Source organism: Babylonia areolata, chromosome 20, assembly GCF_041734735.1.
Source record: "Babylonia areolata isolate BAREFJ2019XMU chromosome 20, ASM4173473v1, whole genome shotgun sequence".
NCBI classification, from domain to species: Eukaryota; Metazoa; Mollusca; class Gastropoda; order Neogastropoda; family Buccinidae; genus Babylonia; species Babylonia areolata.
The window spans coordinates 23,139,602-23,211,690 of NC_134895.1; the positions used below are offsets into that span (position 1 = coordinate 23,139,602).

General features: G+C 41.6%; 3 protein-coding genes across 4 annotated transcripts in view; all 3 read left to right on the plus strand.

Moving 5' to 3' along the window:
• The window catches only part of LOC143295316 (2-(3-amino-3-carboxypropyl)histidine synthase subunit 2-like), a 13,663-nt gene extending 13,197 nt beyond the window's left edge, over window positions 1–466 (plus strand). The window contains exon 6 of the mRNA XM_076606950.1: window positions 1–466. This exon is cut by the window's left edge and continues 948 nt beyond it. The gene's annotated coding sequence lies outside the window, so the exon portion shown is untranslated.
• Window positions 467–21,105: 20,639 nt separating this feature from the next.
• On the plus strand, window positions 21,106–28,735 carry LOC143294562 (cytochrome c oxidase assembly factor 7 homolog). The gene is given in 5 exon segments (XM_076605938.1): window positions 21,106–21,319; window positions 21,955–22,095; window positions 23,172–23,362; window positions 25,778–25,802; window positions 25,805–28,735. Coding segments are annotated over 5 exon segments (672 nt in total). The 5' UTR covers window positions 21,106–21,219; the 3' UTR covers window positions 26,020–28,735.
• Window positions 28,736–62,267: 33,532 nt separating this feature from the next.
• LOC143295320 (uncharacterized) overlaps window positions 62,268–72,089 on the plus strand; it is a 51,325-nt gene continuing 41,503 nt past the window's right edge. Inside the window, exons 1-2 of one of the 2 annotated variants that reach the window (XM_076606952.1) lie at window positions 62,268–62,671; window positions 65,127–65,643. In XM_076606952.1, coding sequence (XP_076463067.1) covers window positions 65,181–65,643 — 463 coding nt within the window. In that variant the 5' untranslated portion in view covers window positions 62,268–62,671; window positions 65,127–65,180. Of the gene's footprint in view, window positions 62,672–62,747; window positions 63,087–65,126; window positions 65,644–72,089 lie in introns of those variants that run through there. The other variant, XM_076606953.1, reaches the window with a different exon arrangement.

Here is a 72,089-nt window from a genome sequence, read left to right on the forward strand (position 1 = left end):
TTGATAACCTGCATACAAAGATCAGCCATTGCTTATAACAAGATGCTGGCAAATGGCAATCATGATTTTTCTTCCACCACAGATGTGAATTTTCAGGGCTCAAAGTCGCTAACTTAAGGGAAGAAAAGGTGGTGGGATCTGGGGGGAGCTGGTTGTTCAGTGTCTGCCCCTTCATTGCCTGTGTAATTTCAGACGGGGATCTTATCTAATGCATTGTGCGGAAGTGGGGTTAAAAATTAAGAGAAAACCATTCTGTGGAAAAGGGTGACAGAAAAAACCCCCAGGACTTGATCTTTACAGCCAAACATCAACCCTGCAGGAGAGGTATGGCATTCTAGCCTCTCCTGTGAGTCGTGTACACACTAAACACAGGGATTGTAGAACATAAGGATACTGCACAGTGGTGTTGCCATTATGTCAACAAAAAGAGTGGATGGAATTAAATAAAATCAAAGGAAAAAAAATCTGGCTGGCTGAGTGTTGTGGTTTCATGCCTGGCTGCTGGGAAAAGTGAAGACTGTGAAACACTTTGCAGAGGCTGAGCACAACACACTTCACTGTCAACACACCAACATGTGTTCATGCAGCTCAGTTGACAAGCCCACAAAATCGCCCCAGATGAACCACCCAAACGTGGCTCTGTGTTAACAAGTATCTGAGAGGGGTTAAGTCCTTCAAACATGTGAAAGAAACATTTAATGAAATGCTAATACCCCATCCAACGAAGTCTCATTGTAAAAGTTATAAAACCACTTGGGTCATCTGAGAAAATGCCAATGTGGTTAAGCTTGCCATGGACAAACGAGACTGGGTGATCACAGAGACTCACAAACACAAGTCAAAACTGGCCAAATGATCCTGCAAGGTTGTCAAGGGGAAGGGTATTTATCACCAGAGGAAATATTGAACATAATTAATAAATATGATGATATTGTATCCCAAAGTTGACAAATGTCAACATGCACCACAATGAATTGCTGAAACAGCAGTCAAATGATCAGACAAAAAAAAAGAAGAAAAAAAAAAGGGGGATGACGGGGCACAGACAAAATGGAAATGACTTCAATGCTGTCTTTTCAAATATGATATAAAAACATTTATATCAAGGAAGGGGGGTGAATAAAATGCAGACTGACTGCAAACACAGGATCTGAATGTCAGAAAACAAACAACAAAAAAAAAAACCCCTCCTAGGATGAAGTGCATACAAGTATTGGGGCAACTCTTGGAATAAAAGCATTAAACAAAACAAAAAAATCATCCAATCCTGAACTGTCAATCGAGGGGGAAAAAAAAAATACAAGACTTGTCTTTGCTGGTACATGTTTGGTAAGCTCACATCACAGAGCTGTCACATGTGCTTCCAGCACAAAATGGATACAATGATTTTGCTTTTCATTACCTCGTGTAAGTATGCATTAATTAGAGATAATACATAGCCAACATTCTGCGCTACGTATCACATGCTTTTGCACCATGTCTGAGAAAGTTTTGATGAATTTACTTCTCAAAATGATGCTAGGCTGATGACGCTTGTTCACTTGGAATATTTTGCTTCCTCCAAGCTCAACAGTTTTTGTTCTCTACCCCCAAACACCCCACTCCACTCTATATTTAAATTTTTACTTCTGCAATGAGAGAAAGTTTAATATTATGCTGAACAGTTCACAGCATATATTTTCATTTCCAATATATTGCAGAGAACTGCACAGAAACTGGATTATCACTTGTATGACACAAAACAGACATAAACTCTGTGCTGTTTTCCTTCCAGGACTGACAAAAGACATGTTAGAACCCCTCTCTTGAACCAGGATGATCCCATTTCAAAAAAAAAAAAAGAAAAAAAAAAAGAACATGGAAACAAGGAATTAAACTACGTAAAAAAAAGAAAAAAAAAAAAGAAAAAAAAAAAAGGGTTGAGCCTAAACATTTGCACTAATTCATTATAATACAACACAGGTTGTCAACGTCCTTCTGTGGAATCCCCAGTGTAATCATATAACACATGTTTACAGACAACATCGATGATTGCAAAGGCAGAAAGTGGACACTTTGAACAGCAACACTGGTAATGTCTTGTCAAAGAGAGGATTTCTAACCAAATGCTGCCTTTCTACATATATAACACTCAGCAACATCTCCTGTGATAATCAAATTAACGTAACAACTCCATGGCCTCATGTTGCAGTGTCTTTCACTTAATAGTCCTCACCATTTTATATTCAACTGATTTACACTATGATCTTGTCATGTTAAAATGTTTTTTTACAAGTCTTAAGAATTAAAAATATGCCTAAAAGAAAAAATCTTCCTTGTACATAATTACAACTAACTGAACAATGAAGGGGGGTGCCAAAAATAATGATTAAAATGAAATGCATTCATCATGACTCTTTAAAACATTTAAAATGTATAAATTAATATCACCAGCCAAGCAGTCACCCAACAATGACATATTCACCCACAAATTATTCATGCTGATTCCAGTATAAACAAAAAACAAAACAAAAAAAGGCATCAGAAGGCACCACCTTCTGGCCACATGAGCGAATGTCCATGACAGAACACAACCCATCTGACCACAAATTGTCACATCATTGTTCCAATGTCCAGTCACAACATGTACCACTTACTGATAGAACGATTGCAACCAATGCCACAAGCACATCAACCCAAAAGTCACAATATCTAAACCTGAACTAAATAAAAACAACCCCCCCCCCCCCCCCCCAAAAAAAAAAAAAAAAAAAAATCAATACTGAACCAAACATCACCCCACACCTTCCCAAGTCGAAATTTCTGCTTAAAACTTCCCTTTCTCTTTACATAAAATACTTATGAGTGAGTTTTTCTTTAAAAAAAAACAAAAACAAAACAAAACAAAACAAAAAAACCCAACAAAAACACATGCTTGCTCTTGTTCAAGGATCCTATATCTACTGAATGGACCCACTTAACAATCTGTCAGCTGATCCCATCTGTGAAACTTGACACCAGCAACTGGCACAGTCGCACACAATCACAACTAGGCATCGACAGTCTCTGCCTGTGAACTGATCAGTGGACTGTGACAGAAGGGGAGCAGAGCCGGACATTTTGTGCTGGCTGTAAAGCTGTGGCCATGTGTCCCCTGCAACCAGACATGTGAAACACTGCTGTGCAGTTTTCCACGCTGTTAAAGCTTGAAGCTGTGGCCAACAACAAAGAGAATGCTGCATAATCAATATATCCACAGCAATGGAAATTCATTTACATCTCAGTCTTTTGTGAAAGGACATGTGACTCAATCTAGTAGGCAAGTTTGCTTTGGGGACTAGTTGGCCTTTGGAGACCATCCAACGTCAGGTTGACTGTCCTAAAGCCCTCTTGCCTGAGAAAGGGGGAATGTTACAACTTAGGCAAGACACTCCACAATAATCAAATCCTAGCCCACATAGTCATAGCAGCAGTTGCCCCCTCTGCTGTTCTGATAGTCACAGACTCCACTACCATATAATGGCCTGACACTATCATGGTAATGGCCTCACAATGTGTATGGGAGTTTTCAACACGACTAGTTCAGCCTCAACATGAAACCAGAACACAACAAAAGGGTGGGAGAGGTGGCAGGGGGCAGTTACGGTCGCTCTGCCAAACAGTACAGAAAAAGAACAAACAGGAAATGATCTTCAAAGTAGTCCAGTCATTTTTCTCTTTCTTACTGAACCAGCTTTGGAATCATTGAAATTGTCTGACCTGAAATTTGGGCGGTTACAGATTCATAGAGCAGAAGAAAGGTCTTGCAAAAATGACCTTAAAAAAAAGAAGAAAAAATTAAAAAAAAGAAAAAGAAAAAAAAGAGAGAAATTTCTTGCATTATTGTGATCTCAAAGTCTAAGCCCATATTTACTAGTAGTAACACAAGTGTCAAAAGCATGTAGTCCATATTATATACAGGCATTATGAAACCCCCCCCAAAAAAACAAAAAACAAACAAACAAAAAAACAAAAAGAAAACCAACTATTAAATGTGACAACAAAGAGAGCCAACAGCCCCCTGGATGCACAAAAGCTGCAGCGGAGAAAGAACAGCTTGGCAGAAGTGCATGACAGACTGCAAAGTAGGTGGGGGTAGGAAATGAAACAGCCTTGAGCTTCAAAACTAGTGGGTAACCGGTTAGAATGGAGGATGACAGGGTGGGTAAGCGAGGCTGAAGGCAACCACCTCCCCTCATGAAGCATTCATATCACAGGTAAAAACTGCGCATTTCCCCTTTCTCAGTTTCTGTCTTTTCTGTGCAGCCCACAAGTATTAACACACCTGTTACATGCCCCTTTCACATTTTTCTTTTTACCACCTTTACAAATTGAGGAACATGTGCCTGTGTTATTGCCTGCCTATCATCAAAGGCTTTCAACAATGCTCTCGCACACATGCAGTTTCATAACAAAACTATAACCAAAAAACAAAAACAAAAAAAAAAATACAAAAAAGCACTGAAATGATGAAATAACTGCAATGAAGTGATCTGTATGCAAACAGCTTTTATATTTTTTTTGTTTGTTTTTTTTTTGGTTTTTTATTTTATTTTATAAATATAATACGGAGTACAAGATGAGTGATTACCTTAGAAGTAGCAGTTCACTACATAAAACCAATCAATCAATCAAATTCAAGTAACAATGCAAACAGAAAACCACACAAGCTATTCATATGGTAATGGCAGTGGGGATTTTCTATTTTCTTTTTTTTTTTTCACAGTCTTCCAGCTTTTTTTCTGATAAAACTGCACTGCTGTCAAAATCACAGGATTAAAAAATGAACAACAGACAGAAAACAATCAACACCAAACCATTATTTTTGCACCATGCAGTGGAAACCAAAAATCAAAGATTAGTAAAAAGGCTTTTATGACTGGGTGGTTAGGCATCTTAAGTCATGAGATTTGGACACTTTACAAATTATGTCATATTTAAGACGTTCACTGGACAGTCTCTTTAAGAGAAGGGCAAGGCTGTACAAGCCATCTAAGCAGTGCCAAGCATTCAGAATTTTCCTCTATCTGTGCCTTAGGGAAGTTCTCAACGCAAAACAAACTTGGCGCTGCTAAAATCTCAACCTGGCTACAGTCCCAATGGAGAAGAAAGATGGATAAGGGAATGCTGTCAGTTTACTAATCTGTGTTAAAGGCTGACAATTCTTAGCACTCCTCCTCTCTTGCAATAATGCAAGCCAACCCCCTACCTGCATCACTTTTCCAGTTCCACATTTGTTCTGTTTAATTTGGATTTCTGGTGGCATGCAGTATTTGCTGCTGATTTTAACCAGTGGGCATTCACACCAATGAAATTAGAAAATATTTTAAAAAAAATCATCCGAAACCGAACCGACATGGATGACTGCACAGCTAGTAACTCATCAAAACAGCGCTTCTCACTGCTCAAATGTCCCAAGGAATAACCGACAGATAAAAATTGACAACTGAAGTACCGCAACAAAGACGAAGAGGATAATGGATGGGGTGGGGGTCAGCTTTCATTAAAACTTTGAAAAGCAAAATACAATAGCATGTTAAATAAAACAGATTCAGAATTTTGCAACTGGACAAGTATAATTACAGACATGCACATGAAAAGATTCAGATATGAATGTGAAAACCATTGCATCACTTCACCGAAATTGTTGCATTTCTTCTTTCCCTCTTATTATCTTTTAGCTGCTATACTGTTCATTTTCAAACAGAATACAACGTCCGATCCAATACCTTAGCAAAATGTCAATGGTGCTGGTGGCAATATAAGAAAAAGTGTCTGCTTAGACACTTAAGCCAAACAAAATTGTGAAAGTGTTGTGTAATAGATTTCTTAAGTTTTACAGATGAACGGAATTATTTTTTCATGCAGTTTCTGTAAATATTGTTCAAAAGCAACTGGGCCAGATGATCTATATAAATGGCCATCACAAACAAAAAAAGAAACCAGCAAAGATCTCTGTCATCTCAAATATTGTTGCTGATTGGGTCAAGACAAGCTTCCAAGTGCAGTGCAAATAACTGATGAATAAAATTAACAAAACTGTTAAGACGTTAATCATTTCATTATTCAGATGTGCATTTTCTAAACCACAATTCAGAATTACTTGTCCATTTGCCAAAATTTAGGCCGTGGAGAAAAAAAAAGATTTCGTATCGCCTTTAAAAGTTAAAAGAAAATAACATAAAACAAATGTAAACCAAGAAACAATGTGCACCGCAATAACAATGTCTGACTGCTCAACACAGCCCAAGCAGAATCTGAATATATATGAATACAGAAAAAATGCTGAGTAACTGATAAAAAGGTCTCACATGCAATCAAATGTAACAAGACGTATGAGCAGGCATAGATAATTCAACAAATCATACGAAGCCTCACTTGGCTCAACAAGTATTCTATATTTCGTGTACACACAGAAAGCAAAAACCAACAACAACAACAAAGTGGAACATCGCTTCCATCAACAATTAAAGAGTTCACATCCCTGGAAGTTTGACATGCTACAAAATTCTTCTCCACAAAGAGGGGAGTGTTCAGGTGATCAGAGACAGTACTGGCTTCAAGTTAAGTGCTTTTGCAGAAGTCATCAAACGCTTTCACTTTTCATCTGACACTCCTGGTCTCCTTCACTGACTTGAAATGTGGTTTCACAGTTCTCTAACTTTCATTCACTCATTCACCACACACATACATGTATGTACACAAACACATTAAGGCTGTAGTCTACACACTGACACACATACATATGATGTACCAGTACATGATTTCAAGCGCACACATACACACACACACACACAAAGTGAATAAGGGTATGTGAGTACACATCTGCCATGGTCAGACAAAATCAGAAAGCTGGGCTGGACAAAGTGGAAGACGTTAGACGCTGATGACAGGACAGTGTTCAGGAGGCAGAACAGAAAGAAAAGGAATTCACAAGGCGAAGATGCAAAATGCAATGAAAATACAAACAAAACAAACATAAAACAAAAACACACACACACAAACGCAACTCTGCCATGACCATATGATTTAGGTGAGAGGCAAAATTCCTCACAGCTTGTAAAAAGATTTCCATTGTCTGATTGTGACCCTTCACCACAACACAGTCACAGTAAATCATCACCCTTTAACCTTTTAGGATGATAATCTAGAGGGTGGAGGAGCAGAGGAGAAAGTCTGAGTATGGGGGAAGGAGGGAAGAATGAGGTGAATGGCAAACATGCAGACCATGCAAAATGTATAGATAGAAAACATTCCTTCTTTTGGAAAAGAACCAAAAAAAAAAACAAAAAAAAAAAACAAAAAAAACAACAAACAAACAAAACAAAACAAAACACACACACAAAACCCCCCACATCCAAACACTGTACATCCATCAACAACTGCACACATGCTCAGAGTAACCATCAAACCCATCACAGACAACAGAAACAGAGTTATCACATTTCAAGTCAGCCTGGAGAGATGAGATAGATAACAGTCAGCCTTGACTTCTCCAAAGAAAGCATCTTGCCAGAACCTCTGTTTAACATGGGTGAACTTCAACCATAACCATGTAACATTTTGAAAAAAAAAAGATTAGAAGAAAAAAACTATCTGTCAACAATTAACCTTTTCTGTGACATTTACCTTTCAGCATTATTAACAACCTCACACCTTCACTCCCGAATAATCTTAAGTAAACAGATACCTCTGTATTCAAAAAAGAAAAAGAAAAGAAAAGAAAAGTGTGCTTGTATAAAAACAGGTTTTGTATATCTATACCTGTACATTATATTTCTCGAAGACATGAAGCTCACTCTTCATTAAAAACTTGCACTCGTTAACGGTGTTAAGAACCTTTTTGATATTGAAAACTTCATCCATCCAGACATTAGTCATCTAACAGTTTGGCAGCATCACAGTATCACACACACATGGTTCAACACAACAGGACTGGAGTCGATATCACATGTATGAACGCACAGTAGAACTGGCTGCTGGAAGGGAGAGGGGGGAAGCTGCAATGGAATTGGAAGCAAAGTTCAAGACTTGCATACAGTTCTTGTGCCAAAAGACCTAAAACACTTCACACAAGCATCAACAGCAGTGCAATCATCCTTCAACACCACCAACCGGACAACAGTGTAACCAGACAAGAAACCACATAAATTTACAAAAATAGGGTGGATAACTTTTTTGAAAATTCATAACTTATATAAGCAGGGAAAGGTAGATGGTCTACAAGGACATATTTACATGAAAAAATTCATATTCACACATACACATGTACAATAGTGAATGTAATCGTTTGTCCCAATTACATGAAGTAAAATGATTTGTAAAAATCTATTAAATTTTTTTTCTACTAATTTACAAAGCACTGGTAAAAATGCAAGGGGCAGAGGGAGGGAGGTGAAGGGAGAAAAGGGTGTGAAATGGAGCAATAAAAAAAGAAGTTTCAAAAAGAACAAATGGAGCACAAAAAAAAGTTTCAAAATGAACAGCATCGACATGCCACATTTTATGCATTTCTATGCACGTATATACACACATGTATCTGTGTGCATCAGATAGAATCAACCCCTCACATTACAAAATATTATTACTTTGGTTAATGACACATATAGAACTGAAACAATTCCTTATTCCTTTCAAGACAAATCCTGCAACAGGATGACAAACCATGTCATCAGGCAAATGCCAAATGCTTTCTCCACAAGACTGAAAGACTGAACTGCTAAAACTGGGCCATGGGGCTGGCATGTAACTTTTTTCTTCATGCTTTTGACATAGACCTCAAATTATCCATGAAATGCAAACTTGTACTTACATCCCAAGTCACATGCCTATTTACAAACAGCGCAGCAAACCCAAGTACCCAAATAATCTGCTGGGTCACTGTCTATGATCTGAGGTAAAGCGTGGTTGGCAGCACCCACCAGAACTTCAGAGTGTGTGGCTAAGACTTCCAACATCAAGAAACAACAGCCCCATATCTTCCAACTTCAGCTTCACACTCAGATTACATCATTTTTCAGCTATGTAGGAAAACACACTGAACCTGTGTAGGCACTTTACAACAAACTGTGTTCCAGGAGGCATTTTCTTCCCTGTGATCTGTAGAAAGTTTAAAAACAACTCATCCAGAGCTAGCCATGTGCTGAACCTTTTCAGAGCCCTGTAATGTATATACATCTGCAAAAACGCTACACTATTTGTCTCAGGATGTTCACATACATCCATGTCATTTCAGGATTCTTCAGACCTTTGAAGTTGATGTGTTCCAATAACTACTTATCAGAAAGCTTGATATGTCTCCTCACATTATTTGCGAGAAGCAGCAGCCAATCATGCTCTGTATGGTAATTAATGGATGTTATTATTGTTAGTGACTATCTCAGAAATTGAGAATGACGCTTAAAAAATGGTAGACAACAAAGCACACCCTGTCCTTAGTGGCTTAAAACAGCTAGCATGTTGCAAAAACCCTTTGTCATCCAAATTGTTGCAGAAGCATTACAAGTCACTGTAGATGAAATTAGTGCTCGTGGTGACAAGAAATCTTGTCAGCTGGTTCGCTTGACAAGAATGAAAGTTGAGTGATGATTTACAGAGAGTGTGGAGGACAAGGGTAGTTGCAGAGTTAGTTGTGGCAATAAAAGGAGAGAGAGCAGAACAGAACTTGGCCAAGAACTGCTTGTAGCTGACTCAAGAGTTGTACTCAAAAGACAAACCAGCCACCTATTCTGGCAGGGGGGGACAGACAGAAGACAGGTTTTGAATCCTGAAAGTTCAAACATACAAAATTAAGTTTAACCTCCTGTCCCAAACCCCAGTTTATCAGTCCTCTTTATTCTCTCTCACTCTCAACAATCCTGTTTAAAAGAAAATTCAATAGTTTGCACACATACTTTCCCAGTACCACTTTCACTGACATATTTTTTTAGCTGAATCACAAACACCAACACACACTATAACCCATTTCCGTATAAGTTATATCACTTTAAAAGAGGAATTAACACCACATGCATACACACACACACACACACGCAGATGTGACAAGAGGCAGCAGCTATGAGAGACATCCAAATTCATACACCAATCTATCATATGTACCTTCACCCTCTCTGTGTGTCCCTTTTTATCTATCTTTCCCTCTTTTGATCTGCTGTTCACATAAAGCATACCTACTGCCAGTTCATTAGCTGCTGGTACACAGGTTTATTATGTGCAAGAAAATCTAAAAGTAGTAAAACACAGAGCACATTCACCTTTCTATAGCTTGTCAACTTTTTCTGCCAAAAAGACTATTAGTTTACTGTAATATTTTCCTTTTCTGATATTTTCCTTTTCTACAAATGAAGTTAACATTTCTAATAATAAATTTTTCAATTCTGGTACATTCCCAACTAAAAAACAACAACCCCCCCCCCCCAACCCAAAACAAAAACATCAAAAAACAAAACAAAACAAAACAAAGGCATACAAACTTCACAAAAGCTCAGTTGGTGTGTACAAGAGATAATGCACTGTTTGGCTGAATCTTTTACTGACAGCATGTGTGACAAATGATGGCAAGTTTTCAGCTTTGTAATTATTCTAGCAAGCAGTCAGAGTAATCTTATCAACTGCTGGAAAGTCCTGCAGAAAGCCCATTCATGGTCTATAGATACAGCATGTTGAATTAGTAAGTCATTTACTTTAGTTTAATTAAGCAGCAGTCAGTGATTACCCAGCTATCCATCACTCTTGTCCTGTGTTGACATTCACATGTTGGTGTCAGCATGGCTCAGAGTTCAGACTTAATTTAGACACCATCAGCAGAATGCGGTATCCAACAGCTGAGCACTGAGTGAAGTTTAAAAGCTGGCCCAAACTTCAGGCCCCCAAGTCACTCATGTGGAGGATATACCATAGTTTATCTGCACACTTTGCAGACTCAGCCTTTAAAACTATGCTCATCTTGGCGATACAGTTCATACCATTAAAAATTGTTTTGAGAATGACAGTACCTCTAAAAATTTTCCTTAAAATTTTGTCAAACAAACTTTGTTAAACAAAAAAACAACAACAACAAACCCCCCATAATATTCAGGCAAGCTCCCAATGCATCTGGCAAGCTCCATGTGGACTTCTTCACCAATTAAAACATACCATTGAGTGCAAAACTTAAAGAAAAAACAAAAGGAATTTAAACACCCTTTGCTTATGTATCAAGAACACGGCAACAAATCAGTAGACATACTGTATGGCAAAGCATTTTGCAAACTATTTACAAATGTACAAAAAGTGTTACTATAAATAACAAAATAAACCTTTCAGTAATACATGTAGTACTATTAGTGTCATAACTATGATGTAAAAGAAAAAAAGAAAAAAAAAAGAAAAAAAGAAAGAAAGGAAAACCATATGCAGTGCGACAAGGTACAACAGCTGCTTTTCAACTTCACCAGCCACTGAAATACAAATAAAATTACATCATGCACTGATTAAAACACACAGTTAGCATCATTAATTTCTTGGCATTACAAATTTCTAGTTGCTAGTAAATAAGAATGCTCTACAGATTCAATTCCAGTAAATAAATATTAAAATGTGTGTGTGGTGTGTGTGTGTGTGTGTGTGTAAGTATTTATGTGCAGGTGGAATCAGTTCTTTAGATTCTGGCATTATCAGTACTGGAGGATCATTTCAGAGACATCTAATCTGTAGACACTGCTCAGTGCATGTAATTATGGAAGATGCTGATGCTGAAACAACCCTCCTTGCACCACACTTTGTATTACCCCTTTCTCTGTTTCATGGATCAAAGAGATAAACGTTTGTTTTTACCTTTTACGAAAGTGATGCCCCTTCGAGACAAAATAAAAGGTGGCCTTTTTCATCAAAGTAAAACAATAAAAAACAAAAACAAAGTTACATATAAGTTACACACTATGTAGAAAATGTGTCTTTTCTTTTCTTTTTTTTTTTTTTTTTGCCTCAGGAAGCAAGCCTTATCAAGGTGAGGGATTTAACATTTTGTTTGCAAATTTTTATTGTAGACCTTTTCTTACTGTGAGAGATAACCATACTGAAATCATTCCTCATCAAAAACTTGCTATGTCAAACTTTTAATTTGATATGGATACTGATTAAGCACCTATCCTCGGTCAGAGACCAAGCTTGAAGCACTTTACAAACTCGGGGTCATCTGCACAATGGAATGCCTACCTGAGTCGAGCCACCTGACAGCTCCCACTGAGCGCTCTTCAGTTGTTTCCTGTGTCATTAAATCAGATTTTAGGCATGCACAGATAGACACTCAGAGAGACATGTAACATTTTACGTGTATGACCGTTTTGTCTTTTACCCCGCCATGGAGGCAGCCATACTGTTTTTGGGGGTGTGCATGTGGTTCTTGTTTCTATAACCCACCGAATGCTGATATGGATTCCAGGATCTGTAACGTGCGTATCTGAACTTCTGCATGCATATACACACAAAGGGGGTTCAGGCACTAGCAGGTATGCACATATGTTGACCTGTGAGATCGGAAAAATCTCAACCCTTTACCCACCAGGCGCCATTACCGAGATTCAAACCCAGGACCCTAAAATTGAAAGTCTAATGCTTTAACCACTCGGCTATTGGACCTGTTACATTACCATTTTCCTATCATGTCTAACTCTAAGGTTGTTCTTTTTTGGCCATCACTTGACTTCCTAATATCTAACAACAATTAATAACATTTGCCTTTGATAACCTCACGAGCAGTGCATGCGTAGAATGTGCCTTCACACACCAAAGGATGTGTCCATTGTATCCCTCCCTGTAACTCCTCCACCAACACACCCACACCCACATGCGCAAGAAACTGCAATATATGCACAAAAAAGTAAGCAAAAAAAAAAGAAGACAAGAGACACGAACATTGATGCACATGCAGAACCATGACAAAAAAAAATCTCGCATCCTGCCTTCTTTCTCATGATGATTTGAATGGTTTAAAAGGTTAAATCAATTTGATAGATGTCCAAGTAATTTTTCATTTCTCCCAGATTTCATGGCAAACTTTTTTTTTTTTTTACCTTTGAACTCTCAGTTAAAAGAAACAGGCATAAAAACAATCAGTTTATTCCCATAAGCATTTTCAGCTTTAGAGTCTTCTAAATCAATGCTGAAGGTGTTTAATACCCCACCATGCTTATGTGATCTGATGCTATAGTCTTGATAGTTGATGAACTGTTAATTTCAGTTTTCTTAATAGAGTACCACTGGTTCCTTCAGAATGCTTGCTTTCAAAGGTAACTGAAAAATAAAACTGATGTGACACATTCAAAGAAAATACCTTGCCACAACACTGCAAAAATGAAAAACTGGCTCCATCGTAACTTACAACAGAGGCAAGAAAAATTTATCACATTTTAAAACAAGTTCAGTCTATAAATACAATAAATATCTAACTAACTAAACCACAATAATTTGAAACAATGCATTAATAATTATATTAATATAACAGAAAATGAGTAATGCGTAATGTATGACAGTATCAGACGACAGAATGTTTAACGTCCTGGACAGATCTGTTTACAATAAAATAGTACTATTTATAAACACTCATTTCTCTCGCTCTCTCCTCCTCTACACCATCAGAGAACAAGGTGAGCTTTCTTTTCCACTTTGGCTTTGTTAGCCGCCATCATGGTCTTCAGAAATGTCTCCAGTTTCTCTGTGGAGTGCGACAGAGTCTGGGTAAGTGACAATGTGAGATCAGGCAACAAAAGCTGGAACACTGCGCAGAGCTTGCCCCTCAACTCTTCTACCTCATGGGCAGGGGAGCTGCACAACACGACTCGAGGTGAAAACACGGGCACAAACTGCTCGTCTTTCAGAGACAGTTTCCTCAACAGTGTGGTTACATCCTCACACTCTTGCACGCTTTCTTCTGAGGTAGAACGTTCTAAGGAGAGGACGATATCATCAATGATGCCAATGAAGGCCCGTGATTCCGGGGCAACATGAACCAGATGAGGCTGGAGGTGAGGAAACAGAACACATAAAAGTTCATGTGTCAGAGTCTGAAGGCGAGACAGCTCCAACGCGGACCGAACAAACACGCCTTCTTTGAGACAAAGGCCTTGCGTAGAAGCCTTCAAATCTCCATCCAGCTGTACAGTGTTGCGACGCGACTTTTTCTCCTTTAGTCTGGGATGGCTTACACTGGACTGACCATTTGCTGCGGTAGGTTTTGGCTGCGTACCCATGCCCTTCCTTCCACAAGTGTGAGCCTGCACTTCTTCCTTTTCTACTGCTGACGTCTCACTGTCTGCCTTGCGCCTCTTTCTGAGGCGAGAGAGTATTTCAGCATTGTCAATAGTACTATGTCTTTTTTGCTTTTTGGGAACAGTTTCAGGATCTAACTCTGGTTTTGAGGCCAACTGTACAGAAGGTGCAGTAGATCTACCCTTGGTCCTGATTTTGATGATGATGCCTGGCTTCCCTTCACTGTCATACTTGGTCAGGCTTGGTGGGCTTTCCACCGTTTCGGCCACCGCTGTTTCCCAGTCTATGTTACTGGTGAAGTCACACACATCTGCTTGCCTAATTTTAGTTTCAATGGGTCTGGGACTCACGTCTTGCCCATGTAAACTCAACAGAGGAGGACTTCCATGACTCTTATCCTGAGAATCAAAATCATTGCTGCTTAACACTGGTGGACTGTCACTGTACTTAGTGAATGTGGAAATGTCATCACCACTGGCCTGTGGAGGCTCTAGTTCATACCTGATAAGTGGAGGAGCTTCTCGCGGACTGACCTCTGAAGACATGTTTTTCACAGAGGAATGTTCCACACTAAACTGTTTCACACGAGCCTCTTGCTCTGGCAGTGTCAACACAGGAGGACTTATATCATGGTCACTTTGCACTCTGTCCCCTGGTGTGGCCATGAGGTCGAGACTAGGGGCCACTTTTTCCAGATCTGGTGCCGGGTCGTCATCCAGACTATGCGTACGACTGACTAGAGGTGTCCACGATTTGCACTTACTTTGACAGCTGATTGTACCAGTCACATTAACAGTTAGCTGCGAGGTGGTGTTTATGGCCACATGTGTTTGATCCCTGTGCATGAGGTCTGAAGGCGGCGGCAAAGAACGACAGCGACACACAAAATGAGAAGGGCTAGCACTGTCTTCATGATCTGCCAGCACAGGACACACGCGCTCCTCAATCTCACCTTGACTAGCCGGTGAGATTGCGTTGGGCGAATTCATGAACATGGAGGTACTGTCACACTCGGCAGGGCTCTCTTCTATCCTAACCATCACTTCACTGCCACTAGGAGTCCTGAGCCCCACACACCCTGTGCTGCGTGGGGACACCTCTCTCCACGGAGACACTTCCCCCCTGCTGGCCTCACTGCCCTTCCGTGAACGCAACCACCTGCCAGATCCCATCACAAATTCTGAGGTAGAGTCCGGCTCCATGGGCAGATCGCCCTCTGGGCTGCGAACAGCGTCCATCTCGGAACCTCTTGCCACTACAGGAGAGGTTATGTGGTTCAACCGAGTCAGTTCCGTTAATGCTGATTTCCCCTGGCACTGATGGAGGCTCTTTTCCTTTGGATTTACATCCTGAGTCTCTTGAGACTGGTAACTCAACTTCTGAATACTTTCAGTTTGTTCCCCTTTAGCTTGGACCCTGGGTGTTCTGCTCCTCACTAGTGGAGGAATATCCTGCAACACTGGATAGCTTTCATAAATGCTTCCATTACTACCCCTTGTGTTCACACTCTTGTCCTTGACTTCACTGGCGGACTTGCTTTTTGAGCTGTGCTTTTGCCTCTCCTTTTTATAGCTCTCTGTGAGGGACAAGGTGATTTGGAGAGGAGGTGGAGGTGGGGATCCCAACTTCCTTTCTTCTGATGGCAAATCAACCATCTTCTGCAGGACAGGCATGCCCTCCATGTCCTCCTCCCTCCATGCTTCCCTCTGGATGACCGGCATCTCCTCTTCCACGCCATCCTCCTCCATCTCACCTATGGCAGCATCCTCTTGTGCTGGCTCCTCCTCTCTGCCACCTTCCTCCTTTACCTGCTTCTGTAACCACCTTTCGAAAACAGTCTCGAACGACATTGTGCCTTACTCAGGTCTTCTCCTTCCCTCCTGCAGATGACATAAGAGTGAAGGTTGTTCTGCTGTTGTCAGACTGTCAAACTGATCTCTGCATCAACCTGTTTTCCACACCACTCCGTCTGCAAACATACATATGAAATGTCAAGTGGGTATGAAAGGCAAATCTCACAGCACAAGTTCTGCAACAACAAAATCTATCACGTTTCAAATACCATAACATTTAACACTGTTAAAAGAATCAATTTTTACAATATTGTAGGACCACTGACAAAACATCATTCGAGAAAGTGAAACTGAAGAGAACAAGTTTTCAATCTGAACTATTTATCTGGAATGGTGGCCAAGAAGTAAAGCACCCAACTAGGAAACAAGTGTCCAAGTGTTAAGTCCTATATATATGGATCAGGACTTTTGCTCCCTCTGTGCTAGACCATGAGTAGTGTTCTAGCTGCTAGTCTTTTGGATGAGATGATAAACTGAAGTTCCACATGCAGCATGTGCTAAGAGCACAGAAAAGAACGTACTCCAACAAAAGAATTGTTTCTAGCAAAACTCTACAACAAAAACAGTTCTCTTTTTGTTCTGTAATGATAGTTATTGAAATGAATACATTTGCAGAAAGACAGGAAGAAGGAAAAAAAAACAAACAAACAAAAAAAAAACACAACAGAAACAAACTGGTTTCACTGCACTGTGAGTGACATGCCCCCCCCTTCCACTTGAGAGAGCAACCTGAGTTTTTATACAGATAAATCTGTTGTGACAATATCATTTAAAATACCATTCACTGTAATACATATCATAGCCTGTCTCATCTAATCAGAGGTCTATCATCAAAAACAATTTTACACACACACACAAATGTACATACTTTTCTTAAGAAGAAAACCAAACAGTAGTAAAAGAGAAAAACATTTTTGGAGAGTTTTTTTTTTTTTTTTTCTCCATTGAGGATCAGCTGTGAACCAGAATTATTCTCTTTTCTCTCATCTGACAGTATTCTTAAAAATTCACCACATTGTACATGTCAGATGTCAAACCAGGGTCTGGGTGTTTTTTTTCCCTTCCTGCCGCCAACCCCTATCTCTCTTCTGCCTCTTTCCACCACTCCTGAAAAGTGCTGAAGCCTAAGTACTTCACTTGTTCTACTGAACAGCAACATGCCTGCTACAACTCCCCTGGACCAGTGCTGCATGAGACCACTGCAGTAACAGGGTGGTTCACTAAAATGCAAAAATCGATGAGGAACTGTTGATTTAACTGGTCGAACAAAGCTTCGTTTTCATGCTTCTAGAAATAAGCAGAATCAGTAAACAATTAGTTTAGAATGCCAACTGTACCAAGCAAGAATAGATGAACTTAGTGTGTTGGTATGAGAATACTCATACGTAGTCCACAGAGGAAGTAATCATGGTACGAGCTGTATACCTAACACCAACCTGCATCATTGTGTATAAACTTAACCACTGTTTTATGTCAGCAGTGCAAAGACACACATGTAAATTATGTATACAAGTTCACTGCTGAAGAGTAAAAGAGCTCTAAAGAATATACCGCTAACACTAATGAAGAAATGGTGACTGCTGGACCTTGGGAAATGAAATTTTAAAAGAAAAGGAAAAAAGGTATAGAATAAGGTATACCTTTTTTCAGTTTTTTGGCACCTTTTAAAGTTTTATTCTAGTTTCTACACAAGTTTTTCTTCTTCTTTATACTTTGCATACCACTACTACCAGGCAGTTAACTGTCAGAAAGTAAATAGCCCAGCATTCAGTCCACACACCATTCTTGATAAGATAGCATGAATAATCTAATATAAAATACAGATATGGTTTCTCCTGAGTGTACAAATTACATGTATACATATTACATATGTCTGAGTCAGTGAGTGTGCATAAATTCAACTTTCTTGCTATCCACAGAATTAAACTTTTTTTTTTTTACACAAATAGTTGAAATACAATAAACTGACAAGACATATATATCAATAAAATTAACTTAGTAACAGTTTCAAAATGGCAATGTTTCAAATAACTTATAACTATATAAGGCTATCACTTTAGTCATCATATACTTAATTTTAAATGATAAGAAAAATGATAATTAAAAATTATGTGCATGTGAGTGTGTACACGCTTGAGTGAGTGAGTGAGTGAGTGAGTGAGTGAGTGTGTGTGTGTGTGTGTGTGTGTGTGTGTGTGTGTGTGTGTGTGTGTGTGTGTGTGTGTGTGTGTGTGTGTGTGTGGTGTTCTTAAAAAAAGTTAATAGTTTCAAATGCCTCCGAGTTATGTTACTGTTAAGCCAATGTTTGAAACTGGCAGAACCATAATTACATATTGATCAAGGTGTGTTATGTTGTGGGTTATCTGGTCACTGTGCAACATCAGTGATAATAGCATGCTTACAACATTAAACCCCCCCCCCCCCCCACCCCCGGGCCGACTGTAGCAAGGTAGTTTTATCTACTGACAGAAGTGGACATATCCAGAGCATTCATAATATATATAATTGTCAGTTTTGCCCACAACTGAAGCGTTCTCATTTTGTGACCTTTGTCACATGCACAGTATACTGTTTTAGAGAGCGACTAACTCACTAAGACACTTGATGGTGCTTCCTTGCATAATTCCTGGTGTCAGCCACTCTGTTTGATAGTCAACAAAACTTTCTCACCCACCCCTAATTTCTTCATTCCCAAAATCCTGTCTTGGCAATATCCACAATTCTTCCCCTCAAGACGGAATGAGGAGTGTTCATATCAAGGCATGGACATTCACTCTGCCAGTCACACAGAGGAGCAGAGTGGAAGAAATGTGGATATAGCCCCAGTCTTCACTTACTCAAGTTACAGGCACTTATCCTTGGCCTCCCATTTCTTACGAGTGGCACTCTTCTTCCCATCTCCCCTTGTCCACTCTTTCTAACTTCATCTCTGCCTGTATATTTCTCTGCTAAGTTTTCTTCTTTTCTTCAAATTAGCTTCTTAACAATGTTGATCATCTGTTGCTAGTCCTCTTTTCTCAAGTTTGATTTTATTCACATGGAACATGCCTTTATTAATTTTTTTCCAGATGTCCAAGAAACACAATGTCTGAAGATGACCAGAATTTTGACTGAAAAAATTACAGTGTTCTCTGTAGTGAGTGTGTCACTCTGTGTGTGTGTGTGTGTGTGTGTGTGTGTGTGTGTGTGTGTGAGAGAGAGAGAGAGAGAAAGGGGGGGGGGGAGTGTGTGTGTGTGTGTGTGTGTGTGTGAGAGTGAGAATGTGTGTGTGTGTGTGGGAGGGAGGGTATGGGGGGTGGGGGGTGGGGGGTGGGGAGGGTTATGGTGGAACAGATTTGTCAAAAATGTAATGAATCTTTATGAAGTTCAATTTATAATTCCAATCTTAATCATCTTCTTATTTTCTGCATTTGTTTGTTAGAACTCCCACATTCACAAGGACAAGTCAGCTCTAACCCCCATTCAACCCTGGGTAGTTTACAGCCTCAGCAGGCTTCCATGCCATTCTGATGTTAAAAAACAACAAAAAAAAACCCAACACACAAACAAAAATACATAGAAAATCTGCAGTTTTTCCTTCAAATTACATGTGGGCACATCCAGAAATACTGCAGAAGCTAGTTCCCTTTCCTTATAGGGAAAACTGTCTTAGTGATATAAATCTTGACGCCAGAGCAATGTCTGAGCACAGTGCTCAAACAAAAAATGAGTTGTTTTATCTCATAATGATAAAGCTAAAGGCAGCTATACTCAGTTTTATGGTGTAAATTATTGTAAAATCACATTATCATTTTCTGGTGTTGACAGCATGTCAAACTTTCCCCTTTTACACTACTGCAATTCATTTATTATTTTTTTAGTTGAATAATGTGGAGCCAGTTGAGGTGGCACATGCTGGTAATTAACTAGCTTTTGTGCAAAATAAAGCTAGACTCTGCATGCAAACACAACTGTATAAAAGAGAGGGGGAAGGAGGAAGGAGGGGGAGAGAGAGAGTGGGGAGCACGGGAGGAGGGGGGGGGGGGGGGGGTGAGAGTGAGGGAGACAGCTGTACTAGCTGCAGCTTTGTGTCAAAAGATACTCATAACACTTTTTGATTTGAACAAAAAAAAATCTTGTCAACGGCAGCTAACTTCAAATTCTGTTGATTCCAAATATCTATTTGTGGTAATTTATTTTTGAATCATCTATAAAAATAAAAAAAAAAAAAAAAAAAAAGGAAAAGAAAAAAAGGCAACCACCACCAAGCAAGTTACTAACCATCACACTGAAAAAGCGGGAAAATACTAATTACTCTGGTATGTAAAACAGCCTATTTCTTTAAATGGTAAAAAATGCAAGGAATATTTTAGCAGTAATATTTAACGATGGTGGAAGTGAGGAGACTGAGATTTTTCCTGACAAACGGTCTGCTTCAGACTTGTTTATCTCTGCTGCCCTGGTAACTGGTGGATCACAGTTCGCCTCGAGAAAACGGTACGTTGCGAAACGTCGGTTCATCCAGAGCTATCCGCGATGTCTGGGTCAACAGATGCCTGTGGCTAAATCCCACATGATATCTATTATGTAAGGTTCGGTAACTAGTCATTATATAGGAATAAGCTCCCAGACTTTGCTTAACTTTTTTTCTGTCAATCCTTAATCGCTTAAAGGCCACACAAACGTTACGTTTATCCTGGCCCAAGTTCGTCGCTCACCCAGCTACGCCGCATCATCATGTCATGTAAACAAGACCATAGCCACACTGGCGCCTCCGACCTTTCTGTGATTATTTCACTTACAAGACAAACAACGAGCACATAATTTCACTCTCATAACACAAAACTGTACTCACGTCATCAAGTTTAGGGTTACATGGCTCACAATCGTGATCTATGACCGAGGAATCGAGCGCACTTCTGAAATCGCAGTGCTTGCATCTCTGTGTCAATACCACAAGCGCCACCTGGGATTGTGGTCAGCTTCCGCCTGAGTGCTGTGTGGAAGGTGGAGGTTTATGGGCCACACGTTAGGTAACTCTCAATGACTAAATCCGCATGCGGTGTGGGGCGAAGCGAAACAACATTACGTATCACTGAGATTAGCATCACAACCTATCAAGATGATGTACGATCTGAAAGACGAGAAACAAGCAAAAGAGTACATAAAGAATGTTGGAATTGAATACCGATTTCAGTGCTACGAGGAAAAAAATCCTGAAGGTAAATTCATCATGTTTTGTAACGATCGTGTCATTCGTTGACATTCACGAGTTACGAAATAGTGAACATTGTAAAGTTTCTTAGACTAAAGCATGGTAGACTGCTGAGATATTAAAATATGTTCCGTGGTTGGGATGTATGAGAGAGAGAGAGAGTCAGCAGCGAAAAACCCATTGTTTCTTTTGTGCAGTGTTTCAACTTTTACGTGCACGGTATTTTGAATATCTTTTGTCCTGTATGTATGGAAAGAATGATGTATTTGTAATGCTTAGACCTCAGTTTGTCTTAAGTGTTATTTATTGCATCAGTTTTTTAAATGGAATTTATCCTTCCATTGTGCAGGATGAAGAAATATGTTTGAAGCTTTTGGAAGCTTTGTTGCAAGGGGGGGAAATATATTTTGTGGTAGTGTTTTAGGCTTCAGAGAATTCTGTTACCTCGTGTATTTTCGGTCTTGTTTGATGAATCACCAGATTTGTGAACATGTAAATGTGTGTGTGTGTGTGTGTGTGTGTGTGTGTGTGTGTGTGTGTGTGTGTGTGATGAGCATGAAAGTGTGTGTTTGATCTGATAATCTTTTGAGTTTGTAGGCCCTACAGTAAGTTTAACAGCCAATGTCTTTTTTTTTTCTTTAGGCTGCCATCGTCTTGCAGATTTTTTTGAAAGTGTGAAGAAGGAGTTTGACAAAGCAGCCATTGTCTACAAGACCAATTGTGAGGATGCTAAGTATGGCCACAGCTGCTTCAAGTATGGAAACTACAGAATGACAGGAAGAGGTAAAACAACAACAATCAATATGAAGTAAACATATTGTTGTCACTACTATTATTGATATATTGCTGCTACTACTACATCACTACTTCTGCCACTGCCACTGCTGCTTGTACTTTTTTTCTGCAATCATTACTAGTGCTGCTGCTGTTGCAACTGATACTAATACTGCAACTGCTGCTACTTCTACTACCATCACTAAGAACTACTGCTGCTGCTGTAATACATGAATTATAAATGGTCTGTTTTGCTATCATTTGTGAAAAAACAGACAACATTTTCACCAGTTAAATGATAACCAATAAAGTTGTGAAACTGAAGGCACTTGAAAATGTTATCAAGCCAGACCCTTGATATATTAGACTTTAGATATATCACTGACCTTTGAGTAACGTTGATATAGTTATTTGTTTATGATGTAAAATATGAGGAAAAGTTTTTGTTTTTGTTCTTTCTGATATGCAATTTGATTATTGCTGTCATTTATCAATACTCTGGCACAAGATCATTCTTTCATGGAAAGATGATATAGAAGAAATAAGAATGCATTTTATGCATTGAAATGGGACTGTTGTAAAATATGTATCTTTCTATTTTGAAGCAGGGAAAAAAGATAATATTGTTTTGAAAGAAATATTGCTTTACCAAAATTGTTTTCTACATAATTTTGCCAAGGATAACCCCCTTTTTTTGCCATGGGTTCTTTTACATGCACCAAGTGGATGCAATACAAGGGACCTCAGTTTAACATCTCACCCAAATGACTGGTACTGGTAGTCAGACCACCACCCAAGGTCAAGTGGAGGGGGGAAGGGAAGGGGAACAATGCCAAATGCATGAATTGATTCTGTGTGGTCATATTTTCTCACTTTCCAAGGCAGGCATGTTACTGCAAGACCACCACACACACACACACACACACACACATATGTATGTGTGTGTGTATATATAAATATATATATATATATATATATATATTTATTTATTTATTATTATTTCTTTTTTTTTTCATCTGAAGATTTTATTTGATCATTGATGATTTCATTTGATCTGATGTGACTGTTGACTGGTGTGACTGCAGGGTCTGAGAAGGACGCGGACATGGCTCTGGACTATTACCTGAAGGGCTGTGATAGTGAATACCTGCCAGCTTGTTACAGTGCTGCCCACGTCCTCCACAGCCGAAAGCTGGGCTCCACTCAAGACCCAGATAGGGCAGTGAAGCTGCTGAAACACGCTTGTCAGAACAAACATGCAGCCAGCTGCTATCAGGTTGGCACATGTTTTGCTAATCTTTCAGGATAATTGATAGGGTTTTTTGTTTTATTTTGTTTTATATTGCTGGTTTTGTCTGACTGATGGCTGTCTAAGGTGAGTGGGTAAATTTCATCAGACTTCCCTTCTGGAAGACCTGTGATGTGAATCTTGGCTCCACTTGAATGGTGGAAATTATTCTTGTCCTTCATCAACGTCCTTACAGACCTGCTAGTTCCTGAATTCCATTTTTGTGTCTTTCACATTCATGCAGAAGGAAAAAAAAAGAGAAGAGAACTGTTATAATTATGTCAGGGGTTCGTGAATAATGGCAGTAAAACAAAAGCTTCCATGGCATCTGCTGGCCCTAGCAATGAAGTATTGGTGCCTGACTGTATCTGTGGGAGAAATAAGGATCAGAAGCGCACGGAAAACCTTACGTGTGAATTAGCGCTTTTTAATTTTTATAATTTTTATAGTTCATGCCCATGGACACAGTACCTGTTCCTGAACAGCAAAATTTGAAATTCTGTTCTGAGGGATCATGGATTTCCTTTACAAATTGAACAGCATTAGCAGGCATTTATGAAAGTTTAAAGAAGAAAAACAACAACAAAAAAAACAACAAAACATGAAAGACTTCAGTTTATGTATTAGGGTTTTCTCACTTTGGGACTTGCACTGGTGCACATGACTGGGCATCACCACTTCTTACTTGGACTTTAAAAAAAAGAAGAGTGCTTGAGAAAATTGTATAGTTATTTCAGATATCTTGTTATTTTTAGGGCTGTTTGTTGTTCTTGATGGTGTCATCCATTTGCAGAAGTATTTCAGTATCAGATCAGGCTTTTTATTGACTCACTTGTGTAAAAAAAAGTGAGTCTATGTTTTAACCCAGTGTTCGGTTGTGTGTGTGTGTGTGTGTATGTCTGTGTGTCTGTGTGTCCGTGGTAAACTTTAACATTGACATTTTCTCTGCAAATACTTTGTCAGTTGACACCAAATTAGGCATAAAAATAGGAAAAATTCAGTTCTTTCCAGTCATCTTGTTTAAAACAATATTGCACCTCTGGCTTACTTACTTACTTAGGCCCATCACTCCCCCTGGAGCATAGGCCGCCGACAACAGTCCGCCAGAGTCCTCTGTCCTGGGCTATTCTCTCCAGCTGTCTCCAGGTATATCCCATCCTCTTGGTTTCTGCCTCAAGGTCACGTCGCCAGGTGTTTCTTGGCCTTCCTCTTTTTCGTTTTCCTTGGGGGTTCCATGATAGTGCCTGCCTTGTGATGTTGCTGGCTGGCTTCCTCAGGGTGTGCCCGATCCATCCCCATCTCCTGCGCCGGATTTCATTCTCGGCTGGCAGCTGGTTGGTACGTTGCCACAGGTCTGCATTGCTGATGGTGTCGGGCAGCTGTTGATGAAGTTCTGCACTTTCTTGATGGTGGTCTTTGTTGTCTTCCATGTCTCCGCTCCATACAGTAGGACTGACTTGGCGTTGGAGTTGAACAGCCTGATCTTTGTGCGAGTCGACACCACCTTGGCACCTCTGGGATGGGCACAAAAAAAAAAAAAAAAATGAAGCCTAATTATATGCAAACTGCATTTACTGTTATATTTATATTTTTTGTATTCTCTAAACTTGGCACTTTGATCTGATATTCTGACCCAACAACAAGAGCAGTCATTATTATCATTTTTTGTTCAAACAGGAACTTCTTTTGCTAAGCATGGAAGTTTTATTTATTTTGCAAACGTTTTGGTGCAGATAGTAAAAAAGGGAAATTACTCTGTAATTATGCTAGGGGACTTAATTCGCTTTAAACTGATCTTTCTCATCTTAAACATTACATTTTGAAATTATACACAATACATAAAAAGCTTGGATTTTTTTTCCAGTGTATCACAAGTGAGTCTTGAAGGCCTTGCCTCTCTTGTTGTTATTGATGGCGTCATCCCTGATCCCTGTCTTTAGTGCCCAGGTTTCTTTCTTTATCTGTGTACTGTGCATGTAAATTTTTGTTTGTTTGTACCAAGATCAGGAATCAGATGTACAGGAATCACACACGCACACGCACGCACGCACACACACACATAACTGATTGTGATTAGCTGCTGAAACCAATAAGAGCAGAGTTGTGCACTTCACGGTATTTGGATTCAGATACTTTGTGAACCACTAAATTAGTTGATAATGATTTGTTTGAGCGTTGTAATCTTGTATCTCACTCGCTCAACAAACACATGAAAGAGGTTCGTCTCAGCTCACTACAAAGCATGATGACGCAGATGTGTCACACACACACACACATTTACACACACACTTACACACACACACACACACACACACACACACTTGTTAAAACAGCTGTCACATTGTGAAACTGAAATTTGTATCGGTTTCTCAAATCATATTCTCTGCTCTTTGTTTTATACAGTTAAGTGGATGGTTTATCAATGGAACCCACGCCATCCCAAAGACATGACCAAAGCCTTTGACTACTCCCAGAAAGCCTGCGACCTTGGAAACTGCTACGCCTGTGCCAACCTCAGCCAGATGTACAAGAAAGGGGAGGGCGTGGCCAAAGACAAGAGCCTTGCTGAGAAGTACAGACTGATGGCGAAAGACCTCCACACTGAAATGACAGAGCAACGCAGGACAATCACAATGAACCAGTAGAATGGAATGGTGTGATTGGGGGGTGGGGGTGGGTTGAGAAAACTTCAGCCTTGTCTTGATAATTTCTTTTGGGTAAAGGAAATTTTATCAACAATGAAAGCTGTCAAATATTGTGTGTGTGTGTGTGTGTGTGTGATAGAGAGAGAGAGAGAGAGAGAGAGAGAGAGAGAGAGCATATGCATATATTTGTTCTGTTCTTGGGCATTTTGTGTGTGTTTGAGTCTGTTTCTCCGTGGACTTCCATTTCTCTAATGGTTCTGAACAACGTTTGATGGGCTCATGTCTGTGGACAGTGATGTGTGGAGAGATGAGGCTGTGGCTTTCACCAGAGGATGCACTCTAAGGAAATCTGTTGAAAGCAACAAACTCTTTTATGTTGACTGAACAAGATGTGTTACAGTTACATTTGAAAAAAACAACCAAAAACACATGAACTCTTGTTTTTCAAAAACCAAACACATATTTTTATGAAGTCTGGGTGTAACTCGTTTTCAACAGTTAAAATGTCTACTAATCCTCGTATCCCAATCCCAGTGACTGACAGCAAAATCATAAAAAGAGAGTCTACAAATCAATGGAGAGCTACCTTAGGATTTTCCCACCTGTATACAGTGGACAAGATGCTTACACTTGGATTATTGGATGCACATTTTCTTAAATTTACGGAAACTGACCATCTTGACCCCTTAGTAGCTGTAGTAATATTAGCAGAATAGGGACAAAAACAAGCTGTGAATCTTTTGCACAATTCATTCATTGTTTCATAACACAGCTTGGTAACAGTGTAGACCTAATCATGGTCATGAAACTGCATCGAATGTCCTGGTTGATCATTCAAAATGATGATGAAAACTGATTCATGGAGGCAGTGATCAAGGCTGCATATGCTGTATTCTGTGCTTATGCACAGCTGACAAACTGGAAAATAAAATTTACATGTGATATGTGTTTGGATAGTTGTACATCATTATCTGAATGGTGGTGAAGGTGGATTTTTTCCCTTCTGTTTATTGTGTTTATTCATTAATGTATATATTTGTTATTTAATTTATTAATTTATTTATCCCACACTATTTTACCAGGCTTACATCTTAAGAGTAGGAATGAATTGGCTGTGTGGGGAAGTAATTGTGTGCCTCTTTGTGGGTAAGTGGGATGGAGGTTGGGAGTGTGTATCTGAATGACTGTGTACCCATGACATTTTAATGAGTGTCTGATTTTGGAATGAATCTTAATACTTCTTAACATAAGTTTACTTGACACAACAGATAGAAGTAACTCTCTCCATTTACAAGGTATCTGTATGCTGCTTGTGCTGCTGATTCAGCTAGCACACATGTGGAGAAAATGTACATAGGAACAAACCCAGATGCTTCTTCAGAAAATCAGAAGATCTGGGCCTGTCCTTATACCTTCTTCTTTATTGTTTGTGGGCTGCAACTCCCACGTTCACTCGTATGTACACGAGTGGACTTTTACGTGTATGACCGTTTTTACCCCGGCATGTAGGCAGCCAAACTCTGTTTTCGGGGTCCTTTTACCAATTATTTGACATGTGTATGCAGCAGAAATGATTCTGCTAGCTCACAGGTAAATAAAGGGTACATAGGAACAATCCCAGACACTTCCTCAAAAACGGAAGTTCTATACCAATTATTTATTCAAGATGGCACAGCCTTTAGTCCTGAATATGCTCCACAGAATCTATGAACAATACAGAACATACTAGAAATGAAAGAACGATTAGGCAATTTTACAAGGCTTTTTGTTTTGTGTTGCTTCTGTTAGATGTTGATCAATGATAAGATAAGATAAAATAAGATAAGAATAACTTTATTATCTCCAGCTGGAGAAATTTGGTCAGGTGCATTATCACAACACAGACAAGTAAACAACATGGGGACTATAACTGTAAAAGTCAACAACAGCTTTTACGAATATTACGAAGATACAAATGTAAAAAATATCACATACACCGTTTCATACATACATCCACACACTGCAGGTAATAACTAGTATTCTTAATGTAAAAACAGAAAGAATTAAGAAACATTATTTGAATATAATTGTAAACATAGCCTACTATACTGCACATTGATTATAATAGACAGATAAGAATAAAGATAAATTGCGGAAAACCGCAACCAGATAATCAGCACACACCCGCACCCACCCACCCCCCACCCACCCCACACATGCGGATTACTTGATTAAACAAGAGTAATAAACATATGTTCTCAAATAAAAGCATTTCACATATTCGCTTTTAAAACATTGCAATTAATTATTACATTGTAATTATTAACAGAAATATATTTAGAATATGGACGTTAGCATTAGACATATTCCATTGTACATTCATCCTGCATATTGCACATTATTCCTCCTACATATTGCACATGCATTATAACCAATTGTCACGTTTTTAAGTTCAGTAAACACACACACACACACACACACACACACACACACCCCACAACTAGAACAAGGTACAACCTATCATGCACAGGCTTTCACATGTTTCACATGAGAGTGCGCGCGCGCGTGAGGTTGTGTAGGCCCACTCTGGAGGCATTTAGTCTCTTGCACACCAGGTGACAGAAGGTGTGTTGTTGGTGAGATTTATGACTGTATATAAGCTGTCCATTGTCGCTTGCACCTGTCTTCTTGCAGGCATTGACAGTTTAATGCATGAAAATTGATTAATGAGGTTATAAAAACCCCACTTTGTTATCATCTGAAATGTGTGTGTGTGCGTGTGTTTCTATGTGTGAGTGTGTGTGTATGTGTGTGTGTGTGAGAGTGTGTGTGTTTTCACACTGCTTTGGATTTATATGGTCATTGATATATACAAGGCTGCATTCACATTATGTCAAGGAAAATGATTTAGACAAAAAAACAACAACAAAAAACAAACAAACAAACAAAAAAGATTTCAAAGAAGTTTAGGATTACTTTGTAAAAGCCGTTTTTTTTTTTCTTTTTTCTTTCTTTTTATTTTTTTATATATTTTTTTAGAATTAAGAGGTAATTGAAATTAAGCATGGGACATAATGGTCAACCACTGGTTTCTCTGTGAATACATGTATGGCTGTGTCAGTCACACATGCGCTTTGAACAGTTTAAAAAATGTGTTTGAAATCAGCCAAAGACTTAGTTATATTCAGTTCTATAGAAATGATACCTGTATTTTTTCAATGCAAAAAAAAGAAAAAGAAAAAAAAAGAAACTAAAATGAAAGGACCTGTCGTTATGAGTGGTGCTCATTACACTGACAGCATTCACCACTGTTTGCTGAAAATTCAGGGAATTTCCAACTAGTCTTAAACTTTTTGTGATCCCTGTATGTCTCGACAGAATTTTTTTTTTCTCTCCCTTGTCTACAAGGTTATATTTTCTCTTCAGCATCTTCAAGATCATCACCATAACATTTTCATGTAACAAATTATATATGACAGTAAAAATTTTACTTATGACATATTTGGTCATTTCAGTACAAGCATGGTAATGTTTGCAAGGGTTTAAAAAAATAAAAATAAAGGACCAACAATACCAAACAACAACCAAAAAGGACTAACACTTAAAATATGACACCTTGATTCCCAGCTGGCTGCACATATTTGACAGTCAGATCTCATTGATCACAGGGGAGACATCAGAAAACTATAACAGCCCCACTTCTTTCCTTCCATGGAGTAACCGCAATCATTTCTTATTTATTCTGTCACTAATGGGGGGATCTGGAGGAAGAAGCACCAATCTTATAGAAAAAAAGAAGAAGAAAAAAAGGACTTTAATTTCGCAGTATCTGGGCTAGACCACTCCAGCTAGCAAAGCGCTTCCCAGGGATAAACTCCGACCAGCATAGCTCCAGCCCATCATTTACTGCTACTTCGATACTTGATCCCTACACTAGAATTTGAAAAAAAAAATCTTAACACCTTTTTTGTGTGGTTTTGTTTTTCCTCCTCTTGCTTCTGCTATCCAGGATAATTCCTCCTTTTCAAACAGGTCTGATACTGTGCTAAAGATTTAGAACCTAAGCGAAGACACCTTTTTTTTTTTTTTTTTTTTTTTTTTGAGGGGGTTTGGGGTCCTCTGCAAAGCCTGAACAGTGCATCATGCCCTTTACTCTGGACAAATTAAATTCAGGTTTCAAAACAAGCGATGGTTCAGTCCCTGCCCGTGACTAAATTTGTTGCAGTTGGTAAACTGTATGCATGTGTGCCGGTGCTTGTGTGCCAGAGTGTGAGTGCATGTGTGTTACGTGCACGGCCGAATGTGTGTGTGTGTGTGTGTGTGTGTGTGTGTGTGTGTGTTCGTGCGTGCTTGCGAACTAAATTCTTCCTTTCATATACATCAGCTACTGATTCTTGCCTGAATCACGACGAACAAGAAAGAGAAATTCCGAAGCGAACTGCAAAGGGACGAAACCGACCAGTATTTCATTCAACACTCTGCCATTGTATATCCGTGGTTAGTTCCCTTTACTTTAAACAAGCACACTCTCTCTGCCTGTCTTTTTCTGCGGGGCGTGTGCATTCGTGAATGGTTATCTATCTATCTATCTATCTATATGTATGTGTGTGTGTGTGTGTGTTTGTGTGTGTGTGTGTGTGCGCGCGCTCGCGAGTATGCAAAATAATGCTGAGATGACCCTTTAAAAAAAAAAAAATTTAATATCTTGATCCCCCTTGCATCCTTCTGATCCCTAGCGTTTATAAGACAAAAAGACAACAACAACAAAATTATTAATTAATCTGACAAAAAGACAACAACAACAAAATTATTCATTAATCTGGATATTTACTGGATACTGTTAGGTAACGTTTTTAGCAATATGTTTCTTCGTCTAGTTTTCGTCCTAAGTTCTTCATATCAGCTTTCATGCATAGTTCTGGAGGGGTGGGTGGGGGAGGGGGGGGGTTGAGGGGGGGATCATTGGATCTTTATGTGTTTTTTTTCCTTTTCTTTCTCTCCAACTGAAACTAAGAACACCACTAAACTAAGTACTGTGGGAGGTGCTGCCCTCTCAGCACCACGATGATTCTCTAACAGTTAACAAACGTGCAGGCATCAGGTTCGTGAACAACAAAATTTCTAACTTTTTATCTGTCCAACTAGTTCGTCAGTCTATCACTTTCTCTCTCATCTTGCAAAAGTCTATCACTGTGTGTGTGTGCTTCCCAGGTTTTTATTTCCCCCCTGAACTGGAAAGTTATTTAAGAATCCCTCACCATCAACACTGCTTATTATGCAAAGAGAGGCGCACTTGTTCTCGGTGCCTCCACTGAAGATGTCTCCTGAAACACAGCTGGTATTTCAGTTGCAGTCATTATACAGACACATTGATAAGCGTGTATGGTGGATCATGCATGCTGCTGTTGTGAATAGGAACGGATGAATCTGGCAAGGTCTTCTCATTTTGTCAGGAACTCCTAGTGGGAAGTTAGGTGTAGGGGGTCTTCTCCAAAGACAGCAGCCGACGTTGGGTGAGGTCTTGAACGTTTCGGTTTCAGTTTTCGCGTGTGTAATACCTTAGTGTCTATGGCCAGCGCTAGTGCTGCGTTGTGGCAAAACTATTCAGACAGACTCCGAGCACTGATATCCTCGGTGTCACTGTTTGCACGTTCCATACTCCCATAGCTCAGCAGAGGTTTTAGGCTTACCATGAACGATGGTAAGATCAATGGTCACATGAATTTGAGGTCCCCCTTGATACGAGCAACCCATTTCTGGCCGTTGTCTGACTGCAGAATTTGTGAGGCGCCGCGGAAGACTAATAGTCAGCTGACTCCGTTATTTTTTACTCACTGAGTGCCAACTTCCGGTAATGCGCGACATTGTGTGACTTCCGGTGTTGGACAAAAATTTGCCTGGTACCGGAAATGCGCAAACCACTTTGTTCATATTCGGTAACTGGGCAGAAAATGTTGTGTATTGCCAGTAATGCGCAAGTGCCAATATATACATACGCACTGTATATGCCACCAGTCCGAAGAAGCTTGCAACAAATCTAAAATTAACTTTGGAGAAAATGAAACTAATTTTATGTCGATTATTTGTTTATACTGAACCTATCACTGTATTCACACACACACACGTGTGTGTGTGTGTGTGTGTGTGTGTGTGTGTGTGTTAAATCTCGGTCTCACCCTTTCTTCCAAGTCATTCGGATGAGACGTCGATAAACCGAGGTCCCGTGTGCAGCACACACTTGGGCATTGACAAAAGTACCAATGGCAACATATGTGTTGTCTGGCAAAAGTATGTACAATAAATAAATCGACTCTGACAGGTGCGCAGTCATATACCTATATGCATGCACTCAGGGCCTGATCAGCGCGTTGCTCAGGTTATGCTGCTGGTCAGGCATCTGTCTAGCAGATGTGTAGCGTGTTTGGATTTATCCGAACGCAGTGACACCTCCCTGAAAAAAAACCAAACTGAAACTGTGGTACGCGATAGTGGAAGAATAGAAGTGTAAGTGGACAACTTTAGTTTTGAAGATGCTGTCACACCCCCCACCGCCCCATCCCCTCCTTTTTATTTTATTATCTATTTTATTGTTATTTTTTTCAGGCGAGACACAGTCAAGACAGCAAGATAAACACACGGAAGAGCAAGAAAGCCAAGTGAAGAATGTACATATGAAGGTTATCTGTTGTTGGCGCGATGCCTACAAATAGCAATTTTTGTGTATACTATTTGGTTTAAACAGTATCTTATTTGAGAAAACGTCACAATACAAACATGTATACTATTTGGTTTAAACAGTATCTTATTTGAGAAAACGTCACAATACAAACAGGTTACGTTTTTATTAAGTCCAGAGTATACTGTCTCAGGTGATTTCACCCCCCTGTGTGGACAGCGTTTTCGGGTTGGCATGGCATAAGATAATAGAAAAACCATGTTAGCTTGACAGCTCATATATTATACACACATTCACCACAGAAAGAAAAAAACCCAGCCAAAAACAAACAAACAAAAACAAAACAAAAACAAAAACAGGAGAAACCTTACAGCTTATGACACATACGTGCCCTTTGCCAGTTCCCCAACGTTCGCTGTAGTTGTAAGTTGTTGCCCAAAGCACTTCCTCTTGTCCACCGACGGAGGTATGCAAGCAGTGTCGACAGCTTTAATGGCCTGGTATGGCGATAATAATATCTCCTCTTCAAGCAGTTGTTGTCAGGTCTTAACTTGGCCACTGAGTCCTTATAATAACCTTCGACTGTCGTAGGTATAAGTCCTGGGTGAAAATTCACCTTCACTTTTACGTTGAGTGAAAGACTACTATAATAAAAAGGAAAAGAAGAAGAAAAAAAGAAAAGAAAAAAAAGCACACTACAATGCAATGCAATATATCGTAGTCTATTTTCATGTCCTATCTTCTCCAGTAAATGTTGCATGTGTCAGAGCAGGATTTCCGGTGAGCACATACACAAGAATGGTGTTGTTTGCGCGCGCGCGCACACACACACACACAGAGGGACAGCTGTGCAACAACTAATTGCAGTTTAATGGAAAGGTTCCGCTGAAAGGCAAAGGCTAATGGAGATGATCTGCTCATGTAGTTTTTTTCTGGTGTATACAACAGGCAGGTAGAGAAAGGTAAGTGCACTGTATTGCATTGTATTGTACTCTGCCTTGTTTTGTTTTATTTATTTTTTGTGTGCATCACTTGTTGTCACAACAGATTTATTTCTCTATGTGAAATTCGGGCTGCTCTCCCCGGGGAGAGCGCGTCGCCATAAGGCAGCACCACACATATTTTCTTTTGTTTTGTTTGTTTTTTGTCTGCAAGTGTATTGTTTTACGAATCAACGTGGATTTTTCTACAGGAGTTTGCCAGGGACAACAACCCTCTTCTTGCTCTAGTTCTTTACATCCATTCACATTCAGAACACTTACCCTCCCTCTCCCCCACTCCACCGTCATATCTAGTCTAAGGTATAAATCATGCCAAGAACAAAAATTGTGGTCCTTCCATTAAGGCCAGGCGTCGAGTTAGGGACAATATGCCGCACAGGCGGCTTGTACCCGAACAAGTTCAGCTCACCTTTCGATGACTTCGTGTATCGGGCTGGTTTGATTAACTGAGGGGTTTGGCCTGGGGAGCTGTCAAAATCCTCTCCACCAAGACCATCCGAGGCTTTTAGACACATTGAAATGTCAACACTTTCATTTACTTTGTGGAACTGATTTTTGTGCGCGTGTTGTGGGACATCGGGAGGGGCTGGCTGAGGAGGTGAACGGGTGGTGTGGGGTGCTTGTTGTATTGTTTGAGGGTGTTCTAAGGGGGCTTGGGGGAGGGAGGGAGAGAGAGAGAGTCAGAGAGTCAGAGAGAGACAGAGAGACAGACAGGCAGACAGAGAGGCAGACGGACAGACTGACAGAGAGCTGTGCCGTTTATGAGGACGTCCATAATATGCACTGTTTCACATTACATATTAAAGCCATGATAGAATATTACAGCACTGTGGATATGTGCGTGTGTGTGTGTGTGTGTGTGTGTGTGTGTGTGTGTGTGTGTGTGTGTGTGTGCACGCGCGCGCGCGCAGCGCACCACTCTCGGTAGCGCCCGCACACACACACACACACACAGACACCCGCGCACGCGCCGAGCATACACACGCACGTACGCATACACACATAAACACACACACGCACGCGCGCTCGCGCACAAAGAAAGAACGACAGACAGACAGCGAGACAGAGACAGTACAGACACTGGAAATCCCCTTTGCACTTCAAACTGACAGCAAACATTTCACCTTGACTGATCAGAAGACACCCACCAGATTTTTTTTTTCTTTCCAAAAAACGAGTATCTGCACGCACCCTCAATAAAAGTGCCAGCGGCTGGTTGTCGGGTGGATCTACCCACCCCTTGACAATCTTCTTTCCAGCACGATTCCTGCGCTGAGCTGTTAGTTGTGGCGGTGGGTGCTTTCTCCCTCGCCCCTTTTGGCTTGTCCACGTTACTACTTCGGAGAGATAAGACGTAGTTGTGTCAACCGTCTCTGCAAAACGCTTTTTAGTCTGCTTCTTCAGTAAGGGTTTGTCAGGCACGTGTTATAATTAGGGACTCCGCACACGTAGACATGTTTTTAGACATTACGAATTCCGTCACAAATTAAGAAGCACCACCCAGCAAGTGTCTTTGACTAAACACCCTATATGCATGTATGCACAGTCTTTGATGTCTGAGTCAAGTCTCTGGCCATGTGTGGAGGAGGAATTTTGTTTAATGTCGAGTCCCGTCACACATATCGGTGATTGAAGACATTTTGTTAAAGTATTTATGAATACATTTGAGTATTATCGGTTAGAAGGGGTGGGAGATGTGAATGAATGGAGGGTTGGGGGAAACTGGGCAAATGAGGGTGAAATGTGGGTGAAATTTGAAAAAAAAAAAAAAAATCTAAATACAATTACAGGAAATTATCTAAAGGAACCGTAAAAGAGAAGTCGTTAAACTGACAAGCGAAACAACTGATAATGAATGCAAAAAGTCAAAAACATCAACGTTCTCAGTCACTTGTGAAGACACACTTTCGTGTACATAAGGCTTCATCAAGCTACAGTCAAAAATTATATGCTCAATTGTCAGGTTACTAAAGCATATGCACTTGGCCATGTGTTTAGAGAGCAAGAGTCGAACGTTTATTGTGGAAAGTCACATTTTAATATTACATTGAGGCCTCCCTCGTCCGATTCAGTCAACACTATTAAACATGCAGTGAGTGAGGGGAATGAACCCAGAATGAAAGAAACAATGAGACTAGAAGAGTAAAGGGATATACAACAGTTTTTCAGTTTTCAGTAGCTCAAGGAGGCGTCACTGCGTTCGGACAAATCCATATACGCTACACCACATCTGCCAAGCAGATGCCTGACCAGCAGCGTAACCCAACGCGCTTAGTCAGGCCTTGAGAAAAAAAAGAAAGAAAAAAAAAGGTGAATAAATAATAGATAAGCGTACATAGATAAACAAATAAATAAATGAATAAATAAATGGATATACAACAATGAAGGGAAATAACTCTCTCCACGCCCTGCTGTATATGCTACCGATTCAGCTTTCTTTCTTCTTCCTCCCCCCAAGCCCCGTCCCCCCTTGCTACCGATTCAACTAATGCACAGGTAAATAAAAGGTGACATTGGAACAAACCCAGACAGTTCCTTAGAAAGAAGGAAGTTCCGGGCCTGTCCTTGTACCGATCTTCTGACAAAGGGCACACAGCACCAACGACTTAAGAAATGTGCAGAGTCGGAACACAAATCAGAACCCAGTTACACAGAAAGACAACGTGTTGACATCACTGACCTGCATATTAAACGGTTATACATCGCAATGGTTCAGGTGGGGAGCGAAAAGACCCGTTTTTTAAAATATTTTATATGTACTTACGTTTGGCATCAAATAGAGTCAGTGTCCAAGGGCTCGCATCCCCTGTACGGGCCACAATTTTTACCCTTCCTCTAGATCTTGAGTGATCATATTGTAGTATTGTAATTTGTTACTCTTTTTTTGTTATTGTTACAACAGATGTCTCTGTGTGAAATTCGGGCTGCTCTCCCCAGGAAGAGCGCGTCGCTACACCGAGAGCGCCACCCATTATTTTGTATTTTTTTTCCTGCCAGGGACAACCCTTCTGTTGCCGAGGGTTCTTTTACGTGCGCTAAGTGCATGCTGCACACGGGACCTCGGTTCATCGTTTCATTCGAATGACTAGCGTCCACACCACCATTCAAGGTCTAGTGGAGGGGGGGGGAGAAAATACTGGCGACTGTGTGTGGGAAAGTCACTGTTTCGGATGAGACGATAAACCGACGACCTGTGGTCCGTGCAGCATGCATTTAGCGCACGTGAAACAACCTAACCAACAAAAGGGTTGCTCTCTGGCAAATGTCTGTTGAGAAATCCACGTTGACTACTATCAATATTACAAAAATAATACACTTGCACACTCACAACAACAACAACAACAAGAACAAAAGAGAAACAAACAAACAAAACAAAAAAAAAGTATGGGTGGCGCTGAACTTTGGCGAAGCGCTCTCCCCGGCGTGGAGAGCAGCCCGAATTTCACACAGTCTGTTGTGACAAAAAGTAACACAACACAACACAGCACAGCACAACACAACACAGCACAACACAACCCAACACGTTTAACTCACAAGTTTCGAATACAACGCAGGCTTTCAACCGGTTTTAACTCACTCAGTACGGCTAGTCCTCTCTTCTCCTCTACACGGACCCCTCGGATGTCCAGTGGGTGTTTGAATAACCCAACCTTTAGCTTCCGTCGTCAGAATTGTGGTATTCTTTGTCAACATTCACGTCTTCAGTATAAGAGCCTTCCGCTTGCAATATTTTGATGATGGTAATTGGGGTGAAACGCTGTTAACGTCGTCTCTTTCGCCGTTCGTATGGAAAGAGTTAACCGGGCTCTTGAAGGAGCCCACGTGACTGTTTTGGCTAGTCGGTGATTAGTTATGATTATCGAAATTTCCCCTAGCATCCGCGTCAATTGAGTTTGACCAAACAGTGGAATAAACAACGACAATTAATAGGTCAATATTCACACGGGTAGTCTAAAAACCAGTGAAGACGAGATACACCTCAATCGGCGAAAGGATTCATTTTGAATGGAGGTCCCATGACCACAACCTCCTTCTTCCCCTTCTTCTTCTCTCCAACGTTCATTCCCCCCCCCACCCCCACCCCAGCCCCCCCTCTGCGAAATGGTTATCGTGATCACTGAGGTTTATACACCCGCCTTTTAGAATTTCTCGCTTCCTTTTCAGAGGCTGATGCATGCTGGGTTGTTCCATGTTTCCATTACGTCCCTACTGATTTTGATCTGTGCGTGCGTGTACACCGTACGAAGGTAAAGACACTATCATATGTGTCGAGTCCAAAACTGGTACAAAAACAACCAAAAAACCCCAACAAAACAAAACAAAACAAAAAAACCCCCCCAAAAAACCACACAAACAAACAAACCAACAACAAAAGTTCATGCTTATTACTTCCTGTATTAAATTGAAACTGAGCAACATTGCAAACCTTTAAGAATATGATAACTAAATAAATAAATAAATAATGATAAAAAACAACAACGAATAAACGAATAAATAAACTAAGAAATGAATTAACGAATAAATAAATTGATAGATAAATACCCCCCCCCCAAAAAAAAAAAACAACAACAACAAACAAACAAAAAAACAAAACAAAAACAACAACAAAAAAACAACAAAAACAAAACAAAAACAACAACAAACAAACAAAAAAACAAAACAAAAACAACAACAAAAAAACAACAAAAACAAAACAAAACAAAAAACAAAACAAAGCAAAAACAACAAAAAAAACAACAACAACAAAAAACAACAACAAAAAGCAGCTGTTGGCAAATAAAATCTTTGTTTTTATCGCCAGTGAACTCCCTTCCCTTTTTACCCCCATATCGCTTATTGACTTCATCCAATACAGGTCTATGACTGATGTACGTAAACATTCAATGCTCTCCCTCCCCAACCGGCGTCTCCTTCTCTCTCCCTCCAGTCTCTCTCTCTATCTCTCTCTCTCTCCAGTCTCCCTCTCTGTTTTTCTCTCTGTGTGTGTCTGTGTGTCTGTCTGTCTCTCTCCTTAATCTTATGTAACCCGGCACACCACTTTCATTCCACCGGAGTGGGTTTTTGGCCGTAAATAATAAAACCCCATCAAAATTCTCCACTGACTGTGCGCCACCGAGTCTTCTCCGGACTGACGATATTAATAATAACAATACTGACAGTGACAGGAACCTGCCCTCGTCTCTGTTGCCTCTGTCTGCAGATTCTATCATTGAAAGAGAGACACTATTTTCTACTTTCACCACCACCACCACCATCACAGGGACTGCTCGGGCCGTGGCTTTTTAGCTTCTGCGGCAGGAAGGGGCGTGGGGGGCATTCCGGCCGCCCCTCCTCCATCCATCCACCCATCCATCCATACTATACCCCCCCCCACCCCTGCCCACTTTTCCTTCCCTTCATCATGTACACTTTAGCGCCAATCAGCCGCGCTCCGTCAAGCTATCAAGTGCGCTTCTGTTTTCTCGCCGCTTGCTAATATAAACCACAGCGGTCTGACTCCGCTCTGTATTTCTTCTGTATCTCTCGCTTCCATCGGCCTGTGTTTATCGCCCCTGTCTCTCTTCAATATCCGCTCATTTCTTCTCCATTTCGTTTCCTTCTGGAGTGCCAAGTTGGCCGCCTCCTCATCTGACACTCGGTATGCCCATTAGGGAGGGTGGGAGTGAGGGTTGGGGGGAGGGGGGCGGCTGGCGGGGTGGGTGGAAGACGGGGGGTAGGGTGTGTGTGTCCCGGGGGTGGGGGTTAAAAGAGCTCTGGCTGCGACTTTGTTCCCATCTGAGATAAGTCTGGAATATATTAACCGACAGTAAAATATATAGACTATGCTTACTCATATTTATGGTGGAACAGCGAGAACATAGGTAATAATAATCATGTAGCCTACTGTACTCTTTTCGTGATGTCCCTCCGTGGGCGCTGATGGACTTCTTAAAAGAAGTGAACATTTTTAACCAGATTTGAAGGTTTTAAACTATGGAAGTTTTTTTTTTATAACTTTGGAGTGGAAAGTTTGAAGTGGTGTCTCGTTTTAATTGTTTTGTTTTGTTTTTGTTTTTTTGTTTTTTTTATCCTTGTAGTAGTTATTAACGCGGCGATAGCCTTGAGATGGCCTTAGTGGTCGGCGAGGCTCTAAGCACCATAATTTCATTTTACTGTACTCACTCAGAAATTTTGGGGCATCATGTTGCTCAGTTCAGGCCGAATGTAAGGAGATCTGTCATTCTGTCATACATGATGCCGGTGGGCCAACACCAAGCGACCATGGTAAAGATTTCTGCCACAAGAATAAACCCAGTGTGGCCAAGACAGCAAACATGTATGCTGACTAAATACACGTATACATTGATGTTTGCCACACGAGCCATGGAGTAAACCCCGAATTTGCTTAGGAATTGTATAGCGCGCGCGCGCACACACACACACACACACACACACACACACACACACACACACACACACACACACACACACACACACACACACAACACACACAAATCCATAAAAAAACCCAACAAAATTCAAGTATTTTTTTTCCCGTGAAATGACCTTCGATAAAATCTGGTTTCAAACTCAAGTTTCCATACCGAAAAGCAGTGGTTGTTAAAAAAAAACAACAACCAAAAAATCAAAGACGAAGAAGAAAAAAAAGAAGAAAAAGAAGAAGAAGAAATAAAACTTCGAGAAGAAAAAGAAGAAGAAGAAGAAAAAATCTGGCTTTTGCTCATGATGCTACATTGTTTGCTGTATAACACTGCATAATTCATTCATTAGAATTCACATGATGGACAGTACCTATAACTAACACTGAACTCTCCGGCCGCCTCTTACATCATATGGCTCCTCTCAGTCCTCCACTTCAAACTGCACTCCTCGCTTCACCCCACCCCCCCTCTCCCCACAGTGCCCCCCCCCCCTCCCCTTGTTTATTTTAAGTCCCGTTCTTTGGTACGATCATCCATTAGTAGCCGTATACAACGTGGTGCTTACACTTACCCCATTAACCCGTATAACACCTTCATTCGGCTTTTAGTTCTTATTCACTTGCATGCAGCTCGAGCGCTGGCCTTCAAGTGTCTGCTGTGTTAAGATCGTTCCCACCATTCGCCTCACGAGTGTTAAGATACTGTGAAGTCGAGTCAAGAGCTTGCTTATCTCCCCTCTCGAGCCTTTCTAGTGGTCGGGACTCCGTATTGGCTACAAGCGCCACGAACTAAAAGCGAATCATCCCGCCGCCGGAGCAGAGAAAGTAGTGCAGCAGTTGTATATTACTACTCAGTAAAAGGAGCCTGTTTATTCGTCGGTTCCTGGTAAACTGTTCCCGGCTTGTTGCTTCTGCTAATTCGGCACCATCCGTGTCTGACCATACAGAACCGGCACTGAGGGGAGTGAATGGATGACCCTGTCTTGTGGCGTGATGGAGCTGACTCAGTGGTGTGTAAAACCATTCAGTCAGTCGAGCGTGGATGATCTTGCATCTCACGGGTCACTGATGAGTTCAGTCAAGTCCGAGTGTGCCTTTTGTTTACCGTCAAACTGCTTCTTTTGCTTCCGTCACTCTTTAGGGCGAAGGCTGGATGTTTGGGTGGGTGGGTGGGTGGGTGGAAGGGAGGAGGGTGGGGGGAGGAAGAAGAAGAAAAAAAGCATGCACCTTGCTTATCTATTTTCCCCCCCAAAAGCATCTTGATCTTGGCCTCCCTCCACCCCCTCCCTCTCTCTCTCTCTCTCTCTGGTTGGTTGTCTCCCCATTTTTTCTTCTTCTGTTTTTTTTTTCTTTTTCAACAACTATCGGATCAATATATTATAATCTTTCTTTCTTTCTTTCAACTACTACTACTACTACTACCACCACAACTGCTACTACTTCTACTACTCTCAGATCACTGTATCATGGACGTCAATCTAAAGGCAGTGTCCACTGACTGTTCTGTAAGGACCCTCCTCCAACAAGACCACAGGACCAACGCCTTGACCACGTCACACCCCCATGGCAAAGACCACAGCCACGAACAACTTGACCTTAAGGGCGTGAAGCCGATAGGTCGTTAAACTCAACTCTACCAGTGTTCTGTAGGCAACACGACTGAGCTCAGGTTTGATGGAAGACCAGGGTTCCATTCAACGTTCGTGTCCCCTCGTTCCGTCATTACAAAAACACAGAAGCCATCTTCTCCTCGACATCGTGTATTCTAACTAAGTCAGCGGTACATCAAATAAACGTTTGTTTCTTACTTTTGTCAACCACATTTTGGGGGTAATTAGGAAGTAGGGGGGTTGGGGGGAGGTTAGGGGGGAGGGGGGGGGGAGTATGACGCGTTAAATGTAACGGGTGACTGATGGGTGACCAAAAACAAAACAAAACAAAACAAAACAAAACAAAACAAACAAACAAAAAACCAAAAAAAACAACAAAACAACAACAACAAAAAACAAAACAACCCCCCCCCCCCCACAAAACAAAACAAAACAAAAAAAAAAAAAAGAAAAGAAAAAGAAATAAAAGTCGCAATATCAAAGTTATCAATCTGCGTCTTGAAACCCTGATAGTGTTTTGAGTTTCAAGGCTAAACGTGCTTCCCTCACACCCCCGAAATATAAACACACAGACACAGACGGACATACATGCACACATACATACATACATATAGACAGACAGACAGACAGACAGACAGATGTACAAACACACACACAGAGTTGTTTTGTGCATGTGTGTATGATTACCAACCCTTAACAATTTTTTTTTATAAAAGTTACAAAGCACTGACAGTAAAGCAGTATGTAACAGCAGTAGAAAAAAAAATAGTATCATGATTATGTAATTCCAAGCCTCACAGTGCCTGATTCCGTGCGAGATGAACAATTCATCAACCAAGAATACAACTATCCAAAAGATCAAGTAGCATTCCTTGTCTACAGCCTGTTGCTTTAATTAAACATATGATGTAATTTTGAAGAAAACAACATAAATGTAACCGACATTCCATGTTTATCAGCAGTGCGTGCGATTCTCCCGTGGAAACACATGTAAGCACCTGCTGATACTGATTAAATTAACATAATAAAGAACGGAGATCAGTATTTAAAGAACGGAGATCAGTATTTACTCTCTGTTGAGGTAAGGAGTCGTCTTGAACGTCATTATTCCAGTCATAAAAAAAAATCACAGACAGATACATGTATATTGGATTCGTGCAAAAGTATAGTGTTATTCGTTATTTCTAGTTAAAGTGAGAGAAAAAATCTGCCCCAGAAAAAAGGCTTTTCTAATTTCACAATGAAATGATTCCCGATTCTCTCATGACCCTGAATTTCTTGACGACGATTCCTCATGTGTGTGTGTGTGTGTGTGTGTGTGTGTGTGTGTGTGTGTGTGTGTGTTCTGGTGGTGTCAGAGAGGTTGCCTCCACCTCCTCCACCCCTTCCCCTAACAATTATGCTATGGTTGCATTCCCTGTCGGTCCATACCACATGAGGTGCAGGGCATCAACGGTAAACTTTAAACAGCAATCACATCACTCTCTCTTCCCCCCCCCCCCCCACCCCCATCCACTCTTTCACCCAACACCCTTCAAAAACTGCCTTTCCACCCACCCATACATCCACCCCCACACCCACTCACCCACCCACCAAGGTCAGGTTAAACCCTAAAACGCCTCCCCCGCCAAACTGCCACATCCAGTCCTGATCCCCCATGCAGTGCCAAGTCAGCCTGAACTCAGCGGGACTTCCACTTCACAGTCAAGTACATGTCGCTCAGTTGACACTTTCCTTCTGCTTGACACTCTATCTAACCTGCCTGTGTCTGCTGGTGCTGGCCTTCTTGAGCCTCTCTCTCACCTGCCCTCCACACACACACACACACACCTTAACACCTCATCCCCCCCCCCCCACACACACACTTCCCACCCTCCGACCTGTGTGTTTGCCCATTGTGTGCAGGGTGACTCGTGACAGTGCGTACCACGCCCAAGGTGTGACGTGCATGGAGGAAGGGGTTGGCTGGTATCCCTGGGAGAAAGTCTCTGGCAGCAAGAATCCCGGGCTTCTATTGTATGGGGCATTAACCTGGTCTGAGGGACGTACTTCGCTGCTGCACGGCTCTTCACTTGCTTATTATGCTATGCTTGCCAATACTCTTTACTTAGCCAGCAAACCGTCGGTGCGATTGAACTTTGATAATGTGCTAAGTCACTCGTCCAAGTGGTGAAGTGGTTATAAAAAGCGTCACGGACTGGCGATTGAGAAGGCATGCGTTCGAACCTTATCACGATAAACGTAAAAACCCATTCACATAGTTATATAGGAATATCAAACACACACGTTAAAGGTCCTGTAATCCATGTCAGCGTTCGTTGAGTTATGGAAACCAGAACATACCCAGCATGCACGCCCCCGAAAACGGAGTATGGCTGCCTACGTGGCTTGGTACAAACTGCCATTCACGTAAAAACCCACTCGTGTACATACAAGTGAACGTGGGAGTTGCAGCCCACGAACGAAGAAGAAGAAGAAGAAGAAGAAGTATGATTATATACGAATGACAGTGGGAGTTGCAGTCCGAAGAACTCGTGTCAGATGCATTAAAACTGTGCGATTTTTTGATCAGTTGCCCAGTTCCTGGAATCCGGTTTTGAGTTTTGAGTGTGCTTTGGTCTGGAAAGGGACAGACTTGGGCAAGAAGACGAGTGCGGTTTACCTGAGGGATACGTCTCCGAAAGCGTTTCTCAATTACCCTCACCAGTACTGCAGTGTCTGCATCTCTTATGCCTGGTGGATGCTGAGATACTCAGTCACACGAAGCACAAAGCCCTGTCACATTGTCCCAAACTTGAATGGGCCTCCATATACAGTAGCATCGTCATCATCCTAGTCCATCATTTAATATTACATGACAGGCGCAAGAGCCGAGTGGTTAAAGCGTTGAACATTCAACTGAGAGCCCCGGGTTCGAATCTCGGTAACGGCGCCCGGTGGGTAAAAGGTGGAGATTTTTCCGATCTCCCAGGTCAACAGATGTGCAGACCTGCTAATGCCTGAACCCCTTCGTGTGTATACGCATGGAGAAGATCAAATACGCACGATAAAGATCCCGTACTCCATGTCAGCGTTCGGTGGGTTATTAAAACAAGAACATACACAGCATACACTCCAGAGAAAACGGAGTATGGCTGCCTACATGGCTGGGTAAAAACCGTCATACACATAAAAGCCCATATATATATACGAATGAATGCGGGAGTCGCATCCCCCGAACGAAGAAGATTTTACATAAATCTTGTCTCAGATTCGGATCTTTCTTCTGACCATGCCTGATTGTCATGGTGATCTCGGTTTCAATTTTTCACCTGCTTTCCTGTGTGTGTGAGTTTGTGTCAAAGTCTTCATGTGGTTGACTGTGGCGCGGTCTCCACAGCAGGAGGGTTGCCCACTGTGTCTGGTTACACGATTGCATGATCATGGCGTTGCGCGTATGTTGAATCAAAACTGACAACACTGAAAACTACCCAATGGGCAACAGTGCGGGTTCTCGTCTGGTGTGCGGTCTCATGGTGACTCGAGACAGTCACAGATTCCTGCACATCGCCGGCGCAGAGTCAGAATCCGAATCAGATTTAAACTGTCTTTAAAACTAACTATGTTTTATTCACAAGACACGGTCACAAAGAGAATATTCAAAGTTCCAACGCCCAGCACCACCCCCACCGGTGATTCTTTATGAATTATAAACAAATCAAAACCTGTGCCAGTCAAATTCAGTCAGGCCCTTCATAAGCTACTTTCATGGCGCTTTTGATTAACACCCAACTTCCATGACGGGCGCAACAGCCGAGTCATTAAAGCGTTGGATTTTCAATCTGATAGTCCCCGGTTCGAATCCCGGTCAGGACGCCTGGTGGGTAAAGGGTGGAGGTTTTTCCGATCTCCCCCAGGACAACAGATGTGCAGACCTGCTAGTGCCTGGACCCCTTCGTGTGTATACGCATGCACAAGATCAAATACGCGCGTTAAAGATCCGGCACTCCACGTCAGTGTATTGTGGGTTATGGAAACAAGAACATACCCAGCATGCACACACACCCAGCTCCGAAAACGGGGTATGACTGCATACAGGGCAAGGATAAAAAGGGTGATACACGTAAAATCCCGCTTGTGTGCACGTACGAGTGAACATGAGAGTCGCAGCCCACCGGCGAACGAAGAAGAAGAAGAAGAAGAAGACCCCACTTCCATGCCTCTGCACATAAATTTACACGTCTAAAGTCTTCGCTGCCGGATGGAGTCGTGGGGTACAGCTGGAGCGACTGGCACAGGACAGGGATGGCTGAAGAGCGCTTGACACGTTGGTGGCCTGTGTCTCAGGTTGGGGAACAGGTGTGGGTGAGGTCAGGTGAGGTCTATGGGGGGACGGTTTCCACTCATAAGTGGGTGTTCACTCGATCTGGCCCCCACGTCAAAGCATTAAGGGTTATCAGGATGAGGATTGAATCATCATGCGGTGTCACACAAACGGAGGAGGATCAGAGCAGGGATGAACACCACCGACGGGTACAATAGCCGAGTGGTTAAAGCGTTGGACTGTCAATCTGAGGGTTCCGGGTTCGAATCACGGTGACGGCGCCTGGTGGGTAAAGGGTGGAGATTTTTACGATCTCCCAGGTCAACAAATGTGCAGACCTGCTAGTGCCTGAACCCCCTTCGTGTGTATATGCAAGCAGAAGATCAAATACGCACGTTAAAGATCCTGTATCCAAGAACATACCCAGCATGCACACCCCCGAAAACGCAGTATGGCTGCCTACATGGCGGGGTAAAAACGGTCATACACGTAAAAGCCCACTCGTGTGCATACGAGTGAACGTGGGAGTTGCAACCCACGAACGCAGAAGAAGAAGACCACCGAAATAACTCAGCAGTGATGCAGGTAGCACAAATTATCCTCTGACTGAAAAGTGCACGTGCATCGCTGACGCCGTGACGGTTGCGGTAGCAAAATGGTTAGAACGCTGGATTCTCGCCCGAGTTTCCTGAGTTCGATCCCCGGTTTTGGCGTACCTTATGGGTAAAGGGTGGAGATTTTTTTTCCGATCTCCCAGGTCAACATGTGTGCAGACTTGCTTGTGCCCGAACCCCCTTCGTATGTATACACGCATACAGAACATTAAATACGCAAGTTAAAGATCCTGTAATCCATGTAAGCGTTCGGTGGGTTATGGAAACAATGACATATCCGGCATACACCACAGCAAAAAAAAAAAAAGAAAAAAAGAAAAAAAAAGCTTACAAGGCAGGAGTATAAACGGTCATACACTCGTACATACGAGTGAATATGAGAGAAGCAGGCCATGAACTAGGAAGAAGAAGCTGGAGGTGGGACTGCAACGAAACAGGGAAGGAGGGTGGGTGTGACCGCAAGAGAGAATGGGGTGGAGGTGGGAGTGGAGGTGGGAGGGAGAGCGGGGGTTTAGGATGAGCGGGTATGGGAATGACTGACGCCACTGAGAGGGTACGACAGACAGGGCGGCAAAACACAACCGCAAGAAACTTCACAAAAAGTATTACAGTTGGCAATGGGGTTGAAAAGATATAGACAATTCGATGAACCGTCAGTTTCGGTTTTAAACGTGCAACTGCCCGAACTTGCAAAAACAAAAACAACAACAACAACAAAAACAAAAAACAAACAAACAAAAAAAACAACAACCCCAAAACAACAACAAAAACCAAAAACCACCACCACCAGCAAAAAACACACCCCCTATTGTGAAAAACAACAACGTCAACAACAAACAAAAACACAAAATAAAGACCCCACCTCACCCCCTTCCACACACACACCAACCCCTCCCTCCCAACAGAACAAAAACAAAGACAGCTTTCATTTATTTAATCATCCTTGTTTCACGCCGCGCCAGTCACGAAGGTTATCTCAGGTCGATCAAAAACACAACTGGGCAAGTAAAGGGAGGGGAGGGGAAGGGGGTTCCGGGTGGGGGGGAGGGGGGGGCGGCGATTCAGTTGTGATGATAAGTTGGAAATGCGGTTCCGGTGGTGCCCTGCTACTGAACCTGACCGGAAGTTGTTCCATCAACATGCCAGGGACAGCCCACCCCTACCCGGCTCGAAGGTCTAGTGTGTTCAAGATATCCGATACCCCTTATCCAAAGAGCCCGCGGGCTGTTTAGGCGCCTTTAGACACTGCGCTACAACTGGAGACATCTTGGCCCTCTGGCTGCGAAAGGGGCGCCATCTTCCTCCGTCCAATCCTATGTTTCCTATGTTAGGGACACACTCATGAAGTGTGTGTGTGTGTGTGTGTGTGTGTGTGTGTGTGTGTGTGCGTGTGTGTGTGTGCAGTGTGTGTGTGTGTGTGTGTGTGCAGTGTGTGTGTGTGTGTGTGTGTGTGTGTGTGTGTGTGTGTGTGTGTGTGTGTGTGTGTTCGTGCGCCCGCGCGCCCGTGTGTGTGTGTGTCATATGCACGCGCGCTCGAGGGACTAGATAGCAGAGGGACTGGAGACATGTTTAGCTCGCTCATACATGTATTTTGAATCAAAGTCACATCGTCTGAGATCGATAAGTAAAAGAGTTATCAAACCATGACTGAATTGAGCATCTGTCCTTTTCGACTTGGATCTATTTTATCTGCCTTCTGAAACACGCAACACAAGCACATACACATTGACGCACCCACGCGCGCGCGACTGCTGTTGACGGACCAGTCCTGTTCTTCCGAGTCCTTATCCTAACCCCCGCATCCCCCCCTCCCCCTCACCCAACCATCCCACCACTTTCTCTCCAAAAACGCGTATCATGTCGATCTGACTTAACCTTTCTACCATCTTCTTCAGTCCCACCCTATTTCACTTGCTCTTTCATTCTGACAGGGAGGGGAGGAAAAAAAAAAAAAAGCCATAACATAAACTGATCATAGGAACAGAGATCAAAGCCCTGAAGGCCTTTTACAGCTACCGCCGTGTATTGAAGGGTGGGGGGAGATGGCGCATGAAGGGAGAGGAAACAGGCAAGGGAAACAGTTATCGTTGCAACAGAATCCTACAGCAAACTGCGCCTGAAAATCAACAAGAGGCCCCTGTCGTCATTTCGTTTTTTTTGCTTCCTCACAAAGCAACTCTACTGCTCCACCCTACCCTCACCTCCTCCCCCACCCAAACATGCCAACCCACCCTTCTCTCAACTACACTGTCTCTCCCCTCCTCCACTCCTTCTGCCAGCAGCTTCCTGCGGTGGGGAGGAGGAGAGGCCCCGCGGCCAAACACAATTTTTATACAGAGGAATTGGGTGCCCAGTAGTGCCAGGAGGGCGGGAACATCTCTCTCTCTCTCTCTCTCTCTCTCTCTCTCTCTCTCTCTCTCTCTCTGTGTGTGTGTGTGTGTGTGTGTGTGTGTGTTGAAAACAATTTCCACTTAATTTCAATTAATCTACTCGATTATTTAGCTTGCACCTTTATGTCGAGAAACCGCCGATTAAATTTACCTGTTTTTTCTTTTCTTTTTTCCCCTTTTTTTTCTATCTCTTTCTCTCTCTCTCTTTATTTATTAAAAAAAAGCTTGAACGGAAATCGTACTTATTCGACACGGATTAAGGTTTGTGCATGGTTGAAGGTTTCACAGTGCGGTCATGTTACTTGTGCTGGCGTATTTTGGTAGATATTATGGGGAGTGTACAAACCCACTTTCGTAGGACTTCCCGGTTATTTATTTATTTTTTTTTTAGTGAGAACCGCGTGCGCATGCGCGTCTCCATTTCCTTTTTTCCAGATCACCGAAAGGTTAACATTTCGTCGTGGAAATCGCTGTTTTGACGAAAGGATTTTGAGCATTTTCGGTGACTATTTTTGCAAGTTTACAAGGTACTGATATTTGTTTTTATAACTACACCCATTATTTGCTTTAGTCTTCTATATTTACTTTGAGCGTGTTTCTTGTCATATATCTGCCAATACGTATTGGAACTGACCCATTAATAAACCCCGCCGAAAAGTTGTTCAAACAAAAGCAGTGCACACCCAAAGAAGCTGGTTACAGTGGTGGGCAGCCCATGTCGTCATATGACCTACTTCTCGCACTGCGAGCGACGAAAAGGCCGCCACGGAAGTGGGCTGCACATCCTCCCTAGTATTTGCAAGTTTCCCGGTCAATAGATGGCAGCACAAGAGAAATTATTTCAGGTCACTGTCCGCAACATTCATCGCCTTGAACATGAAGGCGGTAACGATTCCTGGATGTTTCATCTTAGTGCTGTTTGTGGACCGTTCCTGCTGGAGGGTGATGGTTCAGTGGTAACGCGTCCGCTTTCAAAGCGAGAGAATCTGAGCGCACTGCTTCGAAACCCACAGTCGTCAGTATTTTCTTCCCCTCCTCTAGACCTTGAGTGGTGGTGTGGACGGAAGAGACGATAAACCGAGGTCCCGTGTGCAGCATGCACTTAGCGCACGTTAAAGAACCCACGGCAACAAAAGGGTTGTCCCTGGCAAAATTCTGTAGGAAAATCCAGTTCGATAGGAAAATAAAAACAAAACAAAACGACAGGCAGAAAAAAAAACACATGGTGGCGTTCTCAGTGTAGCGACACGCTCTCCCTGTGGAGAGCAGCCCGAATTTCACACAGAAAAATCTGTTGTGACAAAAAGAGTAATACAATACAATACAAATCTGCTTCCTGTTGGGGTGCATCCCACCACTCTTTTGTGATCCTTTTTATAATACCTTTTTTTTTAAAACTATTTTTTTACGATCCATGCATTATTTATCTATTTACCCATCTTCTGTGCCAAAACAGTGGCATTACTCCCATACCGTTGATCCTGGATCCAATATTATACTCAGGCACATCCAGACTTGTTTTGTTGCAGTCTAATCGCCACCACCCCTGAGGATTCGGTTCACGTCAGGTCACCATGAGGCCGCGACGTCGGAGAAGACTCTGCATTGCTGCTGGGTCGCTCCCGTGGCGTTCAGCGCTGTGTGTTTTTGGGTCAACACACCCCGGCCCACGCAGAGCACCCCCTTCGAAACTCCTGCCGACAACAATGATTGCTTAGTCGTGGGGCCACACTGAGGAGCGAGCGCTTCCCAGCAGCAGTGGAAGCGAAACATGGCAATACTATCCACATTTCTTCCTCTGTGTTCTTTCCATTCTTCTTCTTCTTCTCTTCTTCGTTCGTGGGCTGCAATTCCCACGTTCACTCGTATGTACACAAGAGTTTTTTGTTTTGTTTTTTTAACGTGTATGACTGTTTTTACCCCGCCATGCAGGCAGCCATACTCCGTTTTCGGGGGTGTTCTTTCATTTCAGTTTCGTTCCGAAGACGAAAAAAAAAAGTAAATTTGTTGAAATATCATTGTAAGATATACTCATTTCTTCCCCTGTCAAGAGACGTAAAGGAGGCTAGTCAAAGAGTGGAGGTGGAGGGGAGGAAATGTCAAGCATTATAGTTTATTACAATGTTTAAAGCCAGTTCACAACTTTTTCCGTCTTATAAACGGAAAAGTACAGCTGGGGAAGAAATGTGGATATTGCCGTGAAACATCACCACACCGGCAGTCGGTATGAATCTGCAAACGCTGAAGTTTCAAGTTGAGTGTCTGTGGGAGGCGTCACTGCGTTCAGAAAAATCCATATACGCTACGCCACATCAGCTGGGCAGATGCCTGACAGCAGCATCAGCCAACACGCCTGTCAGGCCTTGAGTGCATGCATATAGGTTTGTATATCACAGTGGATTTCTTTTTACAGCGGTTTTTTCTTTTCTTTTCTTTTTGTCAGAGGACAACCCTTTTGTTGCCACGGGTTCTTTTTCAGTGCGCCAAGTGCGTGCGGTACACGGGACCTCGGTTTATCGTCTCATCCGAATGCCTAGACGCTCAGCTTGATTTTCCAGTCAAACTTGGGAGAAAGGACGAGAGAGGGATTCAAAACCACACCCTCACAGACACTGTATTGGCAGACGGGCATCTTAACTATTCTGCTACTTTGCTGAAGACTTTGATGCGAATGAACTGCGGTGTTGAAGTGGAGAAGAAATACAAATTGTGAGCACCGTGAGAGAAGAACAGGACGGACGACATGTCATGCTATGATGACTGGTGGGCACCAGATTGCAGAAGACGATGAGACAGCACGACAAGGCCCTGCAATACATTTTCCTTTCTGTGACACATGCCGGCGTCAACCAAGCCCCTAGAGATTCAGACTCCGGTATAATTATAGTAGTGCTGATGGGGATTGTTGAGAAACACTTTCAACAGCACTTCGCTAAAGTTTGTAATCCCGGACTTACCGTTAGAGGTTAGAGGCCACAACACATGCATTTCTGTCCAGGAAACACACACACACACACACACACTCACACACACACACGCGCGCGTATATATATATATATATATATACAGAGAGAGAGAGAGAGAGAGAGAGAGAGAGAGAGAGGCTAAATATGTGAATATGGTTATATAAAGAAAACCTCTGACTTTGGAGGGGCCGGGGGGAGCGGACCGCCTGCACTCTTCTCGTCCGTGACAGTCTAATATCATCATCTTAGATGAATAGATTATAAATGTATAAATGAACGAACGAATCTTGTCCGTGATGACTTTTATTCACGTCAGGAATGGAACACAATGAAAACAACACATGACAAGACTGATCATCATGATAGCAGTGCTCCGAAACTGGAATGGACACAAGGGGGTATGATCGGTATGACAGGCCCGGAACTTCCATTTTGAGAAAGTGTCTGGGTTTGTTTCTGTGTAACCTTTTATTTACCTGTGTGCTAGCTGGATCGGTAAGCATAAGCAGCATTGACTTGGAGTTGTGTACCTTGTAAACTGGGAGAGTCATTCATTCATTCATTTTGCCCATCGCTCCTGGTGGAGCATAGGCCATCGACGACCCCTCGCCATCGCACTCTGTTCTGGCCATTCCAGTCCAGTTGGTCCCTTGCTGCTTCAGCTCTGCCTCGGTATCTCGCCTCCAGCTGTTGCGAGGCCGGCCTCTCTTCCTCCTTCCCTGCGGGTTCCAGGTCAGGGCTTGGCGTGTGATGCTGGACACTGGCTTCCTGAGGGTGTGTCCGATCCAGCCCCACTAAACTGGGAGAGTCACTTCCCATTATTGTTGTTTAACCCTTTACTTTCCTAGACTCACGGTTCTTTCAAAGAGTTAAAACTGTTAAACATTGGTGTCATGCCTGTCGTGTACCAAGACGTTTTTATGCAATTGTGAACAACGAATAGAATGACTTTGTAGACGGGCGCAATAGCCCAGTGGTTAAAGCATTGGACTTTCAATCTGTGGGTCCCGGGTTCGAAGCTCGGTGACGGCGCCTAGTGGGTTAAGGGTGGAGATTTTTCCGATCTCCCAGGTCAACATAATATGTGCAGACCTGTTAGTGCCTGAACTCCCTTCGTGTGTATACGCAAGCAGAAGATCAAATACGCACGTAAAAGATCCTCAGTGTGATCCATGTCAGTGTTCGGTGGGTTATGGAAAGAAGAACATGCAAGCACACCCCCGAAAGCGGAGTATGGCTGCCTACATGGCGGGGTAAAAACGGTCATACACGTAAAAGCCCACTCGTGTACATACGAGTGAACGTCAGTGGGAGTTGCAGCCCACGAACGCAGAAGAAGAAGAAGAATGACTTTGTAATGTGCGATTATTGGTCCAAAAAGTGCTATTCTGTCACACAGGCTAATCCTCTTTTTTAAAGTGTATAATTGTACGTTTATTTCTTTTTCATATATCTTGTTTATCTATTTATTTCTGTTCAGATCCTGTTCTTCCACGTCCCCTTATAACTGTGTTTCGTTGTTCTCTTATCCAGTAATGTAACAAACAAAAATATCTCTGTGTGCGAGTGTGTGAGTGTTTCGCATCTTGTATAAACAGTTCTTGTTGCGCTGCACAGATATCATCAAGTTTATCAGCATTATCGTCATCATCATTATCATCACCTTTTTAAACTGTATAATTGTGCGTTTATTTCTTTATTCAGATATTTATATACTTATGATCTGATTCTGCCTCTCCATGTACGTCACCTAATAACTGTTTCATTGTTCCCTTATCCAGTAATGTAGCAAACAAAAAACAACTCTCTCTCTCTCTCTCTGGTGTGTGTGTGTGTGTGTGTGTGTGTGTGTGTGTGTGTGTGTGTGTGTGTGTGTGTGTGTGTGTGTGTGTGTGTGTGTGTGTGTGTGTGTGTGTGTGTGTGTGTGTGTGTGTTACGCAGTTCATCCGCGAAAACGGAGTATGGCTGCCTGCACGGCGGGGTAAAAACGGTTATACACGTAAAAGCCCACTTGTGTAAATACGAGTGAACGTGGGAGTTGTAGCCCACGAACGAAGAAGAAGAAGAAGATAAACAGTTATTGTGGCACTGCACAAATATCATCAAGTTCATCATCATCATCATCATCATCATCATCATCATCTTCTTCTTCTTCTTCTTCTTCTTCTTCAACAGCGGTAGCTGCATCTACAGCAACAAAACGATTGTACGAACATCTGAAAAGGAGAAAAAGAAAGCTACTTTCTGTCAGGCTTGTGACTCTCTCTCTCTCTCTCTCTCTCTCTATATATATATATATATATATATCTGTGTGTGTGTGTGTGTGTGTGTGTGTGTGTGTGTGTGTGTGTGTCTGTGCGCGCGCGCGCATAATATATATCTATTTATGAATTAATATATTTTCATTAAAGTTTAGATAGGGGGGAAACTGCAGAAGGCGACTTGAAAAGCAGTTGTATGTTTTCGCTGTATCACACGGGCCTCTTTGTGCAGTGTGTATGGGGGGTGCCACGGGCGATACCGAAAGCATTTATTTATCTTCTGATTGGGGGGTGGGTGGGTGGGGGGAAGGGGGGCGGGGGGCGGGGGGGGGGACGGATTGTAGATTTTACAAGAAAGTGTTGCAGTCTACCCCTGTTCCCCGATTTCCTCACTCTTCCATCTCCTCTGCACACACTCTCCCTTCCTCCCCCCCGCGCCCTCCCCTCCCCCACTCTCTCTCTCGATTCTGTTTTTTGTTTTTTGTTTTTGATGAAACGCTAATAAGCAGAGTGTTGTATTGCATTTATGGGGATATAGGAATCAACCCTCGTCACCCCCTTGTCAATAGACCTTTTCAGGTAATGACAATGAATGTCAAACCATCAAAGCGTCTCTATTCTTCGATTATTATGACTGATGTGATCTTTTTACACTGTCATAATATTTCTCAACGTGATTTCACCTTTACATGGTTCGAGCGAGAAGCGAGCGTACTGGTTCTTTCAGCCGTTTTTAATCAACCTGTTCACGTTATTTTGTGATTTCTTGACTTTTTTTTTTTAACCATCATAATAAATCTTGATGAAAGTTTGATCTTTCGAGAACGCAGTTAACATTCACAACAATGATTAATAACAACCATCAACATCATCATCATTATCACTAAGCAACCAGCCAAACAAGAAAAAAAAAACGCACAAAAAACCACAAAAACAACAACCCTCAAACACATTGTTTTGAATCACAGACATCCAACATAAAGAATAACAATTTCGTCGTGTTGTCCTTGGGGTGGTGTCAGTGCAATGCCATATACATCCCCTTCCCCCCACTTTGTTGGGATGGTTATCCACATCTGGCAGATCTGTGTGTGTGTGTGTGTGTGTCGTGGAAGCTGCGATACTCAGACTAGAAATGAGTGTGTGGAGGAGGGGGGTAGAGGAGGTGCAAGGTATTGTGTGTGTGTGTGTGTTGGAGCTCATGTACGTTTATATGTATTTGACTGTGCTTTCATATCTGTGAAACTGCATGTTTGGTGCATTTCTGTTATGCATGTGTGGGTGTATGTGTGAATGTGTGTCTTCATGTTTTACATTTATTCGCTTATTTATCACCATTGTTGTCTTATTTATTTATATTTTATTATTATCATTTTATTAGTATTACTATTATTATTACTACTACCTTTTTCTATATTATAATTATTTATTTATTTATTTATTTATTTATGCAAGCTTATCTATTATTTATTCCCCCGTTTGTTTGTTTGTTTTTTGTTGTTGTGTTTTTTCTCAAGGCCTGACTAAGCGCGTTGGGTTACGCTGCTGGTCAGGCATCTGCTTGGCTTGGCAGATGTGGTGTAGCGTATATGGTTTTGTCCGAACGCAGTGACGCCTCCTTGAGCTACTGAAACTGAAACTGAAACTGGCAGATCACCTGAGGTGGATGTCGATGTTAGACCCGAATGTCACTAACACGACTGATAAATGAGAATTCCATGAGTAATGTCAATGAGTCTCTGTGAAATTGTAACGTGGTACTAAGCATTGTTCTTTTTTAACAATTGTTTTTTTTCTGTTGTTTTTCGGTTTTTCTCCTTTTTTTCTTTCCTCTTTTTTTCCTTCCCCCCCCCTCTCTCCAATGCAGATATTACTCTATGCAAATCAAGTTAATATGCTGCACCTTCACCCATTCTGTGAGAGATTCAGGATCTGTCTGTGTCTCCGATTGTCTGTGTGTGAATGGCTGGCTTTCTGGCAGCCTCCCACTGTCTTCGTCTCTCTCTGTTTCTGTCTGTCTGTCTTTCTGTCTCCTAGTAAGATATTTTTCTACCCAAAATAATCTGCTGTATGCACCCTTCACCCATTCAGTGAGAGATTCAGGATCTGTCTGTCTGTATCTCCGATTGTCTCTGTGTGAATGGCTGACTTTTTTTAGTGGCAGCCTCCCGCCGTCTCCGTCTGTCTGTCTTCGTCTCTGTCTATGTCTGTCTGTCTTCGTCTCTGTCTGTCTATGTATGTCTGTCTCTGTCTGTCTGTCTGTCTGTCTATCTGCCTTTGTGTCGATTCTGACATGCATGATCATGCGATCATCATCATGATCATGATCATCGCATTGCTGTGCAGGTTTCCCTTCCTGCTTCTCCCCGGCAACACATACACACATTCTCTGAGAGATGCAGGATATCTCTGTGTCTCCGACTGTCTGTGTGAATGGCTGGCTTTCTGACAGCTCCCACTGTCTTCGTCTCTGTTTCTCTCTGTCTGTTTTTGTCTCTATCTGTCTCTCAGTGTCTACCTGTCGGTCGGCCTCTGTCTGTCTGTCTGTCTGTCTGTCTTCGTGTCAATTCTGACGTGCATGATCATGCGATCATCATCATCATCTCATTGCTGTGCAAGTTTCTTCTCCTGCTTCTCCCAGCACATACACAGCCCCGGGCAGCGCTGGCTTGGCCCCCTGTTCCATTCCTACACTGTCTGCTTCCATTCCATTCTGGGTACTATATATATATATATATATATATATATATATACATATATATACCTCCGTCGGCAGCCGTAAACCTTTCCGCCTCCAGTTTACTTTGCCTTGATTCAATCAGCCTGATCTGTGTCCTCCCTGGTCCTGCTTTGTTCCTATTTCACAACATTCTTGGGCTTGAAAGTCGTGGCGCCGCCATATTGTAAACATGGCGCCCGGTAATTGTGCCAGAAGACCGGAAGGCCGAGGCGCAAAGGGACGGCACTCTCCGGGAGCTGTTATGAAAAATAATAGTCATGGGAGGACTAACTGTTTGATATAAGGACGCTGCTTCTCGCTTCGCTTTTTCCTCATCATGGTTCTTCAGTGATTCTCGTGTGTGAGGAAGTGAGCGAGGAAGTTCCGAGTGTGTGTGTGTGTGTGTGTGTGTGTGTGTGTGTGTGTGTGTGCGTGCGTGCGTGCGTGCGCGCGCGCGCGCAGTGTGTGTGTGTGTGTGTGTGTTTATCCCTTTGTTTATCTATTCTTTACTGATTATTATTTGTTCCACTTATTATACTTATCCACTTTCATTTAATGACTGTTACACCGCTACCTTTTAATTAATCCGCTAACTACAAATGTATGAAATTCATTTTTGCATTTCATCCGATCGTTTAGTAGGAAAATTGCATCTTATATCAATTTATATGAATACCATACATATATTTCAAACTTTTAAACAGGTTAAAAAAAGTTTCAGGTAGTTCCATTCGGTGATGTGTGTGTGTGTGCGTGCGCGCGCGCGCGTGCGTGTTTGTATGTGTGTGCGTGCGCGCGCACGCGCGCGTATGTATGTGTGTGTGCGTGCGTGTGTATGTGTGTGTGTCTGTGTGTGTATGTGTGTGTGTGCAGTGTGTGTGTGGTGTGTGTGTGTGTGTGTGTGTGTGCATGATTTCTTTATCAAATTGTTGTCTCTCTTTCTGGCGGGGGCTAAAAATAGTCATACACGTAAAAGTCCACTCGTGCATACGAGCCAACACGGGAGTCGCAGCTCACGAACGAAGAGGAAGAAGTATATGGGGTACAGGATCATTGAGAGAGAGAGAGAGAGAGAGAGAGAGAGAGTGATTGGTTGGTATGGATACTTATATAGAGCCTATCCTCGGTCAGAGACCAAGCTCTAAGCGCTTTACAAACACGGGATCATTTACACAACTGGCTGCCTACCTGGGTAGAGCCAACTGACGGCTGCCATTGGGCACTCATCATTCGTTTCCTGTGTCATTCAATCAGATATCAGGCACGCACACATACACACTCAGACAAACATGTAACATTTAATATTTTACGTGTATGGCCGTTTTATTTATTTACCCCGCCATGTAGGTAGCCATACACCGTTTGCGGGGGTGTGCATGCTGGGTATGTTCTTGTTTCCATAATCCACCGAACGCTCACATAGATTACAGGATCTTTAATGTGCGTATTTGATCTTCTGCGTGCGTATACACACGAAGGGGGTTCAGGCACTGGCAGGTCTGCACATATGTTGACCTGGGAGATCGGAAAAATTTCCACCCTTTACTCACCAGGCGCCACCGAGATTCGAACCCGGGACCCTCAGATTGAAAGTCCAATGCTTTAACTATACGGCTATTGCGCCCGATGAGATAGAGATAGCAGAGACAGTGAGAGTTTATTTTTTCCCCTTTCTTTCTTCCTATAACATAGATACCATTTTTACTTTCCAAGATAAAGCAGTGGTTGAGTATAAGAACCTGACAATGAATTACATTTGGGATTTTTATTTTTTATATAGCTTAATTCACTTATCGTCTATAATCCCAAGAAATAACGAAAGTGTTGAGTGGATGAGTGGTTTGAACAGTGATAGTGTCTGGATCGATTGAACTAAGAATGAAGCAAAGAGTGCGTGCCAAACATACCCTTTGCAGACTATTTTGTCTATTGCTAAGGGGAATAATATTGTCCATTGGTAGCGGTAAGTGTTTCGTCTATTGATAGAGAAAATTGTCTATTGCCTGGGAAAATAATTTTGTCTGTTTTAAAAGAAATAATTCGGTCTATTGCTAAAGACAATATTTTTGTCTATTGCTGGGGAATAGAACTGTCTGTTGCTAGGGGAGATAATTTTGTCTATTTCTAGGAGAGACGATTTTGTGTGTTGCTAGGGGCGACAATTATTTTGTGGATTGCTGGAGTGAAGAATTTTGTCTATTGCTGGAGAAAAGATTTGTTTCTTTTGCTGGGAAAAACAATTTTGTTAATTGCTAGAGAAAAAAATATTAATGTCTATTGCTTGGGAAAAGAATTTTGTGTATTGCCAGAGGAAACAAAGTCTGCTGCAAGAGTAAAGAAAAAAGTCTATTGCTTGGGAAAAGAATTTTGTGTATTGCCAGAGGAAACAAAGTCTGCTGCAAGAGGAAAAAAAAAAGTCTATTGCTTGGGAAAGGAATTTTGTTTATTTTTGACTTATTTATGTGTATTTATTTTGCCTGTTTGCTGGAGCGGGTTTTTGTTTGTTTGTTTGTTTGTTTTTCGTTTTTGACATACGTCTCTCTCCTTTAATTTTTATTCCACTTATATAGTGTTGTTGTCTCCCGTCGGACCGACGGATGAGTAGGCAGGCAGGCTTATCTGTCGGTGTGTGTCCTCATATGAGAGAAGAGACCGATTCTGGATGCGCAGCACTTCCCACAGGTGTTGCAAGGGAAAACGTCTCCAGGATTTGAGCCCTGCTTCCTTCGCTCACGCTTCTCTTTAATGGCCAGCGTTCTCTTGTTTTCAAACGTCTTTATGTCACTAGAGCACAGCATCCTCATTAATATCATCATCATCATCATTATTATTATTGGTGTTATTATCATTATTATTATTATCGTTATTATTGTTGTTGTTATTATTATTATTATTATCAATAGATTATTATTATCATCATTATCATTATTATTATTATTATTATTAGTAGTAGTAGTAGTAGTAGTAGTAGCAGCAGGAGGAGGAGGAGCAGTAGTATCAACATTATTATTGTAACAAAATTATCATTATTGCTGCTATTACTATTATCATTATTATTATCACTATTATCGTTATCATTATTATTATTTTGTTTCACACAAGGCGAAAATGATTTCTGAAGTTCTTGATCTAGTTATGTTGTCTTTGTTTGTACATATAACATGTATATTTGAAACAGAAAAATAGCACAGTGGAATGGGCAGTGTAATTTCAGGTTTTTTTTTTTAAACGTGCAGTGAATCCAGTCGACATATGTAAGTAACAGATAAATGAAAACATAAAAGACAACTAAATATATAGTTAACACCGTGACCAAAAATATATAATATGATTATCATGTGTACTGAACGAAACAAAACAGTATAGCCAAGTATGAAATAGAATGAATTGTTATGTAACAAATATATATATTGTTCACGTACTCTGTTTTATCAAGGCCGTGACACCTAACATTAATCATCGAATAATTAAATGAACAGGAATTTAAAAAACAACAACAACAAAAAAAACCACAAAAAAAACAAAAAAACCCACAAAAAACCAAAAAAACAAACAAAAACAATGTCGAATAACAACAGGTTCAAAGTTACAGCATCTAAAATATGTTCCAAAAATTCAAGAAAATAAAATAACACGCAGCGGAAAAAAAAGAGGAAAAAAGTAATGGATTAACAATTGCAGATCCTATTTATGTTTTCTCTCTCTCTTTTCTTTTCTTTTTTTTTTTTTTCCTTAAGAATCTTTTTTTAATTGGGAACTCGTACACGAAAACGTGTGATGAAGCTTTTTAATCAATGTAACTTGTGTATATAAAGATATTAAATAAAAAAACAACAAAAAACTATGTGCATTAACGGGTTTTTTTTTTTTAGAGGAAGTAGGCTATTTTGTTTAATTTTGCTTATTCACTATGTATTTTGATGAATAAAATGTATACATACGTTTGGATATAAAGACAAGACACTATTTTTCTATGTCTGTTTACGAATCGGCATCGCTGCCTTTATGGTTTTGTATTTGTTTATTTATTTATGCAATATGCCAGAGTTTTTAATGACTTATCTATTCATTTATCACACGAGGTTGTGTGTTTTTCACCAGTTTAGCGAGTTTACAATTTTCAATTTTTTTTATCTACTTTATTTCTTCTTTGCATGATTTATCATTATTAGTCTGTTTATTGTTTACATTTGCTTATTGCTGTTTGTTTGATAATGTTTTAGGTCCTCCTACCGCACACATCGTATTTGAGGACCAGCGTTGAAAGAGGAAATATAGAAAGTTAAAGAAAGAGTTTTTGAAAATGAATAATTTCTTGCCAGGTTTCAACATTTCTTCAGTCAACAGTCATACCAAACAAAACATCAACAACAATAACAACAAAATCCCCAAACAAACATGCATATACATCGTATGTTGGTATAAACACACACACACACACACACACACACACACACACACATATATATATATATATATTTATGTTTGAATGTATGTTTGCATATCATGTATGCATTGTACATGTATATAAGCATTGTGTATATGTGTGTAGGCTATAGTTTGCTTGATACTTTTGGGTGTTATATCATCGTGTAGCTCGATATAATGTGCTATGAAAAAAATAATGTTTATATATAACCATGTAAAGCCTCTATAGCATTGTTTTCTGGACAGAGTGCTATATCAGTATTCATTTTCATTATCATCATTATTTGTAGTAGTAGAAGTAGTAGTAGTGGTAACAGCAGCAGCAGCAGTAGTGTTATTAAAAAGAAGAAAAAATCGTGGTAAAAAATCTATCAGTCCAAAAAGCATGGCAACAAACAAGGAATGCCCGATCAAAACACACGCTGTAAACTGTGGCTCTGAAAAGTAAACTTTGTGAGGTTCAAGTTTGGAAACTGATGGCTTCACACACGGCCACCGACCACGGCATAGACACTACTAATATCTTGTGTCTCATGCTCCGACAGACAACCTTTCTGGCAGCGGACAGTACAAAAGGGCATTCAACCACCCCTCACACGTCGACACGACACGACAGACAACGACTGCCACCCCCTGACACGCGCTGGCAGCCGTATTAAAACCTCCTCTTCCCCATCGCACTGTTGATATTAACGACAGCCAATCACAAACAGGCGCGTGCACGGTGGAGGCGTGGCCACAACCGTTTTTCACCTGTCACTCAGCCATTTGGAAACGCTTCCGACGCACCGCTTTGCCGCGAAGTAGCTACGATGTTTCTTGTGGTGGCGCCGTGGTTTGATGGCGAAGTCGGGTGGGGGGTGGGGGGCGTTTCTTTTTTTTTTTTTTTCTCGGATGCCTGCTGCAGTGAGAAACTTGCCTTTAGCAACTATGTAGGAATGAAGGCGGCGGCATGAATCGCCGACAGAGGCAGCCAAGAGGGTGGAAGTGGAAGTGAATTACTGACGCCGAGAGGTTGACCACCTAGTGTGCCGACTGTGGGGGAAATACCCAGTCGGTGTTTTCACATCTCAACCGTCAACCGGCGACCTGAGTGCGTCACGTCACGTTGCGCCGTACCCACCGTGTCACCAAGTTTGTCATCAGTGATTGCCGGCATGGCCGTTACACCGTTCGGCAAGCAGTGTTGAATGAATCAACTGTTTGACTGGCAAGCAGCGGCGTCGGCAGCACTGGTTACATCACACCCATCCACCCGGCTCAGTGTAGCCTACGCTCGCAAAGGTACACCACATCTCAAGTGTAATGGAATATCAGTGTTATTAATTAACAAAGAACCGCCGGTGATTGTTCACTGAGCGTGCAGTGCTGAGCCAACTCATTAAGATTTCACCTTACCTTACGAAGAAGAATCAACCGCAGTGAAACTACAAGAGTTCATCAATATAACTGCTAGTATCAGTATCGACGTATGACGAACAAAGCTTCTGGGAACACATGAAATCTCAGTCACAGTTCACCGCGGCTTGTTTTGGCAATATCTGCGATAAAATTTAATGTTGCATGTGACTTGACACGAATAATTTTGGAACTTAATTACTCGCTGATTACTGGTGATTTCCTATGAAGCAACTTGTCGGGTTGGCCGCCCCCCTAAAAAAAAAAGGTAGCCCAACTTCGTGAGACAGCGAAGTTTCAGGTATGCACTGAACATAATTATTTAAGTTTGTTACTTGTGGTGAAATACAATTCTTTTTACACTTAAGAAAGAGAAATGCATGACTCTTCCTCGCTGAACCCAACTAACTACCACTAGAGTTTGGACCTGACCTGAACCGTCCATCTATGTCCACCTGACAGCTTATTGCTACGCCACCACTTAGCTCGAGATGTGTCAAACGTTGGCTGTTTTCTCCAGTTGAATCAGCAGCAAATATTTATGTGTACTTTTCTAACAACTGCTCACTGTGCAGAAAAAAGGGACCCCGAGACTGAAGAATTAAAAAAAAATTTTTTTTACAAGAACTGGAAGGACAAAGTGTTTGTCATTTGATCATGCTCGTTTTCTAGAGACAGTTTTTTGTTTGTTTTTTGTTTTTGTTTTTTTCCCCTTTTAGCTACTTTCTAACATCGACGTCCAGCGGTCTTAATTAACGTAGGATCATGCTCTTCAAAGTGCGGAGTTTACAATAATGATTTAACCGAACAGGCTACATGCACTGTGAGAACCTGAACTTGGCAGCATTCATGAGGGTTTGATGCAAGAAGATCCCGCAACCAGTTTAAACAATTAATGAGCATGTCGGAGGAGTGGTTTTCACTCAAGGTCTGCGTGTTGGGAAGATGAACATTGTAAACAGATTGCGTTGTGAGGGGAAACAACCCAGAGTGCTTCAAAGACGTCTTTAAAATAAATAACCTCGACAAAGTTTTTTTCTTACCTGCAAAATGACAACATACAAAAAAACGAGACATAATATTACACTGTAGTGAACAAAACAAGAAATAACATTTGATCAGTTACACCTTCATCGATCTTATTGTAGAGAAAATTACATCAGAACCCACAACAACTGGTAGTTGTTTTTCTTCTTACTGTTGTTTTTAGTGCAGAGAACAATACCCATAAATACCAGCACTGCTTGTCTTTTTTAACTGCTGTTTTCAGTGCAGAGAACTATAATCTATCCACGACTAACAGCAGCATTTTTTCTTACTGTTGCTGTCAGTACAGAGAACATCAAATTTACCCACAACTACCAGTAGTTTTTTTTTCCTGTTTTTTTTTTCTGCTGTTTTCAGTTCAGGAAACAACAGTTTACCCACAACTACCAGTTTCTTTCTTACTGTTGTTTTAAGTGCAGAGAACCATTTACCCACAGCTACCAGTATTTTTTTTCCTTTCTTACTGTTGTTATCAGTGCAGAGAACCATTTACCCACAGCTACCAGTAGTTTTTTTTCTCTTTCTTTCTTACTTTTGTTATCAGTGCAGAGAACCATTTACCCACTGCTACCAGTAGTTTTTTCTTTCTTTCTTTCTCACTGTTGTTTTCAGTGCAGACAACAATTTACCCACTACTTACCAGCAGTGGGATTTTTTCGGTCCCACCCCCCTTACTGCTGTTTTAAGTGCAGAGAACAACTACCAGTAGCTTTTTTATACTTCTACTTTAAGTGCAGAGAACAACTACCAGTAGCTTTTTTTTATACTGCTATTTTAAGTGCAGAGAACAATAATCTAGCCACAACTAACTGATGTTTTTTTGTTTTGTTTTTGGTTTTGGTTTTTAACTGCTGTTTGCAGTGCAGGGAACAAAACCCATAACTGTGAGTACTCTTCTTTTTTTATTCTTTCTTTTATTTTCTTACTGCTGTTTTCAGTGCAAAGAACAACGAATCTACCCACTACAACTACCAGCAACATTTTTCCCCCTCTTTCTTACTGTTGTTTTCAGTGTAGAGATCAACAATCTACCAAAACTACCAGTAACTTTTTAACTGCTGTTTTCAGTGCAGACAACAATTTACCCACAACTACCAGAATTTGTTCCCCCCTTACTGCTGATTTCAGTGCAGAGAACAACAATTTAGCCACAACTACCGGTAGTGGTTTATTTATATCTTTATTTTATTTATTTTTTTTTTTTACTGTTTTTTTCAGTGCAGAGAACAACAAATCTCCCGACTAACAACCACCAGTAGCATATTTTTTTTCTCTTTCTTACTGCTGTTTTCAGTGCGGAGAAGAACACAACACATCCAACCCAGAACCCCCACACACACCCACAAAGATGATGAACGGGATCCACGCCCTGTACCCACTGACGGAGAAGGGTGCCCGGAAGCCCAAGTGCGCACGCTGCCGCAACCACGGGATGGTGTCGTGGCTGAAGGGCCACAAGCGTCACTGCGCCTACAAGGACTGCACGTGCCCCAAGTGCAACCTGATCGCAGAGCGCCAGCGCGTGATGGCGGCCCAGGTGGCCCTCAAGAGGCAGCAGGCGGCCGAGGACGCCATCGCCCTGGGTCTGAGGGCTTGCGTGTCCGAGACGGGGCTTCCCGTCATGACCCAGGGTCCTCTGTGGGGCCCGGGCACCGTCACCCCGCCCCGGGCACTGCCCGGGGAGCTGGGGCTGCCCGGAGTCGGAGGAGCCGGAGGAGGAGGAGGAGAAGGAGAGGGAGAGGAGGGGGAGGAGGATGGGGGCGAGCAGGTTGACGTGGAGGACACGGGGGACGAGCTGAACGACGAGACAGGTGAGTGAAGCCGTGGGTGTTTGTTGGTTGTAATGAATGGAAATGTTGTCGTGTTTTGTCCTGGTGTGGTGTGGTGTGGTGTGTTTTGGTGTCGTGTCGTGTCGTGTCGTGTCCTGTCGTGGCGTTGTATCCTGTCGTGACGCTTCGTGATGTCGTGTCCTGTCGTGTCATCGTGTCGTGTCGTGCTGTGTCCCTGCTGTGCTGTGCGTGATTTGTTGTGAATCTCTCAGCGGATTGGTTTGTGAAATTCAGGTTGTTCTGCAGCCACCTGCAAAAGCTCATCGTCACAATGCCGATTGATGAGTTAAGAAGAGCGAGAGTTTTTGAGTGTCTTTGCAGAACTTTGCCTGAGCCACCAGCTGGCAGTTTCATTTAATATGATATTAATGCAGGTTTGTTTTGGGCCTGGTTTTACGCTGATATTTGGATAGATCTGAAGCTATCAATGTTTTAAGGTGTCAAAAGATCAAAACAACGAGCGATATTGACTTTGAACCAGTCTATCGCTGGTGACCTGGCCGATTCTCAAGACGGCGACTCTTCGGTCGTGTCCTGATCAATTCTGATCACGCAGTCGTGCAAGCAATAGGCCCACAATATAACTAATTGAAACAAATGTTTGTTTCACTTTAGAAACGCTCCTCTCTCTCTCTCTCTCTCTCTCTATATATATATATATATATATATATAGACGGACACATACATACACACACACACACACACACACACACACACACAGAGATAAATAGATTGACACAGAGTATCGAAACAGATAGCCAGTAAATAAACAGATAAATACTAAGTGACAACCACTAGTCAGTAAATACGTAATTACTAAAGCACCAATCAAGCAACCGAACAAACCATGCGATTCGCAAAATCGTATATAAACAAAGAAAAATAAATCTTGAACCAACACCCCCAAACAAACAAACAAACAAACAAACGAACAAACATAACTACCGATAGCCAATTGACATTGTAAACAAAGCAAGGGAGGTGAATGAAAAATAAACCGTGTGCATTCGTTCATTTCTTCACTCTTTTCTTTATTCTTTTATTAAAACAAGAACAAAAAGGAGAGAGAGGAAAAAAAAAACAAAAACAAAAAAAGAACCACATGTAGTTTGAAATCGAAGCACTCGAATATTACTTGAACTGAATGAAATCTTATTAGACATGTCTGGTCTGATTTTGCCCTCCCGCACACTTCTGTTATGTTTATCGTTGCACCCCATTGACCTGTGTTTGGTATAAACATATATAGGCATGTGTGTGTGTGTGTGTGTGTGTGTGTGTGTGTGTGTGTGCATATATATATATCCGTGCTGCTCCCTCTCCCTACCACACCCCCCACCCTCGATCACTCCCCACCCTAGTCACCTGTAGTTGGTCCCACCTTCATTCGTCTTTCATCCCCCACCCGCACCCCCACACACACAATCCCCGCCCCCAGCAGCCAATACAGAGAGTCTGTGAGGTGGTGGGTTCGAATCCCGCCCTCGCCCTTTCTTCCAGATTTGACTGGAAAATCAAAGGGAGCATCTTGTCTTTCGGATGAGACGATAAGCCGAGGTCCCGCGTGCAGCACGCACTTGGCGCACTGAAAAAGAACCCATGGCAACGACAGTGTTGTCCTCTGGCAAAATTATGTAAGAAAGAAATCCACTCTGATAGGTACACAAATATATAAACATGCACTCAAGGCCTGACAAGCGCGTTGGGTTATGCTGCTGGTCAGGATTCTGCCTAGCGGATGTGGTGTAGCGTATGATTATGGACTTGTCCGAACGCATTGACGCCTCTTTGAGAAACTGAAACTGAAACTGGGAACTCCCCTCACCCACCTCTGTTTCCTTCATATGCCCCCCCCACACCCACCCCCAATCTCCCTTCTTTCTCTCTCTCTCGTGTGTGTGTGTGTGTGTGTGTGTGTGTGTGTGTGCACGCGCGCGCGCGTGCGCGTGTGTGTGTGTGTGTTTGTTCTTTAGTTTAACGTCTTTTCACTGTAAGTGATATTAGAGGGTAGGAAAAAAATTGAGTGGGTGGGGGGGCGGAGGGGGGGGGATTATTGTGTACGCATGCGAGTACGTGAAAGTGTGTGTGTGTGTGTGTGTGTGTGTGTGTGTGTGTGTTACATATAGAAAATGATTGAATTAAGTTTTGTAAAAAAAAAAAAGAAAAAAAGAAGAAAAGAAATTAAAAAACCATAACATTATAACTTATTTCTAATGAAAAACTAACAACTATTACAGCGAAGCAACTGGACTATTCAACAAGGAGTTGAAAAAGTCATACATTAGCAATGGACTGCTGAAGATTGTCAACACTGAAGATGATATTCAGTTCAGGGATGTGAGACTTTAACGTATCGCAAGTTGGTATATGATCAGCTGTTATGTGAGCACCAAAGATGCAAGAAACATTACTGACATATTTTGTCTTTAAACAATTCATGTGTGTGTGTGTGTGTGTGTGTGTGTGTGTGTGTGTGTGTGTGTGTGTGTGTGTGTCTGTGTGTGTGTGTGTGTGTGTGTGTGTGTGTGTGTGTGTGTGTGTGTGTGTGTGTGTGTGTGTGTGTGTGTGTGTGTGTGTGTGTGTGTGTGTGTGTATGTGTGTGTGTGTGTGTGTGTGTGTGTGTGTGTGTGTGTGTGTGTGTGTGTGTGTGTGTGTGTTTGAAGTTAGAGACTTTCGATGCCAACGAAAACGTCGCGAACTGAAGCTGTAAACCTTTCATGGCCAACAGGCGGTGACATCCAACAGAAATCGGTTTTTCAGAAGAAGCGTGCATGCGCACCAGAAATGCTCGCATGATGGAAATGTCTTAATTTTCTCGAAAAGAGGAGAAAAAGCAGAAATACACAAATAGAAAAGGAAACATATATTGATTGATTGATTGATTGATATGGATACTTATCTAATTGTCTAATCTCAGAACTACTCTTTTATTATTATCATTATTATTAATTGCTTTTTTTGCACACATACATATAGATATACATACAATGATACACACACACACACACACACACACACACACACGCGCGCGCGCACCCCATGTATCAAAATGATTATAATCTCCCAGAAAGGCGAATTGTCTTTTTGGAAATCAAATAAAGTATCCTTTAACTAAATGTTGTCGGCTACGATTTTCGTACTGAGGTACACGGACGAAGGACAAGTAAATATTATTAAACATTGCTACAGTGCTGAGATTTCTACCGACAGAGACACCCGTCGCACATTTGGTGTTTGTATATTCGTGCATTACAACATAACACCTTTTTTTTTTTTTTTTGTCATGTCAAATTCTTTGTATTTGTATTTTGACATTTTCATCGTTTAAACCAAACAAATATACAAAATGAATGGACAAAAATATATATGATAATAATTTAACGTGGGGGTGTGAACTTGACATTTCTCACTTAGGCCATGCCCAGTAAACGTCCGCCCATTTCAACGTAAAGTATTTATAAAAAAAAAAGAAAAGAAAAGAAAAAGAAAAAGAAAAAGAAAGAAAAGAAGAAAGTGTCAAATACTTCGGCTTTCTACCACCACCACCACCACCATCTTGCCTCTCTCTCTCTCTTCCCACTCATCGTCTCTCTACATTTCTCTTTTACCCGATCACACACACACACACACACACACACACACACACACACACACACACACACACACACACACACACCTTATTATGTGGAATGCGTGCAAAATGTATCCACTCCAGCGCTTTGTGTGTTAATAAAGAACTCTTTTTTTTTTTTTTTTTTTTTTTTGGTTGTTGCCATCATTGTGTACAAATATATGTTGCATCGTTTGTTCTCGGTCTTAACACCCATGTTCCTTTAAGTGTTAGCCTGTTTGCGCACAGTTCCTGTATGGGGCGACTCTCTCTCTCTCTCTCTGTCTCTCTCTGTCTGTCTGTCTCTCTCTGTCTCTGTTCTTTGTGTGTAACTGACATTTATCGTAAAGCGATTTGAGAGGTCTGAAAGCGCTAAATAACTATTGTTATTATTATTATTATTATTATTATTATTATTATTATTATTATCATAATCATCATCATCATTATTATTATTGTTGTTATTGCTGTTGTCGTTATTATCGTCATCTGTGCCACTTGCAAAAAGAAGAAAACCCAAAGAAAAAGACACTGAGACAGAGAAAGGAAAGAATGTGCGACAAATAAAAGGCCGACACTTTCTGGCAGAATGAAAGAAATAAAACAACAAAGACCAAAACCACAACCGAGACGAAATAACAACAACAGCAATAGACACAACAGCAACAACAACACACACACACACACAATCAAAAGAAGAAGAACAACAACACTCACACAGTTATAAACAACAACAACAACAACAACACACACACACACACACACACACACACACACAAAAACAAAAAAAAAACAAACAAAAAAACCCCATCAACAACAACAAAAAACAGATAAATAGAAATAAAAATGAAAATAAAAAAAGAACCACGAAAACATTTTTTTCCTCACCATGAGTCAGCATTTTGTTCACGCTGAAGGCTGATGGGTAGAAAGCAAGGGGATTTCGCTGAGAGGCGAACCAGTGGGTATCGAGAAGATTTGTATTTGTATTTGTATTTCTTTTTATCACAACAGATTTCTCTGTGTGAAATTCGGGCTGTTGTCCCCAGGGAGAGCGCGTCGCTACGCTACAGCGCCACCCCCCTTTTTTTTTTTTTTTGGTTGTATTTTTTCCCTGCGTGCATTATTTGTTTTGTTTTGTTTTTTCAATATTTGTTTTTCCCATCGAAGTGGGTTTTTTTGTTTGTTTGTTTTTTACTGAATTTTCCCAGGAACAACTCTTTTGTTCCCGTGGGTCTTTTTACGTGCGCTAAGTGCATGCTGCACACGTGACCTCGGTTTATCGTCTCATCCGAATGACTAGCGTCCAGAACCACCACTCAAGGTCTAGTCGAGGGGGAGAAAATACCGGCAGATGAGCCGTGATTCGAACCAGCGCGCTCAGATTCTCTCGCTTCCTAGGCGGACGCGTTACCTCTTGGCTATCACTCCACTCCAGAAACAAGTATCCTGCCCGTAAAATCTATATGCCCATCGATAATTATAACTGATTATGTCACAGTGGTTAACAAGGAGAGATCAGTATCTTGCCTTTCAAGTCTATATGCCCATCGAATAACTGATCAATTTCACAGTGAGTCGTGAGGACAGATAAGTATCCATCTAGATATATACGCCTGTCGATAAAATGATCAAGTTCACTGTGGGCAACGAGTATTAAGTATCCTGCCCCAGCTTAAAACCTACATGTCTGCCGATAACTATAACTATATATACATATATATAAATATGTTCTTTAACTATAATTTTTATGATCAAACTCAGTCGATCACCATACACCCTTCACGACTGATGATTCGCCACCGTGTGTAGTAGAGTGATGGCCTAGAGGTAACGCGTCCGCCTAGTAAGCGAGAGAATCTGGGCGCGCTGGTTCGAACCACGGCTCAGCCGCCCATTTTTCTCCCCCTCCACTAGACCTTGAGTGGTGGATCTGGACTCTAGTTGTTCGGATGAGACGATAAACCGAGGTCCCGTGTGCAGCATGCACTTTGCGCACGTAAAAGAACCCACGGTAACAAAAGGGTTGTTCCTGGCATCATTCTGTAGAAGAATCCACTGCGATAGGAAAAACAAACAAACAAACAACAACAACAAAAACAACAACAAAAAAACTGCACACAAGAAAAAAAAAAGAAAAAACAAGGGGGTGGCGCTGCAGTGTAGCGACACGCTCTCCCTCGGGAGAGGAGCCCGAATTTCACACAGAGAAATCAGTTGTGATAGAAAGAAATAATACAAATATAAATAGCTGTACTTTCTGATGCCCGACCAGCACGAAATAACTCGGTTAATTATGATGATATCAATAATTGATCGGGATGTGCGTGCGCGCGCCTGTGTGTGTGTGTGTGTGTGTGTGTGTGTGTGTGTGTGTGTGTGTGTGTTTGTGTACATCTTGTGCGGTGTGAGTGTGGGTTTGTGGGATGGAGTTGGAACGGGGTGATCTGTGCGTGCGGGTGTATTTGTGTGTTTTTAGTATGCACGCGTCATTGCATTTTTTTTTTTTTTTTTTTTTTTGTAAACGCCCAGGGCTTTTGTATCGTTAGATTGGGCGTGCCGAATGTCCTTTTATTAACTTCACTATTATTATTATTGATGTATTTGATCAGCACCAAGTCTTTTGCGGAAACAAATAAATCAAAGCGCTTCCACACGCAACTTTCACACGCATGCATAACTCTGAAAAAAAAAGAAGAAAAAAAAAGAGGATGACAGACTGCTGGAAAAAAAGTATTGAAGGAAAAAGACGCTGGTATGGAGAAGGTACTTCCCATTCCCCCTTCACTACTCCCGTTGTCCATTCCAATTTCAGTTC